The sequence below is a fragment of the Peromyscus maniculatus genome, chromosome 19 (assembly GCF_049852395.1).
Source record: "Peromyscus maniculatus bairdii isolate BWxNUB_F1_BW_parent chromosome 19, HU_Pman_BW_mat_3.1, whole genome shotgun sequence".
NCBI lineage: Eukaryota > Metazoa > Chordata > Mammalia > Rodentia > Cricetidae > Peromyscus > Peromyscus maniculatus.
The window spans coordinates 52,622,377-52,694,465 of record NC_134870.1 but is presented as its reverse complement, the minus strand read 5'-3'; the positions used below and the strand labels follow the sequence as shown (position 1 = coordinate 52,694,465).

The following is a 72,089-nucleotide window of genomic DNA, read 5'->3' as shown; positions in this document are numbered from 1 at the left end:
GTGGCCCCCTGTAACCCGCACCAGGAGAAAGTGCCTGAGATTTGACTTTGAGACCCCGCCCAGCCCTGCCTCTCCCCTCCGGCGGCCTCAGTTTACAGGAAGAGGTCACCAGAGCTCTGGGGCTGGGGTTAGAACCAAAGGGTGATTTCTTCTGTTTGCTGTGGTTGGTTGGTTGGTTGGTTGGTTGGTTGGTTGGTTTTTGAGATAGAGTCTTGCGCAGCCCAAGACGGCCTCCGGCTATAGTGCCGGGATTCCAGGCTTGCACCGTGTGCCCGAGAGTGACTTTTAACCCGTGTTCTTGTCCAGCCGACTGATAATGCTATCTGCAGAGCTGTGCTGGGGAGGAGGAAGGAGGTGACGGTAGACTGGCCAATTATTTCATAGTCCAGCCCTGTCATGGTTCCTGGGGTGTCTGCCTGCCGGCATGAACTTGTTCCCGCGATGAGAATCAGCAGCTCTTGGCTGGGGCTGAGCCCTCCCCTTGGCGCCTCATTGGACTACAAACACATTAGACCCAGCCCCTGGGGGAGATAAATGTCCTTTTCAGACAAGTGGGCCCCTGGCTGTGCAGGCCCAGCCCTCTTCTCTGAGCGGGTCCTGGAGAAGCTTTTTTTGCCAGCTTGTCCAGCCATTAGTTCTCTGAATTGCTACCTCTGTGGCTGCTGCTGGCAGCTCATCCTGGCCAGACCTGCTCTGAACAGGCCTGGGCAGTTACTAGTCTGTCTTTTCTTGCTGAGAAGGGCAGGAGGTGGTTGGTTGGTAGGGCTGGAGAAACAGGGAGGGCTGGGAGGTTGAAGTCCAGTCCCCGAGCTGATAAGCAGCCTAGGACATTGCTCCCAAGGAATTTCCTGTTGAAACTTCCTCTTTCCGGGGGAGCGCCACAGTGTCTGGCTGTAGTCTGGCATACTGGACTTATGTAGGTCAGAAAGCTGGTCTGCAACCCTGTCCTCGGAGTGGCTTTGAGTCTCTCCTTCCTTACCTGTTTTCTTACCTCTCAGGGGTAGAAATTAATGGCACCAATTTGTGTTCACTAGAATCTCTAAATATAATCTTATTTGGTTTTTAAAAAGGTTTATTTTTATTTATGTGTATGAAGATGTCTGCAGAGGCCAGAAGAGGGTATCAATCCCCAATCCCCTGGGGCTAAGTTATAGTTAGTTGGGAGCCACCCAGTATGGGTTCTGGGAACTAAATGTAGGCCATCCGGAAGTGCTCTTAACCGCTGAGCCATTTCTACAACTCTGGTGTGTGTGTGTGTGTGTGTGTGTGTGTGTGTGTGTGTGTGTGTGTGTGTTCTTTTTTTTCTTTTTTCCTTCCTTCTTTCCTTCCTTCCTCCCCCCCCCCCCTTTCTTAAGACACAGTCTCATAATACCTTAGGTTGGCTTTGAACTTGCTATGTACCCCAGAGCCTCCTGTATCTACCTCCAGAGTTCTGGGATTACAAGCATGTACCAACAGAACTGGTTTGTGTTGTTATGGGGATTGAACTCGGGGTTTTGTGTATGCTAGTATGCTAGGCAAACATTCCACCATCTAAGTTACATCCTCAGCTCATAAGATCTCATTTGGACAAAAGCTATAATTAAATATTTAGGTGAGTTTTTTGGGGGGCATTTGAGACAGGGTCTCACTATATGTATGGCTATGGTTGTCCTGGAACTCACTATGTAGACCAGGATGGCCTCGAACTCACAGAGAGCCTCCTGCCTCTGTCTCCCTCATGCTGGGATAAAAGGCGTTCACCACCATGCCCAACAAATTAGATATCTAGTTATTAGTTTGTGTTTTGTGGGGGAGGTTTATTTTGGTCTTTAGAGATAGGATGTCTGACCTGGCCTTTTTGGCTTGGAACTTAGAGGATGAACTGGAACTTCTTAAAAAAAGACAAAACAAAAGGAGAAAATTTATTTTTATTATTTTTTTGGCTTTGTTTTGTTTTTTCGAAACAGAGTCTATCTATGTAGTCCTAATTGTCCTGGAACTTTCTATATAGGCCAGATAGGCCAGGCTGGCTTCATACTCACAGAGATCAGCCTGCTTCTGCCTTGAGTAATGGGATTAAAGGCGTGCGCCACCATGAGCCAGCCTTTATTTTTATTATTTTTAATTATGTGTAGATGATTTTTTTCTTGTATCCCGGTAAACTTCTCCATGACACAGCAATGCAAATCAGGCCCTGTTTAATGGGTAAAGCGTTCCCAGGTGATTCCTGGGTGATTCCCGGGTTAGGAACACTTGTTGCTCTTGCAGAGGACCAGGCTTTAATTCCCAACACCTGTGTGCAGCTTACAACTGTCTGTAACTCCACTTGTAAAGGGTCTGACACCCTGGGCACCAGGCATACATTTTTGTTTTGTTTTTGAGACAGGGTTTCTCTGTTAGCTTTTGGATCCTGTCCTGGTACTCGCTTTCCACTTGTGGTCACAGCTGCTACTGCTCCTGCTTCCTGCTGATGCACAGGGTCCCCTGACCCACAGCCCTGTCCCCACTCCTGGGCCCTGGCTCCAGCACCTCTGGAATTAGACCCAGGATGGCCGTTTCACAGAGGCTGCGGAGAACAGTGAAGGTGGAGATTAGCCAGGGCTCTCAGTCAGCTTTGGGCTGTTCTTTTGTTTATCCATCCCAGGCAGCTGGTCATGTGCCTGGCTATTTGCAGCTGAGAAACAGGGGAAAGAACTCCAGGGACCAGAAGGTAGCTGCTTCCTGGCTTTGGAGCTGGATTTGGATCAGGATTCTGTCTTCACATAGTCGGTTCTTACTGCAGCCAGGAGAGGCGAACCAAGCAGCTGTGGGGACATCCACAGGTTCTCTCTAGGTCAAAGGGTCACCCCACCACCAAGAGCTGTCACTCAGCCTCATGAACAAGGACAGGAGCCCGGGAGAGAGGCACACTCTGCTTGTAGTTCTGGCTCTCAGCATTCCATAGCCTAGGAAATGTACAGGTCATGAGGTTTTTGGTTTTTTTTTTTGTTTGTTTGTTTTTTTTTTTTGGTTTTTCAAGACAGGGTTTCTCTGTGTAGCTTTGTGCCTGTCCTGGACCTCACTCTGTAGCCCAGGCTGGCCTCGAACTCACAGAGATCCGCCTGGCTCTGCCTCCTGAGTGCTGGGGTTAAAAGCGTGCGCCACCACCGCCTGGCTAGGTCATGAGTTCTTTGTTAGTTTGTTTTTCTACACATGGTTTCTCTGTGCAACAGGCTTAGCTGTGCTGGAATCACTGTAGACCAGGCTGGCCTCAACTCACAGAGATCCGACTGCCTCTGCCTCCCAAATGCTGGAACTAAAGGTGTGCGCCACCACACCCAGCCAGGCCATGAGTTCTAACCGCGCCACAGCTGTCACCTGAATCTACTTCACTTTGCCAGTTTGGGGGCACCCACATGGGCCTCACTCCACACTTCAATAAGCCTAGAGGGTAGAGACAGCCTCAGCCGCCTTTAGCCAGAAAAAGATACGGTGTGGAATGCAGATGCCTGCACTGATAACCCAGCATGCATTTCTTCCTGCCTTCCCACCCTGGGCCCACAGAGGCTCTGGGAGCTGATCACACCCACTTCAGGATGTATCATTATTCCCACTCGTCTCCCTATCTTCCCCTTAGCCTCTGACATCTGCTCGGGCGTATAGCTTGCCCTTGCTTGCCTGCTCTGCCTTGAATTCCTGTTTTCCCAAAAAGAAGTTCAGATTGGCCCGCTTTATCTTCCAGCCAGGCTCCCTCACAAACTTGGGAACTTGCCAACCGATGGGATCCCCATCTAGGTCCAATCAGCTGTACCCCAGAGGCAATACCACAGGGCTCCACCCTGGCTACGTCTGAGGAGGCTGTGGCAGGGCAGTTACACTAAGGCTGGCCACCAGAAGGTTATGCCTTCTCCTGCCTCCATGCCTCCCGCCATTCCCTCTACCTCAGTTAAGCTTATGGCCCACAGTCCATACAGGCAGCCATAATGTATATATACAGACCGTAGACATGGTGCAGGCCACCACTCACTACTGCCCCACCTGGGGCCGGCAAGATCAATCAATCCTCTCTCTCCCTCCCCACATTGACTAAGCCCAGAAGCCAACTCATTCTCCACAGTACGGTTCCAAGACGCCGTCCCAAGCAAGTCTGGCTGACACAAAGGAACTAAATGAGATGGGCCGATCTCAAAGTCGCCTCGGGCTCCGCCGTAGTCAGGATGTGAGTCAGCACGCCTTACCTGAACAGGGGAAGGGTGTGGAAGAGGGAGTGGGTCAGTGTCTCCGGGGAGAGAGGTTCTAGTTACCTACGAGCCTGGGGTTCTTGACATCAGCCAGCTTGTGAGAAACACCTTCGCCAAGGGCAGGCAGGACTGAGGCGAGGTGCTGACTCACCAGCGCTGAGTTTGAAGTTCGTCACCGTCACCACCTTATGCGGGAGCACCTACACCAACTGATAGAGACCAGCGCGGTACTTAGAGGAGGCTCTAGGGAATCCACCAGGAAAGCTAGTGGGCCAGGATGTCTGGTAGGGCAACACCACTGTATCCAATGGGGACCACCGTGCTTTGAGAAATAGCAAGACTTTTCAGAGCCTTGCTCGCTCACGCAGTCAGTAGAGGTCAGTGTGTGTGTGTGTGTGTGTGTGTGTGTGTGTGTGTGTGTGTGTTTCCTTCTGTTTCTTTAATTACTTTGATATATGAATCACACAGGAGTAAAATCATGTTCCCACTCATGGAAGATAGAGAAAGAGGAGAGAGGGAACCATGACTTCAACCCCAGCCTTCCCACAGGCTCACAAGCTCAGTGTACCAGACTTTCCAGGTTTCTGCCTTCCTTCCTTGACAGGATCTTACTGTGTAGCCCTGACCTAGAACTTACTACGTAGAGCAAGCCAACCTTAAAATGGCATTTTTCAGGCTTTCTTTTTCTTTCTTTCTTTTTTCTTTTCTTTTCTTTTTTTTTTTTTTTTTTTTTGAGACAGGGTCTCACTATGTATGTAGCTCTGGCTGTCCTGGAACTCACTCTGTAGACCAGGTTGGCCTCCAACTCATGGAGATCCTCCTGCCTCTGCCTCCCAAGTGCTGGAACTAAAGGTTTACACCACTACCTCTGAAAGGGAAAAATCAGTAGCCATCTTGAGAGACATGCGCTGCCCCCCCCCCCCCCCGCCCCCCCTGCCCCCTCCTCTAAAGGTATTTGCTGATCAGCAGTTTTAGAACTGACCAGAAGCTGAACTCATAGGAAGATAAGGCTGAAACAATAAATCTATTTATCCTGGACTTGGTAAAACAGGATATGGGGAGTAATGGACTCAACTGACCAGAAATTGAACTTATGGGAAAATAGGACTGGAACAATAAATCTGAATGTAATATATCATGGGTTCAGCAAAAACAGGACACAGGGAGTACAAAATTTATGTCTCTGTAGATACCCTGAATCCTGTTAGCCATCAGTAACCTCATGCTTATAGTTCAGCCAGTAACTTCAAAGAACTACCTCACCCCTAGCCCCCCCTCGACAATCCCAAGATATGTAACATTCTGCATGTAAACTTTTCCTATATAAACCCCTTAGGTGAGAGCTCGGGGCCGTCCTCCTCCACCCCCCACCTCCACCCCCCCAACCCCCCTACCCTACCCCCACCCCTTCACCCCCCACCCCCACCCCCCACTTGGAAATCATTCTGTAGCCCAGGCTAGGCCTGAATTCATGGCTGCCCTCCTTCCATAGCTTCTGAGTGCTGTAACTGTACACATGAGCCATTATTCAGTTTTTATGTGAAATATTTTCACTCTTGAATTTTTGCAACTAATTCAGAACACTGGGGACATATATATGTATGTTTTAGATTGGTGGTTCTCAACCTGTGGGTCGCAACCCCTTTGGGGGTCGAATGGCCCTTTCACAGAAGTTGCCTGAGACCACCTGCCTATCAGATATTTACACTGTGATTCATAGCAGTAGAAATATCACAGTTATGAAGTAGCAACAAAAATAATTTTATGGTTGGGGCATCACTACATGAGGATGTATTAAGGGGTCACAGATTAGGAAGGCTGAGAACCACTGTTATAGACCATTGGAGGAAGAAGCCTAGGCTCAGGAGCTTTCCAAGAACTGCCTCTATGATGAGGGCTGGGGGGGGCATCAGTGCCCTTCTACAGACCTGTGAGACATGCAGGGTGGGGCATATGACCCATTATGTTTAACCTCCAACCATGCCCCGGGCACTCACGCTCACTCACCAGGACCGTCATCTGCCTGTGACTAAGGCCAGGCAGTCCTAGCCAGCATGAAGTGTTGCTTCTCTTTCTGTGGAGGCTTGAGTGGTCTTGAGTGACCATCTAGGATGCCGGTGATGGTGCCTCCAGGAGGCAGCGCAGGAAGACAGGACCGGTGCCCAGATCCCTGAGTGTCTTCCCCCACCCACTTCTTTGCTGAGACATCCTAACCCAGGGCCTCATGCATGCTACTGGCCTACAAGAAAGACGCAGGCTGGCTAGGCCGGCTCTTCAAGAAAGCCCATGCAAGAGGTACTCAAGAGAGTCTGGGCACAGCCTCGAGGACGTGCCAGATAGGCGTCAGAGTGGCCTTACAGGCAAGGACCGGTCCCCTGGAGGCCTAGAAGCAAGGCTTGGGAAATAAGTCCTGGCCACCGAACTCAGTCACAGTTGGCCCAAGCTCTCTTCACTCAGCCTGCCAGGACTGATGTGGCCAGGTTCTGGACCACGGCTAGGCCAAGGCTGGGTGAGGTATAGAGGCAGACACGTAATAAAATGGCATCCTTCTCAGCTCCCTCTGGCTTGGGCATAATTGCTCTTCATCTTGCGCTTAACACCATATTTAAAAACAGGTTCCTCTTGGGGTCTGGATGGGTGATAGTTTTTATAGGCAGAGTTTATGAAAGCATAAAATCCACCTTTGTGGCAGCTAGCCAGCTGTATGGCCTCGGGGAATCACTTCATTTACCTTACTGGACACTTCCTAGAGAGGCAAGGATTATGTTGATAAAAGGTATGGAAGTGTTCAACCAGTCCCAATCCCAGAATGACTCAGTAAAACTATTTAAGACAGGAAACAAATTACTTACTTGTCATCTCAGCACTCAAGATGAAGCCGGAGTACCTCCGGTTTGAGGCCAGCCTGGGCTCCCTGATGAGTTCCAGGGCAGCCTGGACCACCTATCAAGGCCTTGTCTCAATAAATGAATAAATAGCACCTGCCATTTGAGTTCAGGAAGAAATCTAGGTTAGCTTTGATGGCACACAACCATAATCCTAGCATTCAGGAAGGAGTCAGCGACAGGAGAATCCCGAGTTTGAGACCAGCCTCCTCTACCCAGCAAGGTCCAGGTCAGGCAAGGCAATCAAGTGAGACCTTATTTCAAAACAAAAACAACAGCCGGGCGGTGGTGGCGCACGCCTTTAATCCCAGCACTCGGGAGGCAGAGGCAGGCGGATCTCTGTGAGTTCGAGGCCAGCCTGGGCTACCAAGTGAGCTCCAGGAAAGGCGCAAAGCTACGCAGAGAAACCCTGTCTCGAAAAAAAACAAAACAAAACAAAACAAAAAAACAACAACAAACCAAAAAAAACCTGGGCTTGGTGGCAAACTCCTGTAATCCCAGCTATTTGAGAAGCTGAGGGGGAAGAATTGCCAAGTTCAAGCCTTGTCTCAAAAATAAAAAGAGGGCCCACTGGTGACAAAGCTCAGTGGCAGAACACTCGCTGAGCATGAGTGAGGCCCTGGATTCAGTCCCGAATGTTGGAGAATATTCTTAGTATAGGGCAAAGAAACACCCAGACAGAGAGCGAAAGTAACCCTGCCAGGCAATGTCTATTCGTGAAAAGGGTGCGTGGCTGGCTGTTCCTCACTGGCTGTGATTCAAGCTCCCGGTCTACTCCCTCCTGACAGGAGAATTTAAAACCCGGTGCAAAGGAAGCAAAGGGGAAGACAGAAGGAGTTGGCTCTTCTGGGTCGACTTCTGGAAAAGCGGCAGGGCCTCTCTCCGCAGACATGAAGTTTTACCAGGCGGGGGAGATTAAAAGGCTTGGCAGAAAAGCTTTACAAGTTGTGAAGACTCGTGGAATACTGACCCTTGGCAGACTAGCCAGCTTTGATAAGAAAAAAAAAAGAAACAAACAAAAAAATCAAAAATAACATTTCTCACACTAGTATCAGAAGAAAGCAGAATCTACGGTTTATTCCTGAACAAGGATATTTTTTAAAAAATGTATTCATTTTGCGGGGCCGGTGGTGGCCTACGCCTTTAATCCTAGCACTCGGAAGGCAGAGGTAGGCTGATCTCTACAGAGCAGGTTCTAGGACAGCCAGGGCAATTACACAGAGAAACCCTGTCTCAAAACAAAACAAAACAAATTTATTTTTATTTCATGTGCATTGATGTTTTGCCTGTATTCATGAGAATGTTGGATCCCCTGGAACTGGAGTCACAGACAGTTGTGAGCTACCATGTGGATGCTGGGAATTGAACCTAGGTCCTCTGGAAAAGAAGACAGTGCTCTCACTGTAGTGGGTAGCCGTTCCAGCTTTGACCTGGAAATACCACCCCCTTTGAGGCTTCGGTAACTGTCACACCTATACGGCAGAGCCGAGAGAGGACCCGGAAGACCTGAGATCCGGATGCGCGGGCTCACTTGGTGCCTGGACCCTGGACGCTGGAGGTAGACCGAGCAGAGTTCTCCAGAGAACACCGCCGGACTGCGCTACACCTTTCCCAGACCCTGTAACCTATCCCTTCACTTGTAAGTTACCCCATAAAATAAACCTCCCTTTTAACTACGTGGCATGGCCTTAATAATTTCAATACTCAACTACTGGGCCATCTCTCCAGCCCTCAAGGATCCTCTTAGTTTATATGTGGGAACTAAGGCCCGGAAGTCAAGGGTTTCCCCAGAATCAGAAAAGAGAAGAGAGTAGGGCCTAGATGGCCTGGCCCACGGAGCCCTTCCCACCACACCCTGACTAGGGAGCAACCCAGAACTCAGAAGGCCTTGGCTTAGCCGCCGGCAGGCATATCAATACTCAGAGTCCCCCGTACCCAGAGGGTACCTGGTACTGGGATGCACTTTTGACGGGAAGTGAGATCTTGCTTCCCACAGGGGAGATGTTGTTCCTCAAGGTGTCACTGGAAACAGGGCCTACCCAAGAGGATTCCAAGGCTGCCACTACCCTGGGGCTCCTGCTCAACCACCTCCCAGAGCCTGTCTGGCTGCTCTTAGTTGCTGCTAGCCTCTAGCCTTGCTCAAAGTTTCCCCGTCTCACTGCTCCCTCTCAGTGCCTCTCAGAGCCACCAGCTGGGACCAGAACTTATAGCTGGTAGCTAGGACCCAAAGCCACCAGGGCTGCAGGGCCACTTTGGCTGTTAGAAATGGGGTTCAGGCTCGTCGTGGTGGCACATGCCCTTAGTCCCAGTACTCAGAAGACAGAATCAAAAGCATGCAGATCTCTGTGAATTTGAGGCCAGTCTGGTCTACAAAGAGAGTTCCAGACCAGTCAGGACTATACAGTAAGATCCTGTCTCAAAAGCAAAGAAACAAAAACCAGAATATGTTGTTCCTGCCAGACAGGTGGGTCACAGTACCACGAGGCAAAACCAGCAAGCTCATTCCTGTGGGCAGGAGCACTGCTGGATGTGAACAGAGCTTTGAAGGTCAAGGAAATGGGCAGCGGGTTGTAAGCTGAGCTCAGTTGGTAGAGAGGGCTTGCCTAGCATGCATAAGGCCCTGGGTTCAATGGCAGTAGCGGCGCTTAAACTGGACATAGTAGGTTCATACTCCCAGCACTTGGGAGGCAGAGGCAGAAGGGGTCAGAAGTTCAAGGTCATCCATAGCAAGGTGGAAAGGAAAAGAAAGTATTGCCTTGGGAAGCATGGGAATAAACAGTGACAGGGGCTTCCTCACTGTGGAGTTCAGAACCGTCACCAGCCACTTGCCGGGATGAGCTTACACTTCCTTGGGGCCACTACCACAAGACACGGGGCAGTGCCTACAGCTACCACATAAAGAAATACCAGCACAGGCTCAGAGAAGAGCACGTGCCTAGCACGCACAGGCTATGGGTTGAGTCCCAGTAATCAACGGAAAAAACCAAACCCATAATGAATTACATTCATTGAGTGACTTGTTTTGTTTTTTTGAGGCAGGTCTCGCTGTCCATCCTTAGCTGGCTTAGAACTCACTATGTAGACTCGGTTGCCCTGGAACTCACAAAAGCTTCTGCCTCCCAAATGCTGGGATTAAAGGCATGGACCACCATGCCAGGCTCGCTGGGTGATTGTTGCTATACAAGGTGTTTCATGCATTCCTTTAAGCCACTCACCAGCTCACTGAGAGGAAATTGTAGGTTGAACTGTGGCCACACCCTAAAGATGCTATAGTCCGAATCTCCAGTTCCGGTGATGGTGACCTTATTTGGAAATAGGATCAGCATAGAAAACCCAAGTTAAGCTGAGGTCCATAGGGTGAGCCCTAACCCAACACACTCCAGTCTTCAAAGAATGGGGAACACAGACACAGGTACACACACAGGGGTGACACCATGCAGAGTCTGGAGAAATGACTCAGGTGTTAGGAGTACTTGTACTTATGTTGGACCCAAGTTCGGTTCCCAGCACCCAAATGGTTGCTGACAACCATCTGTAACTCTAATTCTAGGGGATCCGATTCCTTCTAACCTCCATGGGCACTAGGCACCCATGAGGTACACATATAAACATGCAGGCAAAACACTCATGCACATAAAATAAATCAAATAATTCTAACACTGAAACAAAACAACAAGACAAAAGGCTGTGTGCAGTGTCGCACACCTTTGATCCCAGCACTCAGGAGGCCAGCCTGTGAGTTTGAGGCCAGCCTGATCTACATAGAGAGTCACAGGCTAGTCAAGGCTACATAGCAAGACCCTGTCTCCAAAAAAAAAAAAAAAGAAGAAGAGGAGGAGAAGGAAGAGGAGGAGGAAGAAAAGAAAGAAGAAAGAAAGAGGCAGAGATAAGATATATACATATATATGTATATATATGTATGTATGTATATACATATATACATATACATACACACATACACACACATATATGGAATTGGGGAATTGATTGAAGCCACCAGGCACCGGACAAGAGGCCTGGAGTAGAGTTTTCTGCTCAGCTACCTAGCTTGTCCAGTGTGGTAGAACATACCATGCCAGTAATCCCAATGCTTGAGTTGCTGAGGCAAGAGTTGGGGGTCAGCCTAGGCTACAGAGGAAGCACTAGTCCAGCCACGGCTGTGTAACAAGACTCCCTCAAAAACATTGGCTAGGCCAAGCATGATGGCACACACCTTTAATCCCAGCACTCTGGAGGCAGAAGCAGGTGGATTTCTTCGAGTTCAAGGCCAGCCCAGTCTACATGATAGTATGTAACATAATACTCTGTGTCAAAGTCAAAACACATGAACAAAACCAGACATAAAACAAGAGCTAGGCATGTAGCTCCAAGGTTGAGCGCTTGCCTAGCATGAGCAAGGCCTGGATTTAATTCCCAGTATGAAAACAGAAAAGGGTAGCCAGTGCACTAACACCATGCTCTCAGGCCTCAGGCCTTCAGACAAGAGGCCAGTGTGAGTCTGTTTTGTGGACCTCTGCTATAAGAGCCCAACACACACCCAGGTGGATGCTGTTGCTACCAACCCTGTAGACCAGGAAGCTGCAGCTTGACTCTGCCCTAGCTATGGGAGGGGGGGGGGGCTGGGATGCTGGCATAGGCAAGTGGGGCTAGGGGTTGTTGGAAGGGGTCACTGATGGCTCTGTGGTCTCAGGTCATGTCCCAGAGACATCGATGGCTTTGCAAAGGTCTCATTAAATGGGTGTTCAAGAAATTGCTAGGTACCTGACCTGCGTGCGCCGCTGTTGTCACAGCTCCGATGTCTAAACAGGGGAAATGATGGTCATCACTGGCGGGTGACCAAATGTGCTTCCAGAACCCCCTTGGCACAAGTACTGTCTGTGTCCAGTGCCGTGACAGGGCTGAGTCATGTGGTGAGATGGGAATCTGCTAATGCGTCAGGGTCCCTTGGTGTGGCGGCGTTTCCACAGCGGGACAGCAGCTTCCAGTGGAAGAACAGATGATGACCCTGTGTGGGTGTGTGCTGACTCAGACTTCTCATCAGGGAGCCCAGACTGGATCTCAAATTGCTGCCCGTCCTCTGTACTTCCTCCTCGTTCAGCATTTTGTGGAACTCAGGTTTAAAGTCCTGAATGAGAGGCCCGATAATGAATATGTGGCCCAGGTAAGCTTTGATTGTGGTGCTTGTAAAATGATCCTGATAGACGTGTACTTCCCCGTGTTTCTTCTGGGTTCATTGTTCCTGTGGCCATTTATAAAAGCATTTGCAAGTTATGGCAGGACTGGGCATATAGCTCGGTTAGTAGAGTCCTTTTCTATAGCATACACAGAGCCCTGAGTTCAAGCCAGAGCACTGCAGCCTAAACTCAGCCTGATGGTGCATGCCTATAATCCCAGCATTGGGAGGGTGGAGGCAAAAAAGTTCAGAAGTTCGAGGACATCCTCGGCTTGAAGATAGTGAGCTTGAAGCCACACTGGAGTACAGGAGACCCTAACTCAAAAAAAAAAAAAAAAATCAAGAAAGAAAGTTGTATATGTTTTCTGCCTCACACCTTCAAGTCCAGCACTCAGAAGGCTGAAGCAGAGAATTACTCTGAGTTTGAGGCCAGGTTGGGTTATGTAGCAAGTTCCAGACCAGCCTGAGCTGTATAACAAACATTGTCTGGAAGAAAAAAAAGGGGGGGGGCCTGGGGGCGTTGCTCAGTGGCAGCAAGATTTTGTAACATCCTACAAAGCCTGAAGTTCAAACCTCAGCACCACAAAAGGAGGGTGAGGCGAAGAAGAGAGAGGGCGGAAGTGCTTGCTACGCAAAGTAGGAGATCTGAGTTCAGAGTTCCAGCACCCACAAGAGAGCCAGGGGTAACAGCGTGAGTCTGTGACCCCAGCCCTCGGGAGCAGAGACAGGTGGATCGTGGAGTGCCACGGCAGGCCACAGGCAGGAAAAGGTAGACACACACACACACACACACACACACACACACACACACACACACAAACACACTCACAGACACACAAAACAAACAAACGTTAAGACAACAAAAGGAGTGGAAATGTAGCTTCTCAGTTGGCAAAGTGCTTGCCTAGCATGCACAAGGCCAAGTTCGACTTCCCGAACCCCATGAAGTAGGCATGGTGGAGTATGCAACCCCTGCAGTGACCTAGAAAGCTGAGGCAGAAGAATCAGGAGTTCAAGGTCATCTTTGAATACAGAGTAAATTTGAGGCAAGCACGGGCTATGGGAAACCTTGTCTCAAAGAATCCAAATCACATCAACCAGACAAGTAAAACCGCGCTACAGATGTGGCAGGTTTGCTGGTCCAAGGCAGCAGCCTCAGCATTTGGATGGCTGAAGCAAAAGGACTAGGAGCTGAAGGCCACTCTGGGCTACACAGCAAGACCCTGCCTCCAAACGAAAGCAATGCCATGGAGCCCCTACTGATTGCTGGGTATCTAGCTTTCATATTTCTCACAATCTGCAGTTCCTCCAACTGACCCCGGCCTGCTTTCCAGCAGCCTGGGCGACTCCAGGACCTCCCCAGATCCCTTCCAAACCGCAGACTCTGACTACTCTATCTATCTGGCTCATCTTTTGTCCTGTGTTCCACCAGACATTGCAGAGTTCTTATGTCATCTGGAGGCAGGATAAAAAAGACAGAGGACACAGAGGGGACGTGGGAAGGGAAAGGAACCCCTTACCACAGAGTCTTGCCTGGTCCCATTAGTTAGCGAATATTTTATTAGTTTCTGTTACTAAACCCACAGAGATAAACCTTAATGATTTAATACAATGCATCACCCCTGTACTAATTCAGAGTCCAGAGTCTTAACTGAAGTCTCGTAATAGCTAAGAGTGGAGGATTCCAGCACGATGGGCCGCAGTTGTTTTTAAGGCTGCCTACACAGGAACAACATTTCTCTTGCACAGAGTTATTTCCCAATAACTTGAGCGTGTGAGGCCTGGAGGTAGCCTTAGTTCTGTCCCAGAAATGTTCTGCTGTTCCAAGAAACAAGCACAAACATTTGTTTATGGTAACATTTTAGCTTCCCCTCTATCCCGTGTTACCCAGGGACAGCTCTAATGCTACCCAGCGCACCTCACCAGCCACCCCCACGATCTCATTCAGCAAGAGCAGGTTCCTTAGCAACTGCTTGAGCTGGAACTTGGGAAGCTGCCCAGATCTTACACACGGCTACTGTAAAGACACTGAAGGCTGACTCCCCTTTTGAGAAGCCTGCAGACCCTGGGACATACCTTGTCCTTTCCCTGAGCACTCCTCTGTGCTTCAATGTGTTAAAAATCCCTTTAACATAAACGCTTTCACGCTGATGTGTCCTGAAATCCCATCCTGAAGCAAAGTCAAGGATCCGCCTTCGCCTAGCGGAGGTCTCCGGAAAGAGAACTGTTCGGGCAGGCTGCTGGATGGGCAGTGTGGGCTGCCTGTGGCCCGCCTCGCCGCCCCTGGTGACCTGACTGCAGATTATAAAACACTGGATTCGGTGGGGTCCTGGGAATGTTGATTCACCCTTTACAACCCGAGAAGCTAAATGATTGCACTAGGATCGCAACATGTGGGATTTATGCCTCAGCCCCCAAACCATGCAGCTGCTTTTCCTAGCTTGAGATGGGGGGTCTCTCTTCTCTGGCCTGGTCACTATTGCTTAAGGGTGGGTGGGCATCTGAACCTTTCCCTGATCCCCAGTATGGCCTATCTCTGTCCAGGGCCGGGTCTTTTCCCTGCTCCATTGGATTATAGCCCACTGTCACCTCAGCACCGGAGGGGGGGGGGCGGGGAGACAGGCTTTTCTAAGCATCACCCAGCACAGCCCTTTCCTACCCAGTTGGCCCTGTACTTCCGGTGCAGAGGCTGGCTGCTGCACAGACAAGCAGCTGCTGTGACTCATGGGCAGGCTGGGTACCACCTGCCTGCCGGAATGGAGAAGAGCAGTGGAAACCAGTCAGAGCTGGGCTGGGCGTGAGCTGGCAAAGCAGCCGGTCCCTCCACTTGCCCTGCCCTGGCAGGCCTCAGCAGTGGCCCTTGTTTTCCCCACTCGGACAAAGCATTTCAAGAAACAAGGCTTTAACCCTCTAGGTTTGCCCCAGTCAGAACTGACTCCCTTCATCAAAACCCACGATTTCACCAGGCCCAGTGGGGCACCCCTGCAATCGCAGCAATTGGGAGGTAAAGGCAGGGGTAAAGTTCAAGGTCAACCTATGCTACATATTAAGTTTGAAGCCAGCTGAGGTTATTTGAGACTTTATCTCCAAAAGGTTAGAAAAATGGTTCAGAGGTACTACAGCCGGGCGGTGGTGCACGACTTTCATCCCAGCACTCAAGAGGCAGAGTCAGTCGGATCTCTGTGAGTTTGAGGTCAGTCTGGTCTACAAAGTACGTTCCAAGACAGCCAGGGCTGTTACACCCTATCTCAGAAAAAACAAACAAACAAACAACAACAACAAAAAGATGTGAACTCTCAGCAGGCTGCCTGCTGCCATGCTCTCCACTATCATGGTCCGACTCTATCCCTCGGAAACTCTAAGTCCCCAATAAACCCCTTCTTCTATAAGTTGCCTCGGTCATGGTGTCTTATCACAGCAGTAGAAAAATAACGAAGACAGACCTCTAGTGTAGGTGGGGACACCACCAGGACCACAGAGTGCCACAGCAGAGCTCAGCCGAGAAAGAGCAGCCCCGTAGAGAACACAAACGCAGACACGCCAAAACAAGTAAATGAATGCAATAAAACCAGGAGTAGGCCGCACGCCTCTAATCTCAGCACTCGGGAGGCAGAGCCAGGCAGATCTCTCTGTGAGTTCGAGGCCAGCCTGGACTACCAAGTGAGTTCCAGGAAAGGCACAAAGCTACACAGAGAAACCCTGTCTCGAAAAACAAACAAACAAACACACACACACAAAAAAAAAAAAAAAAAAAAAAAAAAAAAACAGGAGTAGATAGCGCTCAATTGGAAAAGTGCTTACTCAAGACCCTGAATTTAACTCTGTAAGCACCCTGAAACTAGGCATGGTGGTTCAGGGAATCCCAGAAGTGACCTAGAAGGTGGAGGCAGGGGGATCAAGGGTTCAAGGTTATCTTTGGATACATAGTAGGTTTGAGAATACATAGCATGGGCTGTGAGAGTTCCTGTCTCAAAACAAATACAAAACGACAGGCAACCACTACCTACCTGACAGGTTTGGTGAGCTAGGACTGTAATCTTAGCGCTTGGATGGTGAAGCAAGAAGACCCAGCCTTGGAGGCCATTCTGGGCTATACAGCAAGATTGTGCCTCAAAACTGAAGCAATGCCATGAACACTCCCCCCCACACACACTGATTTCATGATATTCTCTGCTGTAAACACAACCAAGTTTTTGCCTTGATCTAACTGAGAATAAGACGGAGTGGACACGCACACTTTAGTTGCTTTGTTTGGGTTGTGGGGATGGAATCTAGGACGGGTCACGTGCCAGAGTGCTCTGAAACTGAGCCCCAGCCCCAGGCTAGAGCGAAAACTGTGCACACAGTTGTTTAGACACAAGAACAATCTAATTTGTTTTGTTTTATGACAGGGACTCACGTGGCCCGGACTGGGCTCCAACTCACTATGTAGCTGGAGGATGACCAAGAACTCTCGATCCTTCTGCTTGTTCATCTCAAGTGCTGGGGTGCATCGCTACCCCCTCCCCCACCCCCGACCCCTGCCGACACAAGAACTATCTCAGGATATAAAGAAAGGAGTCAGTCTGGCTCACAGACTGTGCCCAAAGGCAAGTCCAGCCACCCACCCGCTCAATACATCAACTAAAAGTGGAAAACAGGGATTGGAGAGCTGGTTCTTCAGCTAAGAGCACTTGTTGCTCTTGCTGAGGACCTAGGTTTGATTCCCCGTGACACGGTGGCTCCCAGCCATGTGTAACTCCAGTTCTGGGGAAGCTGATGCCTTCTTCTGACCTATGTGGTGTACATACATACACACAGGAAAAACACTCATACACATAAAATAAATTAAAAAACAACACCACCTTTTTGAGTTAATTGGAAAGCAAAAAAAAAAGAAAAAGAAAAAAGAAAAAAAAAGGAGATTTATTCAATGCGGCTACATTAGGAAGAGGGACAAAGAGAGCCAGTGAATTCTCTCAGCCCATCTTCCAGGCTTCTGAAGTGAGATCAAAGTTTAGAGGGCCGAGGATATGCACATCTAAGCAGTGCAGGTCAAGGTGTGGCCCACTCGCCACCCACACACCATTGTCTTGGGCTTTAACCTCATCCTGTGAGATGGCCTGACAAGTTATCAAATCTGTGTCAAATCCCTTTACAAGTTTCCCATCCAGCTGGTGACTTTTCCTTCTCCCAGCATGAGATTCCTGGGGAAATTCCCATTTCTTTGGGATCCATTGTTTCAATAGTCTGAAATTATCTTCATTTACCACACCAGTTTCAGGGTCAGAATGGGAGCCAGGAGCTTGGGGGTATGGCTCAGTGGTAGTGCATAGGCTGAGGGTCAGAGGCCTTGGGTTCAACAGACAGACAGACAGAGAAACGCGCGTGCATGCACATCACATGCACGCACGCATGCACTCTATCTAATAACTGGGTTTCATCCCCCCCCCCCCCACCAGCCTCAGCACTGTCTCCAAGGGATGGAGCTGCTCCAGAAAGAGGACGCCCGCTTCTGTTTAGGGCAAAGGCTAATGCGAGAGAATGTTACCAACACAGCAGCTTTGATGTTGTGGCTTTACCTTTATTAGACATGGGAAGAAGCCAAGGAGAGAGCCCTAATGGAAACTGAGATGATTAATGTGGCCCGAAAGAGGCTGGAATCCAAGTAGATTCAGACACAAAAGCCAAGCTAATGGCCTGAGCGAAAATGCTAAGGGCAGCGAGTCAGGGGCCGGCACCAGCCTCTCGAAATTTTCCAGAGTGGTTCCGCGACTCAGTAGACTGTGCATTGTGTCAGCGCCAGCTGTAAATAGCTCAAACAGCTGACACCAAAAGCGTCCAGCAAACCGGGCTTTGAAAAGCACATCAATGGATTGATCTGCTAATTACAAGGGCTGAGGGCCCGGGCTGTCTGGCAGAGAGTCAGCTAGGTTGCTAGGGTGAGGGGCAGAACACAATACTGATTTTCAGCCCAAAGGAATTTCGGGAACCAGACAGGGAAATTCAAACCTGGTGGAGAGAGGCAGAGCTAAGGGGCTTTCAGCCCCTTATTTGGGACCTGAGGCCCCAGGGCAGACCAGCCCGAGAAGTCACAGCAGTGAGCATATGGCAAACTTGTTCTAGAACAGTGGTTCTCAACCTTCCCAATGCTGCGATCCTTTAATACAGTGCCTCATACTGTGGTGACCTCCAACAAAATTATTTTTGTTGCTACTCCATAATTGTAATTTTGCTACTGTTATGAATCCTAACTACCTGATATGCGACCCCAAGAGGGGGTCGAGACCCACAGATTGAGAGCCGCTGTTCTAGAGGCTACTTTAGAACAACTTCCAGGAAAAAGAGATGCTCATGGTATAAGATGAAGGAGGAGTTGGCGGGCTATCGACTGATTTTTTTCCCCCCTGACATGGCCTCACTGTGTAGCTCAGGTTGGACTTAAATGTGGACAGGTCCTTTTTTTTTTTTTTTTTCCCCAGAGCTGAGGACCGAACCCAGGGCCTTGCGTTTGCTACGCAAGCGCTCTACCACTGGGCTAAATCCCCAACCCCTGGACGGGTCTTTTTGCCTTTGCTTCCCAGCTGCTGGAGTTACAGGCTGGTGCACTATGTCTGGCTTGTACACTGTACGAGTATTCTGGGCTGGCCTTGAACTCACTATGCAGCGGAGGGTGACCTTGAACTTCTGATCCTTCTGCCACCACCCATTGTGCCTGTTTTATGTGGTGCGGGTAACTGAAGGCAGGGCTTCATGTATGCGAAACAAGCGTCTGCCTAGGGAACTGCACCCCTCGACTAACTATGACTTTTTGATAAAAGATCTTCCAGGCTTTATTTTTATTTACTTATTTTATTTTACTTTTTTTTTTTTTTTTTTTTTTGCAAGTGATACACAGAACTCTAGTCACCAAGAGATTTTAGGCATTTCCAGATGCTGAACAGAAAAGAGAGGGAGGTCCTGGGACAAGGTCCTGCAGCTATCAGCCGCAAGACTGGGTATCAACTGGAAAGTGTCTCTAGGACCATTAACCACAACAGACACACAGAAATTTGACCCCTTGGGACTACGAAGTAACTAAAGTAGGACAAAAGCCTGCCATGCCTGCCTTAATTTTGTACCTACTTTTCTCTTAGAACTCAGGCTGCGGCTTTAACTCCACATGGGGACATACTGACCAATCACGGAATGTCTAGCAGCCAGCCAGGGCTCGCTGAGCCCCCTTCAGGCTGAAGACACAAAGATAGAAGAAAAGGAGGCATGTGACTGCTCCAAATGCCCAGAGAAGGAGCAGATAATGCTCTAAGACCTGTCCCCTTGTAATCCAGGATGAGCACAGCCTTGCAAACAGATCAACCCATGAGCTCACTCCCTGCCCTCATAGCTCTTAACGTTTTAAATTGGCATACACTAATTATAATGGTAATGACTATAATAGACCTTCTCTGGTCTACATTCCTCCTGAAGAAGAAGGAATACATCTCTGGGTGTCATATATGCTCAGTTTGAGACCCTGTGTCCTATAGATTTTACCTGCCCCAACACATCATTGGCTGAGCTCAGAATGTTTTGTGAATTACACATCGGCTCTAGAATGCTCTCCTTTGAACACGGGGGATAGGGGCAGACATGGATGAGTTCTGACACCCGAGGAGCTCTCAGTCAGAACCATGACAGGAATATGATCACAGCTATAGTTAGGAAGGAGTTATTGTTAGGGTAAGGACGCAGCTTTCCTGGTGAGCATGGGGATGCTTCCCGGGGACATGCAGGCTGGGCTGGTAAAGCGGGAAGCATTTCCGGAGGGAGGCTGGATGCACAGTGAGTCCTGTGAGAAGCAGTGTATGTGAAGTGTGGGATGCTGGGATAGAGGCCAAGACATAGGGCCGGGGAGGCTGGGAGGTAGGGGTCAGAACCAAGGAGGGATGGAAACAACACACATACGAGAATGTCCTGGGAACAGGGTGTGATGGCACACACCTGCAATCTTGACACTCAAGCTCCTGCTTGAGAGCCAAGAGGATCCGAAATGCAAGGTCGTCGGCTACATAGTGAGTTCATGAGCTACACGAGCCCATCTCAAGAAGCCTGAAGAGACAGACGGTAAAGGCTAAATGAAGGGAGACGGAGTGGATAGATGTGGGCTGAGAGTGAATAATAGAAGCCAGAACTAGGCACGTAGACCTCAGCTTCATTTGTAGACACAGTAACCCCACAAACGCACAGTTGGCCACGCTGGAATTACATGGGTCTTGACCTTTGCACACAAAAACCTCAAAAGCAAACTTTCGTATGACAAGGCACTGAGGCACATGATGAACCAAAATAATAAGCCACCTTAAAGTAAGCTTGGGCTCTAGAACCAACTAGCAAGCAGAGCGAGCTTTCCAGTCACAGCAATGTCTTGTGGGAAGACACAGCAAGTCCTGAGCAGTAGACACCTATGAGAAAGCACCTCAGTTTTAAAGTCTGCCTATAGAGTGAGCCTGCCTTGGAGGAAGAAAAAAAAAAAAAAATCAAGCTGCCAAATTTGATCTGCGGCGTTGATCTTCTGAATGCGTACTTTAAAAGGCAGACGCACAAAGCATGGACGGGGTGTTGTTAAAAATTCCTTTTACAGTGGGGTGTGGCGGCTTCTAGCTTTATCCCAGCACTCTGGAGGTTGAGACATGTAGATTTCTTCAAGTTCAAGGCCAGCCTGGTCTAGGGTTCTGGGCCAGCCAGGGCTACACAGAGAGACCCTGTTTGAACAAAACAAAAATTCCTTTTATGGTTAGGGAGAGGGCACAGTGCAGCTCCTGAATCCAGAGGGGACCTTTGGTTGGTTAAAGGTGGGGCCACTTCTGGTTTTAAAATTCTATACAAGTAAAAAGCTCCCCAGCCCCACATTTTTAGTAGAGCACAAGTCCCATGAGGCAATGGCACAGGACTGCTGAAAAGCTAACACTCTTCCAAGTGGGTTGTAATTGGCATGCTTGTTGACAAGACCCAGCTACAGCAGGGATTCTTTGCTTCCTTCTTCCTGTGCCGCCAACACAGACATGGCCCCTACCTCCCCTGCGTTCTCCAGCAGCTGTTTGTCATTTATGGGAAAGCTGCAACGCGAAACCCTCGGTAGAGCTCTCCTGGCTATGTTTGTACGTCTCCTAGCAACAGAGGGAGTTGCACAGCGTGTTTTCCTATGTGACAAGCCCTGAAAGAGAGGCAAGGAGCCAGGACAAAAGCCATGCGTTTACCAGGCCCAAGATCTCCTTCCTGGTAGGAAGACCGAGCTCAGATCCCGAGGACACGGACAAAAACTGCTCTCAAATACTTGCCCTACCCCGGCTTTTTGAGACAGGGTTTCTCTATGTAGTTCTGGCCGTCCTGGAACTCACTCTGTAGTCCAGGCTGGCCTCGAACTCAGAGATCTGCCTGCCTTTCTTTGCCTCCCAAGAGCTGGGATTAAAGGTGTGTGCGACACCACCGCCGGGCACTTCCAAACTTTCTCTACACTAGCATTGGGCATCAGCCTGTGACACAGAACTTTAGAACCAAACGCCTAGGCTGGTCACGGCCAAACAGGCTGGCTGTCACACCCGAGGTGAGACAACTGGTTGCTGGTAAGCTTCCCCTGGCTCTCCCTGCTGCATCCACCTGGGAGCCACCCCATGGCTCGCTCATACGAAGGAGAAATCCACTTTGTCCTTGTCCACTGTCGTATCAGGCATGCTGGCTAAACAAACAATAAACTCTCCTCTTTGACCTCCCCGTACTGTACCATTAAACCCTCTGGGTGTCCCTGCCAGTTCCTTTGGCCAGGAAGTTCCTCACTTTCTGTCCTTGGGTCCCTGGAGCTGTGTTCAACTCTTCCGTTTTAGATGAAAGTTCTCAGTGTAGGATTCACCTTGCTCTGCCTGTCACTACCAAAGCCACGTCTCTGCCCCACGGTGTCTTCCGGGGCTTCCCAGAATCATGTAACTTTAGTTTGGGTAGAAATGACAGGTAAGGGATAGACAGGGTGATGGGTCAATAGGTAAAGTCCCTGCTGTGCAAGTATGAGGACCTGAATTCAGACCCTTAGCCCCCTAGAAGTCAGGAGGTGTGCACATGTAACCCCAGAGCTGGAGTTTTAAGAAGGTGGTTACCCAGAGTACACTGATTGGTCTAGCTCAAAGAGTTCTAGGTTGACTATGGATGGGCTGGCAAGCTGGCTCAGTGGGTAAAGGTGCTTGCTGCCAAGCCTGAGCCTGAACACATATAGTAGAAGAAGAGAACGGGCTTTCACAAATGGCCCTCTGTTCTTCATACAATGGTATGTATGTGTGCATGTATATGTGACTGTAAATGCATATGTTTATGTGAAATGACAGCTAATACGACCAAAGTGGATTTCATTAACATTTGAGCAAGTCCTTAACCTGACTTCATTCCATTCACAACCAGCTCAAATAGGTAGCAAACTAGGCCATGCATCAGGTCCCAATTTATCCTGTCTTTTTTGTTTGTTTTTCGAGACAGGGCATATCCCTAGTTGTCCTGGAACTTGCTCTGTAGACCAGGCTGGCCTCAAACTCAGATCCACCTGCCTCTGCCTCCCCAGTGCTAGAATTAAAGGCGTGTGCTACCACCACAGTCCATCTTATTTTGCCTTCTACTTGGCCTTTTTTTTTTTTTTTTGGCCAGGATTTGACTCTGCATGGTATGTGTGAAATTGCTGAACCGCACCCATTCTATGGGTCTAGGGTAGGCCTTGAGGATGTTCATTTCTACTGGGCATGCCTATAATCCCAGCACTGAGGCAGATGGAGAGTTCAAGCCCAGCCTGGTGATAAAATCTCACACACTGTAAATGGAAACTGGGGATCTCTGTGCCTACAGTAGAGTTCTCTTCCTCTTTTCATATTCAATGGTCCTTTTGGAGGTGGTTTAGTAGTAGTGTTTGCACACTAGTGAGGCCCTGGTTTCAGCCCCCAGCAACCTGGCATAAAGTGCGTGCATATGTATTATTTTGTTTCCTCTTCTTGGCATTTTGTTCTGTTTATCCCTTGCATCACCATTTCAAGCGGGACTCGGAGACAAAACAAGCAAAGGGCAAGGGATCCAACATAAAAAAGAAGAGGTTTAGCTGTGTGTATCTGAATATGCCCACAGAGGCCAGGACATCGGATGTCCCGGTTACAGGTGGTTGTGACACACAAGATGTAGGTTCTAGCGAACCCAAAACCCCAGGAAGGACAGCAAGTGCTCTTAACTGAGCCATCTACCTCTTCAGCGCTCAGAGTCCAAAGTCTTCATACTGAGTTTGGCGTCTTCCCAGGTGACAGTGCGTGTCTAAACGTAGCTTTATGAGACTCTCGGGCAACAGTTTAATGCATAGGATTTCCTTCCCCAAGCATACAACCCATCTTCCACACTATAAGGCTAAAAGCAGAGGTTAAAGCTCGGTATTAGAATGCTTCCCTAGCGTTGATGAGTCCTGGGTTTGAATCCCAACACTGCTCCAACAGCATAGGCAGACAAGCAGCACCCAGAAGACATTTAAATGCATTTACCCCAGAGGGGCATTTTATCAGCCTAAGAACAGGAACTTTTCTTCAGGTCAGAATGGGACTTTCCCAGTCATTGCTAGCTCTTTCAGGTTTAAGCAACAGTTGGCATCACAGACATGACGTTGTAGAGGGCCTGCCTGGTCTAAGAGTGGACTTGTTTTCTGGCTACCACTGACCACCCATCCATTGTCTACCCATCACCTCCATCCTCCAAACACTCCCTACTGTGAGGTTCATGTTGCTGTATCAATTTCCTCATCTTGTTTCCTCAGCCCCGAGAGCAACATAAAGATTTATACACTAATAAAAACCGTGGGAAAAAAAACCCCAAACCCCACAAAACAAAACAAAACAAAAAAAACAAAACAAAAAAACAAAACATGTTTTTGGCTAGGGAATATAGTTAGTTGGGATTTCCCCCATCATTTCATATGTACATATGAACTTTAGGCAAAAATTTGCATATTGTGTGCACTCAAGGGTGCATCCTTCATGAAACATACACCAACCTCCAGCACTTACCACCGGGCTTCTCTGAAGGAATGGGTATTATGCTGGCTAAGATTACCCAGGAGGCTGTTTTCCATATGCAATTCAAAGTACCCTACTCCAGCCGCTCTCTGCTTCAGCACTATTATGTGAATATTGTATATTCACCACATAGTCCCATATTCACCACATATAGTCCACAATTCACTGCATATAGTCCATATACAACATCATTTCTGAATTTCCTAGTTAAGACCAACAATGCTGGGCACTGAAACTCTTCCTACTTACTAAACTGTGAGAAAACTTAATTTGTTACTGTTTGTATGGTATACACTCTTTCTTTTTTTGTGCCTAGGTTAGCCAACTAAACTAAGCAGCCGCCATGGTGTGTACAAACTTGTAGTCCCAGCCACTCAGGAGGAGTGAAGGACAAGTGGCAAGATTCTAGCTCCCAGAGACAAAACCATGCAAGCAGTTGTAAATAACACCGAGCATCGACAGTGTACATACTCTCCATGTTGCAGATTAAAATCACTCAAAGCCAGAGGCCAATCTGTCGGTTTTACTAAGTCCAGATTACATTTTTACTTTTAGTCATCATGCATGTTAGCTAAGCAGATCACTTTGCAGTGAAAATCCACCTGCCTCCTCCCAGTGCTCAACAGCTTCCAGAACACAGTCACTCCACTGTGTCATGTCCAGTGGCATGCGGAGCCGGTGGCTGGCGGCCTGACACCCACAGAAATTGTTCAAACTGTTCTCCTTCCCTGAGGCAGCAACATTTCAGACTTAATATGGTCATGTAGACAAGAGGCTACATTCTGGAGGAGGGGCTTTGGAGGATCCCTGAGGATTGACAGTGAGTTAGCCCCAGCAAAGAGGCAGGGATCACAGAGAATCTCTAGGGCGGTGCTTCTCACCCTTCCTCCTGCTGCACCCCTTTAATACAGTTCCTCATGCTGTGGTGACCCCCAAACATAAAATTATTTTCGCTGCTACTTCATAACTGTAAATTTGCTACCATTTTGAATCGTAATGTAAAATCTGATACCCAGAATGTTATTTTCATTGTTACAAATCGAACATAACTAAAGCACAGTGATTAATTACAAAGCAATATATAGTTATATATTGTGAAATATTTAGCTCTAATTACAAATAAACGAAATTTTGTCTTGAAGCATGGTGTAGCATGGCCAAGTCTTAATATAACAACAGTAAACTACTGTGCTACATTTTGTGGCTGTATGTGCAAAAAGCCAACCTCAGTGAGAGACTGCTGCTTCATTCTCACCAGATGAAAGATTCTCAGGGCAGTCTTTGCAAGAGCACAAAGATCTTCCCCAAGTCTACCTCTGTATTTAGACTTGATAACCAGCAAGCTGAAAAACCCTGTTTCACAAAGATGTTAGTGGAAATGGAAGAAGATGTAACAGTCTCCGGCAGGACAGGGTACGACGGCTAACACTTGATTCAGGATTTTGTGACTGGCACCGGAGAGAAATCAGTTTTCGCTGCATCACTGTTCAATGGACTTCTCTTGTGCTGTCTCAGGATCGTCTTCAATTTGACTGTGAATGGGCTTCTGGCAAGTGCAACTGGGGTGTCAGGCAGATTTGGAAAATAAGGTGAAATCTTGTCTGCAAGCATGTGTAAGTGTTCTTTCACAGAAGTTATCATTGCCATCATTTTGTCTGGTTCAATGTCATTTCATGTTCCTTAAAGAAAGCAGGTAAATTAGGCAACACATAAATTTTATTTTTATCTTTTTTTTTTTTTTTTTTTTTTGCCATAGCTGAAATTTCATTTGGAATGATTGAATTTTTTTTTCAGACAAACTGAGGCATGTTGCATTTGGTCCTTGCAGTCATAAGTTAAACTCATTCAAGATGGCAACCAAGTAAGTGATTTTCTGTAATTCACATTTACTGCTGTTGAAAAGTGTTCTAACTTCGGTCTCGCTTTCTGATTAAAAAACATTTTGAGTTCATCACTAAGCTCAAAAAACATTTTTTCTTTAGCAAGTCTGTGGTGGTGCACTTTTAATCCCAGTACCCAGGAGGCAGAAGCAGGTAGAACTCGTGAGTTCCAGGCTAGCCTGGTCTACAAAGCGAGTTCTGGGACAGCCAGGGCTATGTAAAGAAACCCTGTCTCAAAAAACAAAAACCAAACAAAAAACAACTTTTCCTTGGTGTGAAATAGCAGAGCTTCGTTTGGCACATCCAATTCGTTGCACAGTTTTGGAAACAGTTGACTCATTGAAGTGCTTACCTTTACAAAATTGAAGGAACTTAACAATGCCTTTCATTACTTGTAACTCTGGTTGCAGCCTCTTCATTGCTAATAATTGCTGATGAATCAGTGAGTTCCGATCACTTTCGGTGATTCATTCAGTACCAAGTGTTGAAACCCAGATTGATGTGCTAGCGTAGCTGGAGCACCATCTGTGCAAATCCCACGAACCATGAGATCGTATGCTCTTTCAGAAATGAACCATGTCAAATACATCAGTTGCTGTTTCAAGAGGATTGCAAAAAAGAAACTAATCTTTAAAGTCACCATCATTAATATATCTCATGTAAACTAGTAACTGAACAGTTTGCAACATCTGTAGACTCATCAGGCTAGATACTAAACATTACAAATGGAGATTTAATTTCCTGGATTACATGGTCGAGTGTCAGCAGACATGTCATCCATTCTTCTGTGGACAGTGTCATTAGATAAAGAAACTGCACTCAACTGTGTAACACATTCATCTCTGATCATAACTTGAATACTACTGTCTTTGGCCACTGGCAACAATAAATCCTCAGCAAATTGTGAGGTTTCAAAGCTCTGGCGATTCTGAGTGCCACCAAATACGAACTTCAACAGCTGCTATGTTTAGTTTGTGGTACTAGCCACCAGTGTCAGGTCTGGCTTTGAGTCCATCAGCTTTGCTTCTAAAATAGTTGGTATCCTTGCCGGCAAAGCTTGAATGCTTGGTATCAAAAATTGCATTTTAGTTTGTTCGGTTGATAGAACTTCGTAACAAATAACACAATATGGTTTCTCAATTCCTGCTGAAATTATTGAGGCAGCCGGGCAGTGGTACATGCCTTTAATCCCAGCACTCGGGAAGCAGAGGCAGGCGGATCTCTGTGAGTTTGAGGCCAGCCTGGGCTACAGAGCGAGTTCCAGAAAAGGCGCAAAGCTACAGAGAAACCCTGTCTCAAAAAACCAAAAAAAAAAAAAATTTTTTTTTTTTGAGGCAAAACCATACTCACATAAATCCTCACTGCTATTTTTTCCCTAATGTTCTTCTCTATACGATCTATGACCATGGGATAGCCTTCTAATGAAAATAATATCTAACAATAGCTTTAATAATACCAAAGATAGCTGGGCATGGTGGTACAGGTAGGCAGATCTCTTGATGCCAGCCTGGTCTACAGAGCAAGTTCCAGGACAGCAAGGGCTACACAGAGAGACCCTGTCTTGAAAACTAGAATTTCTATCTTATTCCCGAGTTTCTATGGGGTGTTCCCTATGGGGAGCCCTGGGTTTCATTTCCCATTCCCATCTAGTTTTTTTTTTTTTTTTTTTTTTTTTGGTTGGGGGTGGAGTGAGGAGAAGCTAACAAAGGAGGGACTTGGAAGGAGAGATGGAAAACAGGTTCATTCCTGTTCCTCGTATTTCTTGTCTCCAAACGTTCTAGAACACCTGTCACCTGGTCAAGTGTTGGGTGACCTGTGGATAGTCTTGAACTCCCTTTTTAAATATTATTTTAAGTGTGTGTATACGTGTACATGTAAGGGCAGATGCCCAAAGAGGCATCAGATCCTCCAAAGCTGAGGTTACAGGCTCTTCTGAGCAGCCTGTCATTGGTGCCAAGAACTGAACTTGGATCCTCTGCAAGAGCGGTTCATGCTCTTCACTGCTGAGCCATCCCTCCAGCCCAACCTGGCCAGCTTCTAATAAAGACACCAGTTGAGCCAGGCGGTGGACCCCAGCACTCCAAAGACAGAGGCAGGTGGATCTGTTAGTTCGAGGCCAGTCTGGGCAACAGAGTGAGTTTCAGGACAGCCAGGGCCACAGAGAATCCCTATTTTGAAACAAAGGACACCAGTTGGACTGGATGAGGACTCCCTCAAATGACCATTTATTTTACTTTGATCATCATGTTTGAGACCCAGTAAGGCCACACACTGAGGTCCTGGGGTCAGGACTTGCACCCTAACAGAAGTAGGAAGACAAGTTCTCAATCACCTGCAGAGCCCCGACTGCTTAGCTCTGTGCTGGGCAATAGAGACAAAATGAGTGTCCAGCTCTCATGGTGACTAAGGAAATAAGAGCTGTAGAGGCAGTCAATGACAAGCTAGACACTGCCTCCAGGGCTAAGAGCTCAGTAAACTTGACATATATGTGGGTGGACCCACCTGGGGGTGACAGAAGTGTCACAGTTCTGAAGACAACAGGAAATTTCCAGATGGTTTTAGGTGACCCCCCCAAAAAGGTCATGACTCACAGGTTGAGAACTATCGCTCTAGGAAGTTAATGGCAGCTAGGAGGAAGATGCCTGGAAATACTCCGGTAAGTGAGTGACATGCACAAAGGGACATTAGAGAGGACTGTTTGGGAATATGGGAAGAACATGAACGTAAGAGGTTGTCCATGATCAAATTATATGTACATGTATGAAAGACATCCTGCTCCACGACAGGCTCTACAAGTACTATATTCTAAAGTAAAAGGGAGAAAAAAAATCCCCTCAGTTTATACACTAGTTTGTTATCAGACCAAATAATATATACCTGGGCATACAAAAATGTTCTAATTGTATACATATTTATATCCACAAGCAAAAAAAAAAAAAGCTACATGTAACAGAACTCAGAGTATTCCTGACCACTAGGAACTCTATCTTAAATCTACCCAATACTAATTTGTCAATAGTAAATAATCCTAGCTGGGCACATACCTCTAATCCCCCAAACTCGGGAGGCAGAGGTAGGTAAATCTCTGAGTCGAGGCCAGCCTGGTCTACAGAATTCGGGGACAGCCAGGGCTACACAGAGGAACCCTGTCTCAAACCAAGGGGGCGGGGGAGAAATCCTAATTGCTATTTTATTTTCTTTCACTATCAACACCCAAGTGGAGTTTATCATTGATAACACGATGAAGTTTGGCTGGAGGTACTAAATATAATGAGACCACTTTGGCTTAAGTGGTTGTCACTAGGAAACACTAATTTAATAAGTATCATTTCACTGGGTATAATGATGCATGTCTCTAATCCCATTGCATCCCTGTGAGTTCACGGCCAATCTCATCTACACAGTGAGAGCCTGTGTTGACAAAACAAAGTATGGGTTTTGGCTTGATTTGTAGTCATGATGGGTGATGTTCAGCACCCGTGTACTTTAGTTTCACTTAGTCACAAAAGGAACAAACACGGGTCAAGTTTATAAAAGACCAACTTGAACCCACCTCTCTTGTGGATCTGGTGCTTAGATGACACAGGCCTATGATCCCAGCACAAGGAAGATCAGAAATTCAAGGCCACCCTCCACTACAGTGAATTGATGCCATCCCAGGCTACATGAGGCTGTCTGTCCAACTTGCAACCATTTCACACTACAGGACCAATCTCTTTGATTTCAAGGCCTTCTGCTTCAATCCCATCCTCTTTATGTCAATGAGTGGCTTTTTGTGTTCAATAGACAAAGTTCACTCATCACTTAAGAGCAAACGTATCATACATGGTGGACACAAATGCTACAACCATGTCAGCTCAAAACTTGTACCAAAGCATCTCCCCAGTACCCAAGTGAAAGGCAGGTGTCAGTGTCGGGAAAGTGGAGACCCTGCCTGCATTAAAAATCAGATCGAGTAGACCAAGTCATTCTAGTACAGTAGTTCATGTCTACAGTGTGCAGGGGAGGATTCTTGAGCCCAAGAGGTTAAGACCAGCCCAGAAAATCCACATGAAAGGCATTAAGAATTTTGTGAAGCTGGCCAGTGGCAGCACAGGCCTTTAATCTCAGCACTTGGGAGGCAGAGGCAGGTGGGTCTCTTGAGTTCTGGTCTACAGAGGAAGTTTCAGGACAAAGTTTATGTGTATGTGTGTGGGGGGGGGGCGTGCCGCAGGATGGAAGGACAGACTATTTCTTCCAACATCATGCCTTACCACCATCACATGTAAGAGGACTTTATAATAAAGCTGAAGGTTTGGAAAAATCAAGTCGTGACCAATATAGTACTCACTGATAATCAGTTATTGAGATACTGAGAAGGGCTCCAAGGGCAGGTCTAACTTTCTCATTTCTACCTCATTGATTGTCGAAGATTTACAAGGACTAAAAAAAATGATAGCACTACCTCAACAGTTTGAAATGGATCTTTCCCCCCAAGCCCCACCCTTTTGTAGACCAGGCTTGTCTGGCATGTGTAACTTCCTGAATACTGAGATTGCAGGTATACACCATAGTCTCACTCTTCAGCCTGATAACCTGAAAGGTGCTATGTAGAACAGACAGGTCCACCACTGCCTCCTGGGTTGGACTAAAGGCACACGCTCCACACCTGGCCTTTTATTTGTTGACATCCCAGATAGAACTTTTCTCCCATTTCTGAAAGATGGTCAGACTTTTGCTCAATGACTCACCATTAGTATTTGCTGCTAACTGGCACAGACCCTGCCTTTCTTAAACATGCAAGAGGGCCTTGTGCTTCTGACAGCTGCACTTTGAGATCTCCTTCCTGGCACCAGAGAGGGTACAAAATGCCCTTCTCTTTCAGTCAGATAAAATCAGATACTGCCAAAAGCCATGGTTCCCGTTTTCCCTTTTTCCTGAGACATGGTCTCTCCATGTAGCCCTGGCTGGCCTGCAACTTCCAGAGATCTGTCCACCTCGAGTGCTGGGATTCAAAGGTGTGTGCCACCTTTGCTTAGGCCTAGACTGCCCAACATTTTCATTTCTTTTCACTTTTGAGTATTCTGAAATCTTGTAGACCAGCTCCTATTTGGTCTTTGCCTGATTCTGAAGTATATTTAGTAAATGGTAGTGGTGGAATGCTTGCCTAGCAGGCACACAGCTCCAGGTTCCATGCCTAGTTGCTACTAATCAAGCAATTTTCACCACCGAAACATACACTAACTATACTGACATGGTTCCAATAGAGAAGAATGTCATGTCATTAAAGTATCTGGGTACTACTGAGGTGTCTCAATGTGCTCTAACAACAACACAAAGAAGTTGCTACGGATCAGTGGCACTTAAGGCAACAAACAGACCGGGATTGCAGTGAGCCCTGGAAATACCCGTCCTGCCCCGCTGCCGCCACACACACACACACACACACACACACACACACACACACACACACACACACACACACACACACACACGCGACAGCACATCTTTATCCTATTTCTGATCTTTGCTACATGTCTTACAGACATCCTCACATCTTGGTCATCACCTTACAAACCAGTTTGGCTCAGAATGACCAAAAACAAAACAAAACAAAACAAAACCCCTCCCAAACAACTCAAAAAGAAATCAAAGACTAGTTGGAAGAGGGCCACTTCCAGCACACCTATATCGGATGCTGCAAAATCTTCAAGTAAGCTAAAGATGCTTCAATGGCCCTTTTTGCAATCCTCATGGCTCATTCTAGTTGAGTTACAATAAACTATTCTTTATTATCCCAGCAATTTTCAGGGAAAACAGCCTACTGGCTTAGACTACACCATCTCCATGGTTCATGATTTATAACAATTCATGTCCTGTTACAGCACACTCTGAAATATTTACAATACAATAGACTTAAAGCAGAGGAAATCACAGCAAAGGCAAACCTATGTCCACGTGTGGGTTCTAAGAGCATATGCAGCACAGCCGTATGGGAGACAATCAGCCTCCCCCTTCATATATATTCTTCTTTATTTTCTTATTATACCTTCCCAAAACAGAGACATTCAACAGTAGTTAGAATGGCCATCTCCCAACATTTCAAAAAGCTGCATCACCCAGTGGGGTGAATAAAGAAAAGAGTGGCAACCTAGAGTTCAGCTGAGTCAGCCACTGTGGAGCCTTTAGTGGTGAGGTCTTCCAACTTCAAAGTGATGTGTCTTCAACGTATACCATCATTTTAGTGGAAAAACTTAATTTTGGTGAAATGAGATTCATTTCCAGACAGGATTAGTAACAGCATTCACTGAATTTCACACTCTTCTTGTGAACTGTGAAGAAAATGAATGGTAGCTAGAAGATCAATGGGATTCCAGCTCCAGCTGCAGATGGGACAAAAGTACACCAGAACAAAACCATTTCTATATTCCGATTCACAAAGCTAACAGCAGTTTGAAACCTGCAACTTAATTACAGACCAATGACACCACAACCTTTTCAAATGGCAAAAATACAAAAAAGTGTTACAAAAATATTTCAGAAAAAGTGCATAGTCTAAGTGCATAGTAAATAAAAGCACTGAAAAATATCTTGCTAGATAGATAGAGAGGGAGTTCAGGCTGGAGAGTTATGACCAACGCTGAACGGTTTTATCTTACACAAACTATACTCAAAAATAGCTTTATGAGACTGATTTCTGGCTGAAAGTATCAAAGGGTTTATTAGTCAAGAAACAAATACCTTAACTGACAAGCATGGCTAGAAAAGAAAGAGAGGCTGCCACCCACCAGCTCCACCTCACTGCGACTTCTGATACTAATACAACTTGATGACAGAATGTGGCCATCATGGAATTAATTATTGCTGTTCAAATTAAAAAAAAAAAAAAAAAAAAAAAGGAAAACCACAAGTCAACCCTGACACTCTTACCAAACACGTGCCAATAACAATTCAAGATGACTTTACAAAACACCTACAGTTACACAATAGGCTCCTGGCGGCATTCTCAGACAAATGACCTTTTCATTTATCCTGACATGCGGTAAACGAATAAATTACACCATTTAAAGAATTATTGTCAATAAGTTTCCCCTTCGCTTGAATCATCAAAGGAAAAAGAAAAGCGGCCAGGAGAGCCTGGGAGGAAGCGGGCACAGGTACCTCCAGAAGCGGCCTAGAGGGTCAGCATCTCTGACTCCACACTGGGACTCTCACAGCCATTTCACAAAGGTGTCTAAGAAAAAGATTTTCTACTATGGTTACTAAACCCTTGAACACTTTCATCACTCTGAATCAGAATCAGTCATCTGCTGGCCCCAGTGGCCGCAAGAGTCAATGCCAAAGTTATGGCAGACGCAGTACTGGTATTGTGCCTGTGAGTCATTTAAAGGAAAGTGAAAGAATTCCTTTCTCTTCAGATCAAGACAAAACAAAAAACAAAACAAAAAAAAACCCATTCACAGCAAAGGAATATAACAAATGGCTTGAAGTAGTCTATCAAAAAATGAGGGAAACCGGGCCATGGTGGCTCTTATTTTTAGTCCCAGGACTTTAGGGAGGCAGAGGAAGGAGGATCTCTGAGAGTTCTAGGCCAGCCAGCCTGTTCTATATAGTGAGTTCTAGGCCAGCCAGAGCTACAAAATGAGACCCTGTCTCAAACCATACAACAGAACAAAAAAATCGGGGAGATTTACTTCATGTTGAGTCAGCAAGGCATTTTGTCGTTTTAAAAAAATTTCACTTCCTTACAGAAACAGTTTTTAGTTTTTAATGAACTTGTAAACAAAAAGCTCCCATTTCAAAATAAAAACAAAATCCCAGATCATATAGATGTTTACAGTGATTACATTTATCTAAGCAACACACATACATGTTCAGTTGTAAGACGGTAACTAAATTTCTGTGACAAATATGCGTTTTTAATAGCAAGAACATTATAGAGTTAATGCAGAGTCCTAAGGATAATCTAGTAGTCGCTATGTTTTTTCTTAAGTCTTCACTTTAGATGCTGTTATTTCTAGCACAGGTAAGCAGGCAGAGTCTTTCAAATGCTCAAACACTGGAATCTTTGGTTGCTACCATATCAGCTGGCTTGCAAACAAGAAGCCAACCATTTAGAGAATGTTTTAAGTTAACAACTTGCAAACCCCAGGGATGAAAAACCCTAAGAACACACAATTGTGAACATTTACAACCATCACAACTGTGGCTGAAGACTGTTCATGCCGTTCTCCTGAAATGAGATCTCAAAGCAGTATAGTTCAAAATAAAAGGTTTTAACAAAAAATTGGCATATGCACAATTTCTCCACCAATTCGTGTGTCAACCATTTAGTTAAACTTTTCCACTTAAAAAAAAATGCAATAGAAAACCGGACACCATGTTTCACTACCTCAGTTAATATTCACAATTACAGCGGTTACAGCTCAGGGCCAGCATCAGCAATGCTGCCTAGGCCAGTTTACACTGAAATGAAGTTCTTTACACCAAGTAAATGGTTGTCCACAACCACTGGCTAGTGTACATATGAACTAAAATGTCTAGTTTGGGGAGAAACAAATGCTGCTCCAATCATCTGCTCTGCTGCTTCTCTTCCTCAATTCATGCCTAGAAACCTATTAAAAAATGAAACAGAAAAAGAATGTTACAAGTTTTAAACACTTTTACAAGTACTCCCCAAATTAGGTAGAACTAGGACAGTAATCACGTTTTAGTGGCTGTTGATTTTTATCTTTTATTTTTATTTTTTATTTTTTTAGGAGATGAGGACCGAACCCAGGGCCTTGTGCTTGCTAGGCAAGCGCTCTACCACTGAGCTAAATCCCCAACCCCGATTTTTATCTTGAAAATCACCAAGTTTAACCTTTCAAAAGAGAGTACATGACTCTCTAATTAAAGCCACTATCCCCCACCCCCCATTTGAATGTCTATAGTCCATTACAACCTCAGCACCAATCTCTAAGCTAGAGAGTGGCTAGCCATCCAAACGAGGATGCCCAGTTCTTTCGGACCCAGAACACAAGCTATTTCAGAAACCCAACAGGCAAATGAGAAACATTACTAAAACAACTCGAGTGTGCTTCTAACTAGATCAGAAGCACAAACTACCGTGTATACCATTTCTGACAGAGATTACATATCAACAGTAACGGTTAATGAATTCATTTCAAGCATAACTTTGTGTTGTATCTCCAAGAACTATGATTTGTATACAAAACCCTCACACTCCTCTTCATACTTCTTTACCTCCACTGTTGTGTTCCATAACAGATCAGGTCTCCTCACTGACTTGTGAACTAGAAATGAACAATGCTTTGGCCGTATTTACCCCATCCTGTCCTATCCTGCTGTACAGTCCCCCGCCCCCAAGTGGAAGTCAGGCTTCCACATAAGGATGTTGGTTCTATTGGCTGGTCTTTATGGCTAGAGACAGCATAAACATACCCACCTCTTAATAACCTGAACAGCCCAGAAGCCAGAGCCTCTCTCCCTTCCAAACTTGAGATGATTAAACTACATTTCTGACCATTTAACTTCTTTAATAAAAATCAAAACCAAACCACCACCACTACAGAAAAATCGTGTTTTTGCCAGAAACAAATTGCTTCTTTTTTTTCTTTTCAACCATTGGTGGGGTATTTCCTTTGGGCTTCGTGGGACTTATAAAATACTCCTACTACTTACTCTATTACAAATGATTTTAAGACTAAAACTGGAAAGACATTATTAAGCATTTATAATCATCTTTTTGATAAGCATTCTTTCACCAGTTAACTAGGAACTTTTCATATGGGAGGAAAACCAGACATCCTCATGTATTTGATAAATACACCTAAGCTTTGAAGGCAAAGATGTTCACCCCACCTTCCCACAGTATCTACTAAGAACAGGCATGTAACAAACACCAATTCCATAATCATAAACGCACAGAAAGCAAGCACTAAATAAAGATTATGAGGAGATAGCACTGGCAAACTGAAAATCAAACTGTGCTGCGCACATGTGCTCTTTTGTGTGCAGGTACATACACATGTGTGTGGGCACACTTGTCTGCAGGCTAGATGTTGAAATCAGGTGGTATCTTTCACTATGTCATATACTGATGCAGGGCCTTTTGCTGAACCTGGAGCTCACAATCCAGCCAGCTTGCTCTGGGGATGCTGCCTCTGACTTTCAGGTGCTGGGATTACAGATGGACAACTATATCCACCCATCTCAAAGGTTTTAGAGGATCTGAATGCTGGTCCTCACGTTCTGTGCTGAGTGTTCTTGTCTACTGAGCCACCTCCCCAGCTACAGTAAGGCACACTTTAACAGGCTATCAAACAAACCTTAATTACATCTATAAACCTGACCACACCTGGGGTCTAATTCTAATTGCACAGGCTAAGAAGCTATTAAAATTAAGAAAACTATGAACTAGCTAAACAGAAATGACCTTTATCCCATCAGTATTTGGCTTTAAGTATGAAAGTTATTCATAAATACTGTAAAAAACAACCATTTCCCAGCTAGTAAAACCAGGGTCTCCCTCCCTTTATAATAATTTGCTTCCATCATGTGATTCTACTTTAGTACTTTGTGACAATGAATACACCTCCACACAAGCAGGTCTGAAGTGGAAAACCAGTCACTAACAAACTATAGGCCAAATACAAGACAACTTAATTTCTTTAATAACAGGGAAGTTCTAGGTCAGAAGTCTCTCTTTGTGGACAGTCAGTCTCTGGTTACAATTGTCTAGGGATTGGTTGAAGATGAGCCTAACAATATTCCTGGTAGAATAAAGCAGTCCAATCCAGATTTAGTTCTTCAGCTAGACAGAGCAATGGTAGGATGTTCCACCCAGGTAGCACCCTTCCAATGAGCTGTTCTCTGACGGTACTCCAGAAGGAGAAACCCTGTGGTAGGTCTCCAAGATTCACTCTCTGACCACTACTAAGGACTCTTCTGCAGCGTACTTTAGTCTTTTGTTTGGTTTTAAAATCCTGTAGTCTGGGTGGCTCTTCTAGTTCACCCGTTAAATGAAGGACGAACCTCTTCTGTTCCTATAGGAGAGGGAGAAGGAAGATCATCACCAAAAGTGCATGAAGTGACGATCCAGGAATTCATCTATATTTCAGTTTCTTTTCAAGTCTTCAAATACGGAAAAAAAAAAAAAAGGTGCTTATTTTAATTTTATGCAACAATCATACATTATCCTCTCAAAAAGAAACCTACAAGAATTCACGAATTTACTTCAAACAGGTCCAATTTTTTAAATAGAGCCAGAATCCATTTTAAACAGATGTAGTTATGTTTTCAGACAGTTCCTCCTGCCTCTACATAACTCTGTATTGACGGGATTATAATTAAAGGCCACCATGCAGTTAAAGGATGTTTATGCAGTAATAAACTTTATACATTTGTAGTGGGTGTTCGAAATTTAGGCTCCTTCCATACAATAAGAACGAAACTGTTTGAAGTTATTTTCAACTCAATAATCAACATACAATGTCACTTATATGAAGTAATTTTTCCAACAACATTTTCCTATGGTCTTCTGGTTCTGCAAAATCATGCTAGGTGAATTTTGAATTAAGCTGCCAGTATGTATGTACCCACTACATCCTACCAAACCAACAACCCTATTAACTCTGCTCTACTCTAAAAATGAAAGGAGTGAAAGATGAAAGGATTTTCCATCACAAACTGGTAATTTGTATATAACAGGTTCAACTCATCCTTGAACTGGAGCACCAGACTAACCATTTGATGCCTATCTTCTCTACTCAGATTTCATTTTCTAACAGTTGCTATAGCTGTTAAGTTGAACGTACCTGTTACAAAGGAATCCATCCCAGCTGGCAGATGGCGGCCATTACGCAGCGCTGAGGCTCAGCACCACTGGAGTACTCCAGGCCTTCTGACAGTCATCACAGAAGCTGAGCAGAAGGTTAGCAGGCCCAGCCAGCTTTGAGAAGTCTCTTGCACTGTCATCTTCATTTCTTGCATTGCCAATCTCTCCAGCTTTACTGTCCACAATGAAAAAAGTCGATGGGAATCCCAGATTTCAGCGAAGATTCAGTTCCCTGGTCTTCTCTGGACAGAGTGTATTCAGGGTAGGTCAGTCTCTCCAGGTATTGCAAGGTCTTCCCTTCCCTGTTTTGGGTTAAGTTGCTGAATTATCAGCTGTGGTCCTGGCAGCAGTTGGTGAAGTCAGAAGAGGTTAAGCTACACATGGCAAAGCCCTGTAGCTGCTGGGGACCACTGACACAGGTAGGTTAATGTGATGGAAAACACTTCAAGTCTCTGAAGGCCAAGACCACCTTCAGACTTGTCATTCTATGTCTCAGCTACTTGTGGGTACATCAGAACGAACTGAATCTAAATATCCATAAACTATTTCTTTTTTCTTTGCCCTTTCTAGGTCATAAACAAGTATCTTTCTGAGAATCACATATAGTGGTAGAACACCAAGCCAAGTGGATTGTCAAGGGTTCAGAGCGAGGAACTTTTATCTCCTTTCTGATACACAAATGGAAGCAAAAAATTCAATCTTGGGGCACTTCAGCATTGGAAAAAAAAAAAACAATCTAAGCGGCATTAGGGAAAATCCTTGTCTCTTGGTCTCGATTGGCTTTGCAATGCAGTGACTGAAAGGCCTACATGCAAATATTTCAGAGCAGAGATCTACCTACTACAGGAGAAGCACATACTAGCTAAATAAGCAAGGTTTGGAAGAACACTTGAACACTCTCAGGGAAGGGCTAGAACTTTCTGTAATTTCTATGAAAGAAACATATGCTTAAAGCAACTGCCAAGAAACTAAAAACCAAACCAAAACAGAAACCCCCACAAAACCCAAAACTATAAAAAATATACCAGTAAATGCCAACATTTAGAGGATCTTTCCAGAAGAGAACCTTTATGATAGAGGCCTGCTTGCTGAAGATTTATGAAACTGAATTCATTGACATGCAAGCATCTGAGATTATGATCGAAAGAAAAAAAAAGTTATAATGTATATTCTGAGTATCTTCTACATTTTGTGGGTCTTGGAAAGTCTCACTATATAGTCCTGGCAGTCCGCAACCTAATAGAGATACACCCTCCTTCCTCCCAAGTGCTGTGATTAAAAGCATGTGCCACCACCCCTAGCCACTTTCTATAATTTTTGAGCAGAGAGAAATAACATTGTGTTACCATTATGGGAAGATTCCATGAAATCAAAAGCTGTAATAGCAGAACTGAGTCTATTAAGAGTTTGGAATCACCAACAACCTACATATTGTGAGAGGCAGAGGGTCTAAGACCAACTCCCTCATGCTTATTTCATGCCACCCTTAGGTAGATGTATTTTCTGAGCTTTCTGTATGAAGAGAGAGCTTTCTGTTATGGACACTAATTTCACAGATGTGTAGGAAGTCTAAAGTCCACCTCTTCCTGCCTGTATTTTGTATAGTGGTATAGCTTATTGGGCATCTGTATGTGTGTGTGTGTGTTGGTCAGGAGTCAATCTTGCTGGTTGTTCCTCTGATTTCTTTGCTTTTTGAAGCTGGAGCTGGGGTCTTCCACTGGGACATGGAATGCACTGATAGGCTTAATCCGGCTGGCCAGGAAGTCCCAAGGTTTTGCCTATCTCCACCCTGCTAGCCAGGGCTGGGCTTACAAGCAAACATTACAGCTTGCTAGCACTGTTGTTGAGACAGGGTTTCAGTCTCACTATGTTGTGCTGGGATGGGATTCAGGGCGTGTGCCACACCATGCCCGGCCCTTGCTCGCTTTTTAAATGGAGGTTCTAGGGATTTAACTCAGGTCCTATTCTTACAAAGCGAGCACTTACCAACCTAGCTACCTTTGCAGCCCCAGACTGATAGTTGAGTAGCAAGCAGTATTTTGCTAAAGGTAAAAAAGAAAAATCTCTTGGTAACCCATCCTACCCACCCACCCTCTAAGAAGGAACTCTTCCTATTGCCAAAGCTGGCCATTAACTCCTGAGCCCAAGCAATCCTCTTGTCCTAGCCTCCCAGCAACTAAGACTGTAAGTATTCATGTCACTGAACCTGGCCTTAGAAATGTACCTTTAAAAGCAGTCAATAATGTTATTATTTATTGAAAAAGCCCCTATTTCAGAACATTGCAAGTTCATGTACATGTAATAATTTGCACAACCACTGTGTCTAACGATATTTTCAACTGTTTTATGATTTTAAGTTACTGTTATGAAAAACAGATACAGAAGAAGGCTTAAACTTAAGTTTAATCACTTTTTTTTTTTCAAGGAAACATACTAACTCAGTGGATCCAACTTCTCATCTTTAATACCTAGACAAAGCAGGACAAAAATTCTGCTTGTTTATTAAGTAAGAAACACATAGTATATTAGAACAATGAAACTAGGTCAAAATTAAGATACTTCTTTCTGAAGGCTGCTGAATGCCTGAAGAAAAATATTCTAGGCCAGATGAGATTTCAATCTTAGTTTTAGAAGCTGCAATTTGTGATGAATCCTATCATCCCAACCAGCTTTAGGCAAAAAAGAAAAGAAAAGAAAAAAAAGGGCTTCATTTCATGACCAAAGCAAATATATTTAATATCTTAGTTAAGAGGCTCTATTTGCCTTCGCCTCAACAATAAAACCACTTCTCACAAATACTTGATCCCTACTTCCACACAAGATTATTTACACAATATTAAGAAACCCCAACTGAGGTGCAGAGGCTGAACAGCCTGAGTACTCACTATGCTCTTCAGCTCAGGCCTCATCGTCTAAAATCCCTCCTCCACCAAATCTTCAATTCAATCCTTCCCAAATACAGAAGCACAGAAAGGAAGCCCTCAACTGTACTGAGCTGCTGGGATGAGGATTACATCAGTTCATTCCATTTCTTCAAATGTTCCTCAGATACTAGAAGCTTTTCTTTCTTTCTTAAGAAAGATAGGTCTTATTGTAGCCCTGGAATTCACTCTGTAAGACCAGGCGGACCTGGAACCCACAGAGATCTGTTTGCCTTTGCCCCCCAAATGCTGGGATTAAAGGCATTCGCCATCTCACCTGGCCTAGAATCTATTTTTAAGTTTAAGAATTATTTAAATGCAACACTAAAAATATAGAAAAATACTAATATTTGAAAACCACATTCAGACTAGAGCAGTCTTTCAGAAACAAAAATTTAAAAACCAAACAGCAAAGCTTACCTGCCCACCACTTGCACAAAGCAGGCAGGTAGTAGCAGGTAAGCCCCAGGAAAGGAGACAGTAACATGGAGGCAGGAGTCGAACTCTAAGGCACCAGGAACAGGGAATGGTGTTGTGCTCTAACAGTTCTACTCCTTAGAAGCACTCAAAGTGCCAGAAAGAGACAGAGACAGACTAGCAGTTTAACGGCACTTGCCTCAGTTCTCTTCAATTGACAAGTTCTAACTATAGACTTCAATTCCACATTAAATGAACTCGAGTGCCTAAAGTTCCTTAGCATTTCAATAAAGCACTCCTGAAGGATCATCATGAAAGTGCGATCTGTCACAGTTCATTGGCAGAGAGAATTTGTGACTTCAGAAGACATGCTGAGCTTTGCAGTTAACAGGTTCTCTGCCATCGAGAAGATCGACATGCTGAAGGCAGCGCCAGGACTCGCCTCTTACAATGAGATCACGTTCACAGTTCCCCAGTAAACGCTACAGCATTAACATGCAAACAACAAATGGACAAATATCTTAACACTGTTAGTCTGAAAGTAAGTCAAAATACCATGGCTAACCAGATTCTGTATTAAAAATCAACAAGTGTTAGGTCTAGGATTTTGGATTGATTGGCAATACCATATTCCCAACACCAAATGTTTATTTTGGAAAAGGGTTAATGAATGAGTAAAAAAGATGCAGTTGTTAAAAATGACCCAAAATCCCAAGAGAAATGATATACTATACACACATATATGTATATACAAGTACATATACATATATATGAACAAGGACATTTGGGTTTAAAGTTAGTAGTCAAATTTTCCAAGGACGTCTTTTTTTTTTTTTTTTTAAAAATACAAAGCCAAATTTTCTGTTTTAAAACCACCTCCTTGATCTAACACTGTTAGAAATGAATAAATTACCCAATTTGTATTGAATTTTTCCCTGGAACGTCACTTGGTTCTTGGCTACTAACCTTTCATGTTACTCTTGGTTTTGTCAGTTTGCTTGCCTGTGGGGGTTTGGGCCTGCTGACCCTGCCCACTGGAGGAGGCTGCCTGCTGTGCCGCTTTCTGCTTTAGCATCGTCCAGTCAAACGTGTAATCATACTGGTGGTTCAGGGTCCTGGAAGAGAAAAGGCGTGGTAACCTCTTAGTAATACTGTCCAGCTAAACAGCCTACTCACTTCTCAAGACAGCAGGACGGGTCTCTCTAGATTAAGAGTATTTTCTCATAAGCATGTAACTTCTACGATTCTTCTTTTTCCAAGTAACTTTAAATAATTACTTCTCACATGTCACAATTAAAAGGAAAATTACTCTGATGTACTAGATTAAAAAAAAATATTAACTTTTAAAATAGAAACTGCCTTTTAAATTGTCTCCAAAGGTGTCTGGCATTGTGACACAAACCTTTAACTCCAGTGTTCAGTAAGGCAAAGCTCTACTGAGTTCGAGGCCAGCCTGGTCTACATACTGAGACCCTGTCTAAAAAAACAAACAAAATCAAAATACAAGATTCTCCAAAAGAGCATACTAGGAGTGAAAAAAACAGTGACTCAAGCTGTCAATTACCTAGAAAGGTTCATTCAGAACCTCCTAGGGAGCATGTAGAGAACTGTGAATGAGATGGTGCTAGTACCCTGGGACATCATTTCTGGGACTAATGGATTACTCCCTAGTTTCTTCTAAGAATCTGAAACACAGGCAGGATAATGTCTAGCCTTGAATAGCTGTGGTGCAGCGGCTGGCCCTGAACTCCCCATCCTCCTACCTCTATCTCCTAACTGCTGGAGTCTCTGGTAGACCTCTGGCAGACTCTGTATTTTAATGCTCTTTTCTGTCTTTCCTTTTGTGGGGGAAGGGAGGAGCATATAATTTCAAGACAAGGTTTCTCTGTGTAGTACTGGTTGGCTTGGAACTCAGAGATCCATGTCTGCCTCTGTCTCCTAAGTGCTGGGATTAAAGAAAGGTACCACCATGCCTGACTTTAAATGCCTTCCTATTCGGTACTGAAGAGGGTTCTGTACCATTGAAATTACTGTTCAAGGATTAAAAAAAAAAATCATTTACTTGTAAACTTTAATTACATAATCTCTCCCTTCCCTTCTTCCCTCCAAAAATGCCTATACACACCTTCTTGCTTTAAAAAAAAAAAAAAAAAAAAAAAAAGGACCGGGCGGTTGCCAGAGTCAGGATGAACCTCTCTAGGTACCGTCTTGAGAAGGCGGCGGCAGCGGCAGCCCGAGCATCCCTGCTCAGCCGGAGAGGGAGCAACGCCTAGAGTTCCCACCCCCTCGGCCATTCCCTTCCTCCCTCCTTTTCTTTATCTGAGAAAGAATTTCAGCTGCCTTATTGACTTCATTTGATTTGGGAAAAAAAGACCATTTTTCATGAATTATTGTTATAACACACACACTCACTCTCTCTCTCTCTCTCTCTCTCTCTCTCTCTCTCTCTCTCTCTCTCTCTCTCTCTCTCTCTCTCCTTGCATCCATGAGTACAATCTGCTCACTCTGTGTAATATGTGTGTTTTCAGGGCTGACCACTTCGTATCAGATAAAACCGGTTGGTGTGCTCTTCCTTAGGGGAGAGAATTTCTCCTGCTCTCAGCACTCCTTAGTTTAAGCAGTCATGCTGGTGAGATTTTATGGGTGCAGCTTCTGACATTCTTAGGACATACAACCTCATAGCCTGTTATTCCGGAGGCTTAGATTCAGGAGTTATTCTGTAGCTGCAATCACCAGTACAGGGTAAAATTATTTGTAATTATGTATATGTAAAAACACACACACACACACACACACACACACACACACACACACACACACACACACACACACACACACACACGGGGGTGGGTGGTGGGCCTCTGCAGCCACTTCGAGATTAACAACTGACCTGAAAAGGATGCGGAATAGCTGCCTCAGATACATGTAATCCGGAGCTTCCTCAAAGCGCAGTCCACGACAGTAATTTAAGTACATGGCAAATTCTGCAGGAAATCCCTATCAATTCAATATTTAAAACAAGAGTGAAAAGCAAAAACACCAAGTTAGAAGTTTTGAAATACAAGCAAAAGGAAACATATAATGTTGTTTCAGTACTTTGTAGGAAGCTATGACAATTAAGACAACTATAGCCTGGTTTTCTCATAAATCTAAACCAAATTCACCTACTCACTCCATAGTATACTAGATGTTGTCCTGGTTAGTTTCTTTCCTTTGTTAACTTGACAAAAGCTAGTCATTTGGGAAGGAACTTCAATCGAGAAAATGCTCCCACCAGACTGACTCATGGGGCATTTTCCTGACTGATGATTTATGTGGGAGGGTTCTTTTCAACTGGGGATGGTGCCAGCCCTGGGGAGCACGCCACAGGCAGCAGCCCTCCACTGGCTTGTGCTTCAGTCCCTTACTCCAGGTTACAGACTTCTATTCCTGCTGACTTCCCTCAAGAGATAAAAGTGTGGCCTGAGAGTTCTAATATGAAATAAACCTTCTTCCCAAATTGCTTTATAGAAACCCTAAGACAATTATGAAAGAAATCACCTTTTTCTATATAGCACAATTCAGAACTTTTTCTGAGGGCAGTAACAAAGACAACTGATTTTTTTGTCTTTTTGCTAATGTAGGATTTGCTTTTTTCTCTTAACGTAACTACTTTGACTTACTTTTTGTGTGTACTATGTCTGTGTATGGATATATATGTGCTGTAGCATGCACATGGAACAGAGAACAACTTGTGCGAGTTGGTTCTTCCACCACTTATCTCAGGGATCAAACTCAGGCTATCAGGCTTGGCAGCAGGTGTCTACTCCCTGGGCCATCCTACTGAACTTTATACCAATTATTAAAAAGATTTATCCTTATTTATATATGTGCACTGTGCCTGCTTCATATACGCTTGGTGCCCAGAGAGGACAAAGGGCAAAAAAGAGTGTCTGGAGCTGGAGTTACCAGGTTATAAACTACATTCAATGTGGGTGCTAGGAATTGAACTCGCATCCCCTGGAAGAGCAGCAAATACTATTTTTGTTTGTTTTTTTGAGACAGGATGTCTCTACACAGCCCCAGCAGTCCTGAACTCCTGGCTCTGAGTCTGGAATGCTGGGATTAAAGGCACAAGTGCAATACCACACCAGGCATGGCACATGCTCTTGACCAGAGATGTGTCCCTCCAGCCCATGCTTTTCTTTACTTAGAGAGGTCTTACTACTTGAACTCGGGCTGCCTAGAATTTGCTGTGTTAGACCAGGCTGCCTCTGCCTCCCAAGTTCTGGGATTAAAGATGTATACTAACTACACCTGGCCATGGGAATTATTTTTAAATCTCATCATGTATACTTACTTACCTTACACAAAACTTCAACAGGAGTGGACATCTTCTTTTCACTAATCTTTTCATATTTTTGTTTCTTTGTTGCAGCCTGTTAAAAAAAAGAAGTGCAAAGATGGATTTAATACTTAGAAGTGCAGTAGTTGAACACACTAGTAAGAATATGTACTAGAGACTCAGTAGGTAAGAGCTAAGTAAAGAATATGTGGAATCAAGTCCACATTGGATAAAGCTACTCACAAAAGAACTGAGCATTTTACTATTTTCCTTTAAAGGTTCAGAATAGCTATTAAATTCTACACCAATGATTTATTAACATACACTCAAGGGGCTGGAGAGATGGCTCAGAGGTTAAGAGCACTGACTGCTCTTCCAGAGGTCCTGAGTTCAATTCCCAGCAACCATATGGTGGCTCACAACCATCTGTAATGAGATCTGGCGCCCTCTTCTGTGTACATAATAAATAAAAACAAAACAAAAAAAAAAAAAACCATACACTCAAAAGCACGGCTCAACATCCAAAGCCCACCTGTGCTTCAACCTAGATAAGGCTAGTTGTCACCAATGAGTACTAGCACAAAAGATGAGCCTTCAGGGTTAACTAATTAATTAGTTAAATTAATTACTCTTAGCTAATTTCTTACTCAAACGGTCAACTTATTCCCCCAAATTAAAGGCAAAATCAAATTAACTTTGGCTGAAACTGAGATCTGGAAAACACTGTAAAGGGGGACACCTTCCAGGGTGTCTTCCCTCTTCTCTCCCCTCCCCTCTGCGACAGAAGGGTTCCTTCCTTATGCTGCCTAGGTTGCTCTGACTCCCCTGGGCCCACACCATTCCTCAAGTTCTCGGATGATCCATCTCCTATCTTTCCTTCAAAGAAGATAAATAAAAGCACTCCCCAGGAATTTGAGTTTGATTTACCTTTAGCCCTTGCCAGGGAAGACTGGTTCTATTGAAGTACATCAAAACATATCCTAAAGATTCCATGTCATCTCGGCGACTAGAAAAGAGAATGGTATTTTATGAAGCAGATAATGGGAAAACATAAAAACTGAGTACACATAAGAAAAAATGCTCACAAATGAAGATAAAGACTATCTGGTGTCTTAATGAACAATGAAAAACAAGTAGTAAGAGATGCCTTCATTTTCAACTCCTAAAGCCCCTCTAGAGATGCTCAAACAAACCAACCTCACAAGTGTATACACACTCATACACATGCACTGAAAGAAATATACCCAGTGACAGGAAATACCTGTTCCCGGGTGAACGCAATCATAGCACATCTCAGAGTATTCAGAAATTTACTATCTTTCTTCCTACATTCCAATATGACGTTTCCAACCCAAAGACATAGCACTTTTTGCTTTGTTTCTTTTAGGGAAGGAAAGCTAACCAAAAACTGAAGGGAACTCGGAAAAAAGAAAACTCAAGGAAGACACAGAGATCATAGTCTACCAATCACACTGTGGTTTATTACAAATCTCATAATTTTTGTTTGTCCCGAGACTAACTTCGAATTCGAAGGTAAAGCAATCCTCTCACAGACTCCCAAAGTGCTGGGATTACAGGCATGAGCCACTAAGCTCAGTTCTCTTACAGAATTTTCCTTGTAAAAGTGACCCATGGATCCTCATCACCCCTGGAACTCAAGTTGTTGGAACATGGTCCACAAATAGAGTCATGCAGGGGGGATTCAAAGTGCTTTTGAGAAAACTCCAAGGAAACTCGTGACCTCAGTTTCTTCAAAAACATGGAATTGTTCTTGGAATGTGTTTTCATGCCTCTCCCAGATGTAGGGGATAGTTTACTTCAAATTATTCATCACAACTGGCTATTGTTTTTTGTTTATATACCTCCATAGAAAAAACATGTTTTTGCCACATGCAGCTTGTGGGGCTTGTCTTTGTGATTGTACAAATTACTCATGTGACTCAGAGTATAAATTGTTTGATGCTCTGAATAAAGTTGGTTATTGCATGAGAGTCTGCCTCATTTTAAGGATCCACTCTCCCAGGTTCACATTGCCAACCACAGTGATAAGCACAAGTCATAACACTGAAGTGCCTAAGATCAGCACTTAAAAAGCAGGTACTATGTTATAAACTAAAAAGAGATGTCAAAATACTAATTATGTTTCCAACTTCCACGTTTAACAGGCTTTTGTTTTTTCATTCCTTCCTTTTTTAGATAGAGTCTCACAATGTGGACTCATTATATAGCCAAGAATGGCCCTGAATTCTTAGCATTCATCCTGCTTCAGCCTCCTAGTGCTAGCTAAGACTGCAGGTATGTGTCACCATACCAGACATTTAACTTTCTATCGCAGAGACAACTTTCAGGAAAGAAAATAAAAAGCCCCATTAATTTAGGTGGCTTCTCTGCACTAGTTAAAAGCAAAAGATACAACAATAAAAAGAAGCACCCTTAAGATACTAAGAAATTTTAATACGAACAAACTCAAGAAAAGCCATCCAAAGCTTGCTTCCATTATGGATTTGAAAAGACTTACCTCTGCTCAATACCAAGATGTGCATTGATGCTAGCGTATCGGGCAGTACCAGTGAGGTTTTTATCTTCTCTGTATGGTATGTGTTGCCTTGTCCTGTTGTCTCTGTACTTTTTGGCCAAACCAAAATCAATAAGGAATAACTTTAAAAGAAAAACAAGGAGACATTAGGTTTCTAACCTTGTTCAATTAAACAGTCTCTTACTCATTAGTATATTCAAATATCAAAATGAAATATAAGTAGAACAGATAATAGATTTAACACCCCAATAAGCCTTTACTATTCTTCACCAGTAAGTAACACCCCCCACAATTATGCCTAGTAATCTATCCTTACTTATATAATTTTATCTGCCCAGTTCTTATACACATAGCAGCCTGTCTTCACAAAGTGAGTATATACATGTCCCAAGGCAGAGTTGTCAAGTATGCGTTTACCACATGAAATTTGACAGGCTGTTTCTATGGTTAAAACAAGCATGTTCCAAAATCTATGCACAAGCTTTCTGGGACTCCTCTCTCTCACAAAGGCCACTCCCTTCAGTATGTTAAGAAAAAGCTAATTATTTAAATAACACAATCCTCAAAGTCTGATATAAAAAAAGAAACCATTTTAAGATAATAAAAAAAAAACAAGAGCATGCATTACAATGTTTCACAAGGTATCTGAAAAATATAAAATGTTAATCTAAAAATTAAAAAATTAAAAGCATAGCATTTAAATTAAGGTGGCTTACAAATTATCTGCTTAAATGAGCTACCCCAAAACCACATTAGCATTTTAGAAGAAAATGTTTCCTTTTATATAATCTACGTGGTAACCAGGGAATAAAGTACTAACAGCAGTTTTCTAAGTCATTCAAATTTAATGTACAAAACTCAATTTTTTAAAAGGAAAACATATTTTTTTGATGAAAAAGTAACAAAATCGATTCCTGTTTACCTATGTATTTGAAGTTTTAACTTTTGTAGGAAAAAAAACCCCTACTTACCAGTCTATGCTATAATAAAATCCTATCTCCCATATTATCAAGCTTGACCTATCTGTGTGCATGTGAACACACGAGACTGTGTCTCTTCTAATTGCACCTACACTTTATTATTCTTTTTTGTTAACTACTAGGTCTCTTCTACCAGTATGGAAGCTGTTATGTCTTAGGAAACTGTTAACATAATCTTTTAAAACTCAAGTTACAAGTAAACAAATCATCTATTCATGCTAAGTTGCCAAGGGTGGTAGCACATGCCTTTAATCCCAGTATTATGGAGACAAAGGCAGGCAGATCTCTTTTTTTGAAGCCAGCCTGGTCTACAAGAGGGTACAAGGCTAGCCAGGGTTACACAGTGAGAGCCTGTTTTAACAAACAAACCCTGTTTCTTCCAGCTATTATGCCTATACTTTCATTTGGTCTACTATAAGAGACTAAATTACTAGTGAGAGATAGATAACAGAAGCTTTGTAAACCTAATATTAAACTCCCTAAGCAATCAAGTTATTTAGGTATATGGGAAAGTATTTTAATACATATAGCTCACACTGCACATTCCTCTTAATATGAAAACCAGCACCAGTTTACTAGTAGTAAATGAGCACACAGTTCTGCAGAATAACACTGAAAACCAGAAAACTAACAACACACGATAGTCAGCTTCATGGCACTGAAAACAATTCCTAGGTCATGGACTCTCTCAGAGGCCTCCTTGGATTATGTAATCCCTTTAGTTTTCAGAGAAGAGGAAGTGTGCGAATGTGGATTATGTCTGACAGCTGCTACTCAAAGAAAAATCTCCATTTGCAACTCAAAAAGCAGATACTGTGTAAAAAACCAAAGATTGATTTAAGAAACCCAGTACTCAAAAGTTATTTCCTCTATAAAAATGAGGAAACAGTATTCAAAACAAAAATGTAAAAAGGCAAAAAACAAAACAAAACACCAAAAACAAAAAAAAAAAAAAAAAGAAGAACAAAAACCCCCAAGCCAAATACTAAATCCATGAATGCTCCAAGAAACTACATAAAGAAAAAAACAAATGAGGAAAGTCAGTGCCAGGTGAGTATAAGGATTGCACCTGCAAAGACACAGGCAATTTTCATTATTGGGACAAACTATTTTTCTGAGGACCTGCATCAATTATTTGCAACCTAACTAGCTTGTATAATATAAACAAAATATTAACACATTTAGAAAATAAGTTGTTATGCTACAAAATGTAAGCAAAATGTACAGATGGATTGGGTAAGTAAAAATGAGACTAGTAAGTTTTTAAAAATTGTTTCTTCTTATCATGAGAAAACTCATGTACTCTTACCCACCAAGATTTAGCCACAGCAATAAGCTCTTTGGGGGTTATTTATTTGTTGAGACGAGGTCTCAGTATGCAGCTCCTTGGGTTACCTGAACTCCCTATGGCACTAACTAGCCCTGGCCCGGAATGTGCCGTGATCCGCCTCCTACTGCAGGATTACAGGCATGCACCGGCACACTCATTTCTCTTTTGGGATAAGTAACTTGAGTATCTGCAACCTTTGGAGGAGGAGGAACTTGCCCCTGGACAGCAGTGGAAGCACAAAATCAAAACTGGGGCAATGTAGGAAATAAATGAAAAGTAATTTAGGTAATTAAGCCAGTATACAGCATTGCATATTTCTTCATTTTTGGTTATTTATGCCAATACTGTCTTCTCAGAGTACACAGTATCAAAAATTACAGACTTGTTGGTTCCAGAAGCACCAAAATTCACATCCTAAAGTAAACGTTCCTTTGTCCATAAAAATTCATACTGGGTCAGGCATGGTGGCATATACCCTTAGTCCCAGTACTTGGAGGCAGAGGTAGGTGAATGAGATGGCTGAGCATGAGGCCGGCCTGTTGCAGGCCAACCAGGGCTAGGAGACCAGGCCTCAAACTAAAACCAAAAACAAACAAAATTCAGTTTCCAGAAGGAAAAGATTATGTAAAGTGATTAAATACTGGCTTGTTTAGCCCGCTCAAACCTAAATCAGGTCATATATTCAGTTATCTTCCTGTGACTAATGATCACTGACCATTTAGTTTGTTTTATTCCTTAAACTGTCACTATTCTGTTATGAATACATTGTCGCCTGACCTAGAGCAACCATTTGGTGGAAGCTAAGAATCGACAACCTGACAAGTCTGGTTTGAGAAACACTAGCTGTGAAATCTGACCTCTACTTACCTGAGGAGGGTCTTGGGGAAGGAAGGAAAGCAGAGCAGAGAGAGCAGTCACGAGAGCATACGAGACTTAACTGTGCATTAAACTCTTCAGCTCCAAACACATTTTGAAGCTAAACTAGCTCATTTATTTTAGTAAAGGTTCAACACTACACTAACAGCACTTCCTCATATCAATGTCAACGATCTAAAACAAAGACATTATCCTATTTTCATTTAGGTTTTCTCTAAGCTTTAAAAGTTTTAAGCAAAAGCCACAAAAATATCTTAGTAATGTTACATGTTTGCCAAGTATGTCTGAATAATGCCAACGTAAGAGGTGCTTGAGCAAGATCTATATTCTCCAGAATTAAATAAAAGTAATTAAAACAAAACAATAAGAAAGAAAAGCACATGAATTGGGGGTTGAGGTTGGAATAGGAGACAGTTTCAGACCTGGTTTAATCCTGAGAAAGATGGGTCCTGAGAAGGACTAACAGTCATGCTTCTTTTCCTCTTCCCCACTGGAGATTCTAAACACTGAACAGACAATAGAGGTGGCAGTGCATCAAACAGTATTGCGTACATTGCAACAATGGCCGGCGCAGACAGGCAACACCGAGGCATCAGAGAAAGAACAGGGTAGCCAAATGCCATCCTTCTTCCACCAAGCACTGGAGCTTCTTCTCAGTTTCCAAATAAAAATCGTGTGCTCAAGAACATTCAATTCTAGAATACTTATGGTCTTAATGCCACTAGGACTGTGCCACTGTCTGAAACAGGGATAGCAATGGTGACATTTGGCTCTGTAATTTTTACGTAAAAAAATGGGGAATTTGGAGCTGAAATCATTGACACCACAATCTGCCCTTCCCCCAAAAAAGAATGTATGGGGGAAAAATCTTCAGTAAGGAAGAGGTAGAAGGCATTTAGTCACCTTAAAATTTATTTTTAAAGCATGCAGGGCCAATTACTGGAAGAGATGAGCAAATTCACTAAGATTGGAGTGGCTACTCCTAGATATCAAATTCAGAACAATTTCCAAGTAAGAAATTTAACTGGGAAGCTGCCCCCACCCCATCAAGCCTGATTCCTGTGGATACAAACTTCTGGTCAAGCTGACTGAAGGAGCCAGTCTTACACAGGGGCACTTTTCAAACTACAGTACAGAAAACACCAAAAAAACCAACTACAGAAACAAGTGTTGAAGAGAAACATTTCTATTTCAATCTTAAAGGAAACACTTCACTTCTGTCCTGTGAACACTGAAAACTGCTCCAGGTAAGCAGTGCCACAAAATCATTTTACTATCTGTACAGAGGACACAGATTCTAAAAAAGGAACATGGACTTTCCAAGACATCTACGGGATTAAACCAACTATTCCTAAGAAGGGGAGCAGGGAAAGAGCGGGACGTGTTACTATCTAGACCACTGTTTAAAGGGAAGGCAAAAACCATGTACTTACTGCTCTGTCACTATGCAGAACAGGGATCACGTGGGGATAATGGGCGTTTAAGGATAAGAAAACAGGAAGAAGAGGGCTGGGAAATAGCCAAAAGAAGAGTCAAACTGCCAAAACTGCAGGAGAAAAAATTAAGGCCAATTTTTTTTTTAAACCAATTACCAGGTTTTAGAATAATAACTAAGAACCTGGATGCTTCAAAGAGAGAAGCTACATTTCTTTAAATGCAATTTGGGGATACAAGATAAATTACATGGCTGAAAAACCCTTCAATATATGAAATTCTGTGAAAAATCTAATTCCTAGAACTTGGTCAGACCAACATTAATCTCACATTAACAAGCAACACCAGGTCTAATATAATGGCTCCAAGTTGGCATTCATACAGGCAAACAAAGGTAAACATTTACAGCTAGACCTAAAACACCACATTCCCTAACTGGTTAACAAATGGGAAGTTTCCTTTCCCAAAAAAACAAAAACAAAAACAAAAAAAGCTCCCCCCGCCCCAGTTGTCCTGAAGTTGAGAAATTTCTGAGATCATCAGATTGGAACATGCTTCGTGCATTGCCAATGCTGCCTGTCTGCCCGAGCTCAACATTGAATGAATAAAGAAAGCAATTCACTCAATAAAACTAAGCATTGCAGACAAAATTTCAATATAATTAGTTTCTAACTGCAATCATGCGTCACTACAACCTAACCACCCCGTATATGGAACCCACTGTCAGAACCCCCCCCCAATAATCACTCACTCTGCTATATGAATGTTCAATCACTGGTCAGTACTCTCCTGTAACAGCATGGAGGAGGGGTGGAGAACTCACCCAAGTAATAAACTGTAAGCTACTTTTGAAACAGGCCCAAAAGTTATTCTTTTAAATACACCAATCCAAGGACTTAAGGATTCTCAGTATTAACCATGCTCAGGCAGCAAGGGTTAATGCCATAGTGACAGATAGGTCAGTAGTTTGCCATACTGGTACAAGCACATGTATTCCAAAACCCACACTTTATAGAGTCACCATTCTGGAAGGATTATAGGTACATGTTTTCACTATTTAAGTGAATGAAAAGTACAATTGTCCAAGTTAAAAATAGATGATTAAAGCTCATTAAAAAGCCCTTGGAATTTTATATTTTCACATAAATAAACTAACCTTGGTTGGATAAGTTGGAGAGAATATATTTCAGTTACTAAGTTAACAGAGTTAACTGATTATCCTTCTGGCACAATCTCTTAAGCAGATTACAGCAAATTCGATTTACTATGGCTTTTCAAAGATTCAAAGTTTATCAAAGCAATTCGCATCAATATTCTATTCATTGTTCTTTCATGCAAAGAACATTGAACTAACCTTATTACAGTGACGCCCAATACCCATTAGGAAGTTATCTGGTTTAATGTCTCTGTGTATAAAATTCTTTGTATGCACATATTCAATTCTACTGATCATCTGAAAAAGAAAAAGGGTAAAAATAGTAAGTGATAACAGAAAGCAACTCATAACTTCTCAAGTACTCCAGTATTTCAATTATGTATGATCTATAATGACAGCACTAGAAAAACAACAAATGAAAAAACAATAAAGCCCTTTATTTATTTCCAGCTTGCTGGCCACCAGACCCAAACTTTGGTGGCTTTGGCCTGTTCTACTAGTGTGAATGACTAAAAACCTGCGTTGCTGGATGTAGTGGCACTCACCTTAAAGCCAGGCACTCAGGAGGCAAAGGCAGGTGGATCTCTAAGGGTTCAAGACCAGCCTGCTCTACAAAGTGAGAAAGCATAATTGCTAAGGACTATATTGCAAAAAAGCCTTATAGTCCTTAGCAAATTTCTTTCTCATGTTACCACAGAACACTGACTAGCTATTTTTGTATCTTTCTCTTTTTGACTTTAAGCTCCTAGAAGGGACTATTTATTCTACTTTATTTTCCCCAGTGGTAAACCTAGAGAGTTTGAAACCAGGCTGGACCATTAAAAAAAAAAAAAAAAAAAAAAAAAAAGGCAAACAAAAGAAAAAGGCAAACTTAGGCATTTCTAAAATGTCCTGGTGTTGCTTCAATGCTATTAGTGCTTCCAACTTTATTACTTTAAGCATCAATTTGGCTAAAACTTCATCTTTAGTTACCCTGGTACCTTATTTTTAAAAAACCAGTTCTTTGTTCACCTGAGACATGATCTTGTATAAAGCACAGGCTGGCCCTGCATTGGTAACCCCTGTTCAGCCTCCCAAACACTGAGATTCTAAGAGTCTGTGCCACCACACACAGTAAAAACAGAATGCTGCATGTAATAGTTATTTCCAGAGGAATACATTTATAAAGCATACCTTACTACTGTAAGACAACAAACAATCCTTTTATGTTTTAAAAGAAATAGTGACATGTGGGGTTATAATACTCTGGTCTATGAAATGTTGCCATTGTATAAATAACTTTTTTCAGTTTTTTATTTTTGTCAAAAGTTTACATACCTGGTCAGCTAACATAAGTACAGTCTTCATAGTGAACCTTCTTGAACAGAAATTGAAGAGATCTTCAAGGCTGGGCCCCAGAAGATCCATGACTAGCACATTATAGTCTTTTTCTTGTCCATACCACCTAACAAAACAAGAAAAGGGAGAGTCAATGCAAAAACATTATCACTTACTATTATAACATTTAAATTTCTTGTTTCAGGAAACCTTTTCTCTAGACACAAGACAAACTCAGTGACTAAACACACTGCTCAGAAAAGAGTAATAAGCCCTTTCCCCTGCACAGCCACTTACTAACACTCTCCCCAGCACAACTCAACTCTGTAGCCACCCGCATCACTTCCCGTCTGGACTAGCTTTGTAACGGAAGAAATGACTCCAGCAGCCCTTTCAACACTTCAGAAAGGCCTCTTGTCATTAGCTCCCAACTCCCTTCACACCACACTGCACGTCAATCATTTGTCCCTCAGTGGAAAGCAATCCTATTTTTGCCTAGTTTAGTATTACAAGAGTAGTATCAACACACGATTAATCTGTTCAAGAAAAAAATATTTTAACTGTTCTGTGTTATACTGTATATAAATATAATTTCCCTCCAGTAACTCAAATGTTATCACTTAATTTCTCGTTGTGAGAACTGGAAATCTCGACCATAAGTTTTTCACATTTTGATGTCTGTAAACAAATTCTTCTCTGAAACAATATGGGGCCAACCTGGCTATGTACAGCAAGCCTTTGTCTCCTCAAACAGTGGAGTAAATACTTAAAAGCCTAACCTGGCTTAGTTTCTCTGTTAACACCAATAGAAACAATGTGTTAAAAATACTCAAAAGGGCAGGGCAGTGGTGGCACACGCCTTTAATCCCAGCATTCGGGAGGCAGAGCCATGTGGATCATTGTGAGTTCAAGGCCAGCCTGGACTACCAAGTGAGTTCCAGGAAAGGCGCAAAGCTACACAGAGAAACCGTCTCGAAAAAACAAAAACAAAAACAAAACAAACAAACAAAAAATACTCAAAAGGAGAGAAAAGGCTTTCTGAAAACTAAAATCCATGTCAGATTGTTGGCCAAGCCTGTAACCCTAATGCTCAGGAGCCTGAGGCAAAGTTTGAGGCCAGCCTAAGCTACAGAGTGAGATGAAATCCTGCCTCAAAAGACCGAAAAGCAACATTAAATATCTATCTCTAGGAAATTATCTAAGTGGTCCCCCCCATATACACACAACAGGGTTTCTTTGTGTAGCTTTGGTGCTCTGTGTAGTTTTGGTGCCTTTCCTGAACCTGGCTCTGTAGACCATGCTGGCCTCGAACTCACAGAAATCTGCCTGCCTCTGCCTCCCAAGTGCTGGGATTAAAGGTGTGCACCACCACCGCCCGGCTAAGTGTTTTAATGCTATTTCTTCTATTATCCCTTTAATATCATCCTCAGAACTGCAAGGGATTTCAAATGTAACCTTCAAGAGAAATATAGATAAAACCTCAAATCAGCTAGTTCTAACTTCAGACCTTTACTGACAGAGTCCACATTCAGTTACATCAAATTTGCTCCCTTAAAATCTTAGTAAGTCAAAGTAAAAGATCATTAAACATACAATATACATTTGCATGAAAATGAGGTCCAATAGTGGCAGGTCTGTTATGGGGCCAACTACGCACTTTCGGATTGGATTTGAAGCTACTTCCACAGGAAGGAATTCACATCTGGTACTGTAAGCTTGGCTAAATGTCTGGCTGGGGAACGAATAGGCCCTAGTGGGGAAGCTTCCACTATTATACAGCTGGAGACTAGAGATTGTGTGCCTATCTAATTAATGCCTTCTAGCTATTTGTTTATGTCCATGTACCAGCGCTGCTGTTAGCTGTGGCTTCAGGAATTCTTCTGGCAGTAGGTCATGTGCTTACTATAGAGACTCTAACTGATCAAAGTGCTGAGAAGAACAGAACTGTTGAAAGATGAGCCTTAAGTGGGATTTCTATATCTCGTTTTGCAAGGCTCAGAGAACATCCCAAAAGAATGTTAGATCAAGAGGGAGGGGTAGAAGGGCAGAGAGTTGTGGAACAGTTTATTCTGGGCCTAACATGTCTACTGTACTCTAGAATTCTCATCAGTTGTGATCATCAGCATAAAGCCTGTACACCACTCAAGCTACTGCACATTTATTAATCTGATACCATTTTTCCCATTTTTTTCTTGGTTGAAGCAATACACTCTAATCATACTACTTAGTTTGTAGTATGGGGGACGTTTTGCCAGTTGTCATTACTTCAAACGTTGCTAACAGTGGTCCGAGGGATGGGGCAGAGTGTAGACAAGTAAAGGCCAAGGGAATCAAGCATTAACACACATCTTCATTGGGAGGTGGAAGTTACAGCTATCACCTGCACACCAATCACAAATGGTTAACGATCTCTTTTGAGTGCTGTAGACCAAACCCTAGGATGCCCAGATGCCAAGCAAACACTACCACCAAGCTATTTCACCCAAGCCCCGATCAACAATTTCTTAGTAGGCAACTATACATATATAGAAAATAAAATTGCTCGTTTTCTGGAACTAGCAAAGAAATAAGAGAATGGGTTCAAGGTATCTTTGTGGAGCGCTGACAAAAATATCCTAAAACTGAATTATGGTAATGACTATACAACTCTGTACATATGACAAAAATAAAATTGTACACTTTAAATGGTTCAAACTTTCACCAGCAAGTCATGTCATTTCAAGTTATTTTAAAAATTTCTCCTACACTCTAGTTAGAGCTTTAGAAATCTTAAGGTCAGCTGGAGTATGGAGGCTCATGCCCACAGTAACACGTGAGAGGCTGAGAACTGCTTCCAGTCTCATGGTAGTTACTACTGAAAGCCAGGCATGCCCATCTCTGTAGTTCCAGTCAGTATTCAGGAAGAGGCAAGAGGACTGCCAAGAAGCCAGTCTGGATACAGAGCTCCAGGCCAGCCAGGCTATACAGTGAGACCTTGTACAAAACAAACAACTCCCCAGCTTGGGCTACATGAGACCTTGTTTCAACACAGACACACACACAGACACACACAGACACACAGACAAACAGACACACACACACACACACAGATTCATTCTCTGATGTAAAAGAACAGATAAATGATAAGTAACAAACATTAAGGCAACAACAAAATGAACACACTTAATACCATACCAAGAATAACAGAAAAATAGCTAGAAACAAACCACTTTGCTCATTGACCCATGATTCATTTTTCTCCCTCTTCTAAAGCAGTCTCGCTGGGTATTTAAGTAAGTCCAGGTTATCCTTGAATTTGTGATCCACCAGCCTAGCCTGGGGTTACAAGTAGGCACCACCATGCCAGGCACTTCCCCCACTTCTTGCAGTACTAGGGATTGAATCCAAGGCCTTGTTCCCATCACATAAGTATTTGACTATACACCCCTGTGAGATCCCACCTCTAGTTCTCACCATTCCCACCTAGCTCTCTATATCCAAACCCTGGTCCTTCTGCGGGTGTGGCAAGTGTTTTATCCAGTGAGCCATCTCCTCAACCCTGAATTGAGCCTACCTATCACGATGTGGTGTGGTAATTATGAGATGACCCATGGAAAAGAACTCAGAAAGCACAAAAAGCACACACCCAACAATTATACAATGCTAACAACCACGACAATAGCATCCTTTCCCCACCTCACTCTTTCTGAGAGACATGGTCTCTGATATGTACCCCCACAACTAGTATGGAACTTGCTTTGTAGTCCAGGATGGCCTCAAACTAGCAGCAATCCTTCGTTCTGTCTCAGAAGTGCTGAGGTTTTATAGGCATGTATCATCATATCTGCTTGACAATACCATTTTCCACAACAGCCACAAACACTTAGCAAAATTCTGTACTTTCTAGCAACTGAATGCTAGAACCTCAACAGAGTTCTCAAAGTGTGGCCATCAGGTCTTAGCAGAAATTATTTGGATGTCCTTATTAAAAATTAGAATTGGGACCCATTCCAGAATTGATTAAACACATATGAGCAGAAGGTGTAGCCACCTGTTGTGGATATTACTCTGCATAAATAAAATGCTGGCTGGCCAGTAGCCAGGCAGGAAGTATAGGCGGGACAAAAAGAGAATTCTGGGAAGTGAAAGGCTGACACAGGGAGACACTGAGAGCCGCCTCTGCCGCCATGACAAGCAACATGTAAAGATGCCGGTAAGCCACGAGCCACATGGCAAGGTATAGATTTATAGAAATGGGTTAATTTAAGATATAAAAACTAGCCGGGCGTTGGTGGCACACGCCTTTAATCCCAGCACTTGGGAGGCAGAGCCAGGCGGATCTCTGTGAGTTCGAGGCCAGCCTGGGCTACCAAGTGAGCTCCAGGAAAGGCGCAAAGCTACACAGAGAAACCCTGTCTCGAAAAAAACCAATAACAAAAAAACAAAACAACAACAACAACAAAACAACAACAACCCAAAAACAACAACAACAAAAAGATATAAGAACTAGATAACAAGAAACCTGCTGTGGCCATACAGTTTGTAAATAATATAAGCATCTGTGTTTATTTTATAAGTGGGCTGTGGGACTGCCGGGACTTGGTGGGACCTGGAGAAAAAACCTCCAGCTACAGCCACCTGCACTTTTAACAAACTCTGTAGCTAATTCTTTTTTTTTTTTTTCTTCTTTTTTTTTTTGGTTTTTTTGAGACAGGGTTTCTCTGTGTAGCTTTGTGCCTTTCCTGGAACTCCCTTGGTAGCCCAGGCTGGCCTCGAACTCACAGAGATCCACCTGGCTCTGCCTCCCGAGTGCTGGGATTAAAGGCGTGTGCCACCACTGCCCGGCTCTGTAGCTAATTCTTTAAAAAAAAAAAAAAATTATTTATAGTATGCGTATAAGTGTTTTGCCTGCATGTATGTGCACCATAAGCATGCTTGCAGAGTTCAGAAGAGGATGTCCGATCTCCTAAAACAAGTTACCAACAATTGTGAGCCACCATGTGGGTGCTGGGAATTGAACGCTGGTCCTCTGTAAGAGCAATAAATGCTCTTGAGCTCTCTCCAGCCCATGTAGTCAAGTATTATACACGGTTAAGGTCTGAGAAACGCTTACTCCACACTGGATTCAAACAACCTCAATCAATAGTCTGTCCCTTGAATCTGACTGTGCTTGCTAGTTTTTTGTCAACTTTACATAACCCAGAGTCATGTCAAAGAAGAAACCTCATTCTATAAAATACCTCCACTAGACTGGCTTGTGGGAAAGCCTGGGGCAGTTTCTTAATGTAAGCAGGCCCAGCTGGTACCACCCCTGGGCTGGTGGTCCTGTATGCTATAAAGCAATCTGAGCAAGCTAGTAAGCAACCAGCATTCCTCCATGGCTTCTGCCTCCAAGTTCCTACTCTGAGACTTCTCTCAGTTGTGCTATGGAACTGTAAGCTAAAATAAACCCTTTCCTCTCAAAGGGTTTATTGCTAGTGGTGTTTTATCAAAGAAACAGAACCCCTAACTAATTCAGACACTGACCAATGAAAGCAGCTGAGGGCTTCCAGGTACACTTCGCAGCTTATTCTTACACATTATCCTCTTGAAGTTAAGAAAACATTCACATCCTTGTATGTTCAATCTCAGTTTGAGATTTAGACACTGTTCTCCTAATTTTCAAAGGAAGACAAACTTACTGATACCACATGTCTGGCTCATGACAAATGCTTGCTTATAAGCTTAAGTATGTTAAGTTAACCAAGACAGTTTCAATCACTAGAGACTTTATTTGAAGAATAGCAGCTAATATTCATCAAACTGAAACACTGATTTCACTAAGTGGAACCTGGTACTAGGAATAATTTAAATCCAGTGTCAACAGCCCCCATACAAAAACAATCCAATCAATAAATACAAAAGGTCCTTAAAACAAACAAACAATAGACAGAAAAAGGAAGCCAGGCGTGGTAGCAGACACTAGGTTGAGTCCAAGGCCAGCCTAGTCTACACAGCAAGACCCTTGTCTCAAAAAACAAATAAATGTGAAGGGCAGAAAAAGGAGAGGTATTCATTTAAAAACATGCACTCCACTCCAAGTTCTTCCTACATTTTTAACAAGTACAATGTATAAGACATTTCTAATATAACTACTCCCAAGTTTTTCAATTTCAGATAAGGGCTGGCAGGATAACAATGTCTTAGAAGTTCTCTTGTAAACTTCTTCCCTGTACATTTATATACAACACAAACACAGGAACAATTTACACTATCCATACTTTACTGTAGACATTTTCTTTAAAAAAAAAAAAAAAATAGCCAAGTGGTGATGGCGCATGCCTTTAATCCCAGCACTTGGGAGACAAGAGAGGTAGGTGGATCTCTGTGAGTTTGAGGCCAGCCTAGTCTACATACAGAGTGACTTCCAGGACAGCCAGGGCTACACAGAGAAACTCTGTCTCCAAAAACTACAATCAGAAACAAACAAAAAGCACGCACTACACAAACACCCAGAGCAATACCCCTTCTTGGTACTGACCTAGAAAATTAAAATGCCGGATAAAGTAATAAACCTTGTGATTAAGTTAAAGAACTTTTAATCTTTTTTTAAAGACAAAGTATCACTCTGTGGCCCAGGTTGGCCCGGAGTTGTTCTGAATTCTGGTGATTACACTTGCATCTACCACACCAGGCTCTAGAACATTAAATTTCAATGATACAGTATTTTTTTTTTCTAACAGTATTCAAAGCAAAAAGTGCACAGCCATATTTTCCTTCGTAAATCAGCAGTCAGCCTTAGTCCAGGCTTAGTTTCACACAAATATTAGAACTGGAGACCATTTCAATTAGAAACTCAGGAACTTAACTGTACACGCAGCAAATACTTCTAAAATGCACCGAGTACACATTTCTAAAGCTGGATTAAAAAAAAGTAAACACACATAAAATGAAGCCAGAGTAAGTGCCTCCTTTATACCTGCACACTGTGCTAAGAACCTGTCAGCAAGACCTACTTTCTCTGAAAGCATTGTAGGAACCCACACAAAACAGTGTTGTTTTTTTTAAAATATATGTTTTAGATACTCCCCCCACCAAAAAACCCAAACCACTTGGTTGTGTGAGGTTACAGTGTAGCTTCTAGCATCATACTGCCTGATACAGCATCTTGTGAGCACATAAATTAAAGAGTCCATTGTTGTTTTTCTGAGATGGGGTTTCTCTGTGTAGCTGTCTGTTCGGGAACTGGCTCTGTAGATCAGGCTAACCTTAGATCCACCTGCCATAGCCTCCCAGGTGCTGGGATTAAAGGAATGAGCCACTATGAGAGTCTTACTGAGATCTAGGTCCAGGAAAAATGGAGATAAATTAGCTGAGCAGAAAGGCAATAGTTATCAAAACTCTAGTCTATGTAGTATGATTGTTCCTGTATTTTGACACCAGAATCAACCTAGGCCTTAAATATCTGCATTATATATATACCAGGTGTAATTTTTATATGAACCTCCCAACTTACAGGATTAAAAGAGATAATACATAATGCCTGGATAGTGTTCGATCTCATTCTTCATTATGTTTATGTGTGTAGTAAGTGCTGGTAACCACAGAGGGGTTGCATTCCCTGGAACCCCCAAACACAGGTGCTGGGACTAGAATTCAGATCTTTCACAAAAGTAGTACTCACTCTTAGCTACTGAGCATTTACCTCGCCACTCCTTTATTTGAGAGCCTTCATGTAGCTCAGGTTGTCCTTGAACTTCCTGCCTCTACCTTCCAATTGTTGAAATTACAAGCATGTGCTACCACTACCATGCCTCTTTTCCCCATAAAAGGAAAAAGAATATGCAAACACTGAAGCCAACCAACTATTCCCTTATTTCAACAGTGCCTATCAATGCTAGAAATAAAAGGCAATTATACCTCAAAACAAATCTCTGTACTGTATACATCAGAGGTGGGAAGTAGTATCCTTCATCATAATCCTGTCAACTTATATAAAGCATTTAAACACTGTTAAGACCTATTTGGAAGCCATGCTAACTAAGTCTTGCCAACCTGGACTACATGAAATTGTCTCAAAAACAAGAAAAAACAATTTGGTCTAACAAAATCTTTTCTCTGAAAAGCAGATAACATTAAAAATTGTGGAATTCTAGGTTCAAATCCAGTTTGGCTTTTGTCTTTTCCATTTTTATTTAGTGTCTAACACTCTCCAACCAATCCTTTTTGTACGGCACTTTCAAAGTCCTTATTGAAACAGCCACAACAAAAATTTATAAACAGAAATCTAGAATTGGTTGCATGTCTTTAATCCCAGCACTTGGGAGGCAGAGGCAAGTCGGAGCCAGTGTGGTCTACAAAGCAAGTTCCAGGGCAGCTAGGGCTACACAGAGAAACCTTATCTTGAAAACAAAAACAACAGCCACAATACATTTCCATTCCCAGTCACTAAGACTAGAGAATGGCAATGTTCTAGGTCTTCAATGGAAGAAAAGGAGTCAAAGCTATCAACTACCACTGAGTAGTCAAGGGGTACTCATCACAACTACATTAGTGTCAGTAACTTCTCCAGGGTACCCATCAACCAGAAGTTTTTGTTATTACTTTGTTTTGAACACCCTTCATCAAATTTAGAAGAAATGACACACAACTACTATAAAAAACATTGTCACAAATAGATTGTAGTTTATAAAAGATAAGCAATATGTATACATAATTCTTGTATCTCAGTAAGGGCACACATCTGTCAAAACTAACCCAACCACACATTAGCATTTGTACATTTCACTAAGTTTAAATTATACCTAAGGTCATAAAAATTCCATTAAACCACATATCAGTTCACACCAGTTAACACTGGTCGCTTAAACTATTAGGAGCCACTGAGGTTGCACTATAAACAAAAACAGTAACCAGAGCACATCACTTTAAATACACATTTCATTCACTGGAAGGTATGAAAAAGATACTCATGTAATCTACTTAATAACCCATTTTAAAGATTTAATTAATCCCAGCACCCAGGAGTTAGAAAGATCTTTGAAGCCGGGCGGTGGTGGCGCACGCCTTTAATCCCAGCACTCGGGAGGCAGAGTCAGGCGGATCTCTGTGAGTTCGAGGCCAGCCTGGGCTACCAAGTGAGTCCCAGGAAAGGCGCAAAGCTACACAGAGAAACCCTGTCTCGAAAAAAACCAAAAAAAAAAAAAAGAGAAAGATCTTTGAATTTAAGACCAGCCTAGCCTACGACTTCCAAGTCAGACAGTTACATGGTGAGAACCCTGTCTCAAAAAGATTCAATTTTTTATATTTGCAACAAATTCTAGAAATCTGTTTATAATTTTTTTTTTCTCTTCAGACAGGTCTTGCTATGTTTCCTGGGCTGGCCTCAGATAATGTTCCAAGTGCTCGGATTACTGGTATGAGCCACCAAGCCTAGCTATATTGTTCTTTGGAACACTGGCACTTAATTAAATTTAGAGTATCTCGTATGTGAAGCATGTGTGTTTTTTGTTAAATTAATGTGTGTGGATGGAGACAAGAGAACTGTGGATAGTGAATGAAGTTAACTAAGTATGGCTTTCTCAGTTATCAAATAGAAGGTGTGGCATGTATGAGCAGGCATGATATGACCTTGACATCAAGGTGATAATGGCTTTCACAAGAACTAGAGCCAGAAGACTAGTTAAATCTTCTGGGACTCAAGGTTTTACTCATATGAGTCAATGTTCTTCATGCGTCTTGCAGATTTTGTTCAGCTCAAAAACACCATCTATTATCCCATAAATGAACAACAGAAAGCACTTTCCAGTTCACTGTGAATTTAGTCACACTTTGAAAAAAGTCACTTCAACAGTTATTTTCCTCTGTTTAACCTTATTCACAATTATATATGTGTGTGTGTACATATATATATATATATATATATATATACACTTAATAGCAAAAGATTAAGACAGAAATTGTTTAAACTGCCTTTAGCAGTACAAAGGATTAACTAATGTTTTGTAAATATTTTCTAAAATATCTGACATCCAAATGTAGAGGGGCAGGAAGGTGTGGTTAAAAAACAGAGGCAAGAACTCTTTCCCCATATCCCCAACTACCTTCTTATACACAATTTTCCTATAAAAGTATATTCTACCACTATACAACTTTCTAAATAGTTAATCTAAAAGTTGCCAGAAGCAGATGCATGTATAAGTTTTGTGAGGTACTTTCATAAAATAATATTTAAAGGTAAGACTTAGACACAGCACCAAAGGGGGGGGGGGAGCTTTGTAACTATCATCTGGAAATGGTCTTAAAATCCAAATCAGAAAGGTCTGAGATTAACTAAGCAAAAGACTTTAAATAGGGAATCCTGTTCACATGGTAAGTTCTGCACATAAAAAGCAGGTGGCAATGAGTTCTTCCCCAGCAGAATAAATTTCCCAAACATTTCTTGGGGAAAACCAAAGTGTATGTCCATGTGAATGTGTGTCGTATGAGTGTGAGTGCAAATGTCTAAACAGAAGAGGGCATCAGATTCCCTGGAGCTGGAGTTAGAGGCAGTTGTGAAAAACCCCTGGGGGGTGCTGGGAACTGAACTCAGATCCATCTCTCTAGCCCTCCCCAACATTTCTATTCAGCACTCTCCCACCCCCGACAAAACTAAAACCATTAGTTACTAACATTCTTTTTGAATTGTACAGATGGGCAGCTGATGAGCCTCCCAGAAATTAAAAGACTCTAGCTCATCAAGTGCTCAAGCATTCAATTCTGATTGTTCCACTTAAGAGCTCTTGTTTAACCAAAACTGTTTTTCCTTTACAAAGTTAATTCAATTTCTGCCATGTAGAAAAGGAATGTAAAGATGGTTATTCTAGGTGAGCTTCCAGATGTCCTGCAAGCCAAAAGGATTTAGTTTCTTATACCATAAACTGGATGTCATACTTCACTCTTGAGGTTAGACTTATTTCCTTTCTTTTCTTTTTTTGGTTTTTCGAGACAAACCTGTCCTGGATCTCACTCTGTAGATCTGCCTGGCTCTGCCTTCCGAGTGCTGGGATTAAAGGCGTGCGCCACCACCGCCACCCCAGCCTAGATTTCTTTCTATGTGGCTGTAAGTCCTTCAAACTACACAGGAAGAGGGAAGCCAACCACCCATGTAGGCCAAGTAATTTTGAGTCTCTCTACTAGAGCAGAGTATCTTAAAGCCAATCTTATAACCAGACTGTATGTGTGCGTAAAAAATTAAGTATGAAAGGAGGATGTGTATGATAGGTAAAAATGAGGTAAAAAATTTAAATTTTAAATTATTATTGACTAATGGATAAAACAGATGGTTCTAGTTACATAAAGCTAGCCAGCCAACTTGCCTGAACATTTTCCAAGTAAATATTTACTAGATATATACTATGTATAAGTGACATAGAAATACTGAATATACAAAAGAATGGGAAAATACTGCCACCAAACTAAGAGAATATTTTTGTGAATATTTATCTTTTGGTGCAAAAAAACTATCATTTCATACTTCCCTTTAAAACCAACAAACTGGTTAGTCATGGTAGCCAGCACTAGAGGGAAGAGAGAAGAATCTCTGAGTCTGAGTCTCAAGAAAAAGGAAAAACAAAACCAAAAACAACCAACACACTGATCTGTTTTTATGGACCTGTCCCTACCATTGCTTAACAACCTTACACTTTCCCCACCCCTACCTAATTACCACACTCTGCCTTAGGAACCACTCCCAGAAGCCACTCTATTCTTGGATGCCCTCCCCAACCAGTCCACCAAGCTTGCTTCCTGAAATCTCATCTCCTTTCCCAGGAAGCCTTAATTTAAAAGCCAGGTTAATTTATTTAGCCCCACCCACAGAAAGCTTACAAGGGCAGTAACTCTCTCTGCATTCACCATTTTATAATAGGTACCTACTGGTCTGCTCACATGTTAACTCATCCATCTGCTTATTTAGTATACTACTCATTGCCCTTAATGATCTGTATCTGCAAGGTCCTTAAGCTACCAGACTAAAGAACACACTAGCATTGAAAATGCAACGATTAATGTTTTTTTTGAAATTTATAAATTTCCCAACACAGGGCAATCTTAAAAGGATGACAGTATGTGAAACGGGCCAAACAGAAAAGGCCCACCCGATACAGGCTGATTGTACTCGAAGGAAACCAGTAAAAACAAAGCAGCAGAGGCCAAGGACCTTATTTCCTCCATGATAGTGTATTTCAGGGAAAAAAAAAAAAAAACACTCAAAAACTCCAACCTCCTCCAATTTCACTTTAAATTATTCACTTGGCCATATAAATCTGGAATTTTCTTTGAAAGAGCTCATTTACAAATGACCAGCAGAGTATTTATCACCCCCAGCATCTGTATGAAAAATGTTTATCATTTTTTAAATGTAGTAGTTATTATTTAGATTGAAGGTAATTCATTACTCATTTCAGGACTCAGAAAAAAGCAGCTGGGTGTGGTGTACTCCTTTATTCCCAGCATTTGGGAAGAGGCAGGCAGATCTCTATGAGGTCAAGGCCCAGGCTGGTCTACATAACATCATCCAGTCAGGCAGAAAAGGAGACAAGAGAGGAATGGAAAAGGAGAGAACACACTATGCAGCAGTCCATTTCGTTCTCAACTATGATTCTTTTTTTTTTAAACAGTGAGGTTTAAAGCTATAGTTTAGTTTTTACAAAGGTTAATTTCAAAAGTAAAATTAATGTTTCTTTCAATAAAATCAAATATTTGAAACAGCAATTTTTGTCCTGATTATTTCTATTTACCATTCATCCTCCTCTCCGATGAAATTTCCCTTAAATGTTACCGACAAAATAACTCAACAGGTTGAAGCTACTTATCAAACTGCTGGTAAGTGAAGCTTTCTTTATAAAGCTGACGAGCTCATTTCAACAGTTGGTGCTGTTCTAAACTGCCTTTGCCACTGCCCGTAAAGTTTGTAGGAACTGAAACATGTCAAACATTACCATTCACAAAAGCAAAAAGCAATGAACATACTGGGCAGGGATATTAAGGATTCTAGATCAGCAAAACATAACAAGTTATGTCGCATCTGCTGCAGGGATCACATACTGTCATGCCATCTCCTTCCCAGAATCTCATGGCCTTATGGGACTCAATTCTTGGCTTTCCAAGGGTTAATCCACTTAAGGCTGCTAAAGGGAAATCAAGGAAACTTAATATGTGAATCCAAGCGGAGAAAAAGGCAGGAATATGGGGGTTGAGTCACGTCGTTCCGCCATTTTCTAAGCGGAGGAGGAAGACATGTTGGAACAAAAACACAACAAAAGAGCAGCCATTTCCCAAAGCAGCTCGGATAGCAACCCCAACAGACTGAACCCGGTCACATCCGCACCTTCCCAACCACTTCAGTGGACCAACGTACCAACAGAACATCAAAAGTGTCGCCGTAAAGATAGCAAGATCCCTTCCGCGTAGGGATCCAAGATGACCTGCATAGTTAACTGCAAACGAAAGCCCCGGGAAACGGGAGGATTGACAGAAACTAAATGCAGCAGCACAACAAACCGAATTTCAACTAAGTTGGCGAACTAAAATTTATCCAACGATTACGGCTAATTGTGGAACCTGGGGGACTCGGTACCAAAGCCGACTCAGCCGGCCCCATTCCCAGCCTCATCATCCCCTTGCACCACTGATTTCGCAACTCCCTCTGTGACCGACGGTGCTCAGGGGTTCTTACCGTATGTGAGGGATGCCAACCCCACCTTGAAGAATCTTATACAGTTTGCTCTCGTACAGCAACTGGGGATGCCTGGCCTTCTGGGATTCTAGCTTCACTGCCACTTCCTGCAGAGGAAAGGGGATGATGGCATCAACATCCCTATGGATTCAAACTCACTTGGGAAATGAGAAGAGACATTAGCAATGCTTGCTGCTAGTCGCCGCCACCACAAGGACGTGAAAGGATGGGGGGGGAAGCTACCTCTGTAATTACAAAAACAAGCCAACTAGCCTCAAAAGGCTTTTTCGGGGGGGGGGGGGGCAATGGCGAACCCTCCGTGTCCTCTAAATCTAAAGCGAATGAAAGGATTCATCCAGAAAACAGGCAACCTTGGGACGTAAGGCGAGATTTTTTTTTATTTATTTAAAGAAACTGTTCTAATTCGAACAAGAAGCCCAAACTAAATTTAAGAAATACAGAGAACACCATGGCGATCACACGCCTTCGCCCTTCTCCTCATCCGAAACAACGGTTAAAAAAAAAAAAGAGACATTCTGAACAAGCCGGGAAACCTCAGAGTTTACCCAGCCTTTCTATCGGGTTTTTCCTTTTTAGGGAAATAGTGGGGGAGGTTTCTAAGCCAGGAGAGCTGGCTCGCTCTAGGCTCCCCAGTGCGTGCGTGCGTGCGTGCAGTGGGAAGAGGCTTGGAGTACTTAGGGGGGTTGGGGTGGGGGAAAAAAAAAAAAGCCCAGCGTTAACGTCCCCCCACCCCCGCCGCCCCGAAGCGGGCGATTACCTCGCCATTGGTGATGTTGATCGCCAGATAAATGTCCCCGAAGGAGCCCGACCCGATCTTCCGCACCAGTTTGTATTTCCCTCCGACGATAAATTCGGCCTTCGAGCCGCTGCTGCTCGCCATCCTGGGACGCGAAGATGGAGGCGGGGGCCGAGCCCCGGCACCTCTGGGAAGCGGATGGAGGCCTCCGGGGCTGTTCCCCCCGGCAGAACGGCGGGGCGCGGCGGCCGGCCACCGGAAAGCGAGGCTTGGTGGGCGTTACGGGGCGCCGGGCCGGCTGCGAGGCACGGGATCGCCGCGGCTCGCTGGAGGGGCCAGGCCGCCGTTCGGTTCGTGAAGGGTGGTCGCGGCTGCCGAAGCTCGGCCAGTGGCTTCGGGGGCGGCCGCCGCTGTCTCGCGTCCGCCGGCGACGTTGCGGGGGGTGGTGGGTGGGCTGGGAAAGGGGCGCGGGGAGTTAGGGCGGCGCGACCGCTGCCACCACTGCCGCCGGCTCCGGCCCGGAGGGACCCCGTCACTCCGCCGCCGCCGCCATCTTGTTGCTCCGGCTCCAGCCAACACAAAATGCCCCCAGTCCCGGGGAGCCGCTTCTTCACGGCGCAGGGCACGCTGGGAAAGGGAGCTCGGGCGCTCTCTCGGTAGGGTGGGCTGCGAGCCGGAGGGCGGAACCGGATCCGCCAGAGGCGCCGCCCACACGCGGCCGAGCGTCACCCCGTCGCCGCCCCGCGGCGCCTGCGCACTGCCGTGCCTGCGGACCGCGCAGGCGTGCTGCGGCCTGGCCTCTTTCCCCCCCGCCCCGCCCGCCCCCCCCCTCCCAAGGCCGGGGCTCACTTCCACTTCCGGCCGTCTGCGGGTCCGCGCTTCTTGCTACCTGCGAAGTCCGTGCAGGCCCCGAGGCTTGTGCCGGGCTGTGCGTTAGGGAGTCACCCCACCCCCTTTTTTTAATATCCCAATGTGGCCAGTGGAAGCGTCTGGTCTCCTTGGGAGTGGAGCGTTGACCTCTATTCCGCGTTTGAGGCGGTTTCTAACCTTTGATCCGTCGGCAAGTCCCTCTCCGGGGCCGCCCTTTTCCCAGCCCAGTTTCTGCTTGGAAAGAGAAAAAGCCGAGCTGGGCGAGCTGGGTTCCAGAAGTGGCTCAGGTTTTAGTAGGGCCTACTCGATTACTAGTAATTAGAGTTCGGGCTCCCTGGAATGTTGCTAACCTTCCCCCCCCCCCCATTTTTTTAAGGGCTCGGAAAGAACCTGGAATTGGTCTCACCCCAATGTCTGTTTGTGGCACTATGAATACACTTGATCTGAAAGGAACAAGTCATATAGATGCTTCATAATTTTACTGATATAATGAAGAGGGAAAAAAAAAAAACACCAAGCTGAGCGGTGGTGGCGCACGCCTTAAATCCAAGCACTTGGGTGGCAAAGGCAGGTGAATCTGAGTTCGAGGCCAGCCTGGTTGGTCTACAGAGCTCGTTCCAGGACAGTCAGAGTTACACAAGAAGAAACCCTGTCTCGAAAAACCAACAAACAAAACAAAAATAACTTGATAACAATAAGAAAGTTGCTCATAGTCATCGTTGTTATACCCATCCCCAAAGAAACAGTCACGTTTGAGTCATGTTGAAAGTACAGTATTGATATAAATGGTATAAATAACTATCATAAAACAAAATTGAGTGTTTAAAACTTAAGAAGGTAATTTTTAAGTAAAAACCGATATTAAAAAAAATCAGGACTTGACCTTATTTTCAGTTACAATATTTGACCAAAGACTGAGTGTGAAATTATGGTTTACAAAGGCTCTGTTGGGTGCTATGAAAGATGAATATAGCGTAGGTTGTAAAAATTTTAAGTCAACCCTAAAATGAACTCATCAAAATGGAAAAAAAAAATGTGTTTTTTTTTTAAATTTTGTGTATGTGTGTGTGCCTGCATGTGTCTATGTGCACCACGTACATGGATGCCAGAGAGAACTGGATCACCTGAACTGGAGTCACACGTGCTTGAAAGCTACCTGATGCGGCGGACAAAAACTGACCTCCAGGTCCTCTGCAAGGGTAGTGAGTGCTCTAACCACTGAGCCATCACCGCTCCAGACCAAGGAAAAATGAAAAAAAAAAAAGTTTTTTAAAAAAATGGAAAAAAAAAGTTTTAAATGCTACCTTGAAAGCTGGTATAGTAGTTCACAGAATCTATCTAGGGTTTAACAAGGAGTTCTTTTTTTTTTTTTTTTTTTTTGAGACAGGGTTTCTCTGTGTAGCTTTGTGCCTTTCCTGGGACTCACTTGGTAGCCCAGGCTGGCCGAGAACTCACAGAGATCTGCCTGGTTCTGCCTCCCAAGTGCTGGGATTAAAG

General features: G+C 43.7%; 1 protein-coding gene across 8 annotated transcripts; it reads right to left on the bottom strand.

Annotated features, from left to right (window-relative positions):
• Nucleotides 1-32,175: 32,175 nt before the first annotated feature.
• Csnk1a1 (casein kinase 1 alpha 1) lies at nt 32,176-69,877 on the bottom strand. Of its 8 annotated transcripts, none has more exons than XR_013046127.1 (12): nt 69,744-69,877; nt 68,966-69,072; nt 55,291-55,417; nt 54,172-54,270; nt 51,806-51,889; nt 48,180-48,319; nt 46,589-46,667; nt 45,681-45,755; nt 44,228-44,334; nt 42,304-42,452; nt 37,980-40,467; nt 33,906-37,208 (listed from the first exon to the last, which is right to left on the bottom strand). XR_013046127.1 is itself a non-coding variant. In XM_006985146.4 (11 exons), exons 1-11 carry the CDS (start codon nt 69,864-69,866, stop codon nt 34,768-34,770), a joined length of 1,098 nt encoding a protein of 365 aa, XP_006985208.1. In that variant the 5' UTR covers nt 69,867-69,877; the 3' UTR covers nt 32,176-34,767. The 8 variants fall into 8 exon arrangements, 4 of the variants coding, with proteins under 4 accessions (XP_006985208.1, XP_006985210.1, XP_006985211.1 ...); XR_013046128.1 differs by having other exon boundaries at nt 42,340-42,452; XM_006985146.4 differs by lacking the exon at nt 37,980-40,467 and having other exon boundaries at nt 32,176-34,775.
• Between the last annotated feature and the right edge of the window lie 2,212 nt (nt 69,878-72,089).

Coding starts and splice junctions, on each gene's coding strand:
- Csnk1a1 (XM_006985146.4), bottom strand. CDS start 69,866: ATGGCGAGCAGCAGCGGCTCGAAGGCCGAATTTATCGTCGGAGGGAAA. Junction 69,073..69,743: donor TCAACATCACCAATGGCGAG/GTAATCGCCCGC, acceptor TTTCCTCTGCAG/GAAGTGGCAGTGAAGCTAGA. Junction 51,890..54,171: donor TTGGGCGTCACTGTAATAAG/GTTAGTTCAATG, acceptor TTGTCTGTTCAG/TGTTTAGAATCTCCAGTGGG.